The sequence below is a fragment of the Zootoca vivipara genome, chromosome 5 (genome assembly GCF_963506605.1).
Source record: "Zootoca vivipara chromosome 5, rZooViv1.1, whole genome shotgun sequence".
NCBI classification, from domain to species: Eukaryota; Metazoa; Chordata; class Lepidosauria; order Squamata; family Lacertidae; genus Zootoca; species Zootoca vivipara.
Window position 1 is genome coordinate 64,785,336 of NC_083280.1, and position 60,373 is coordinate 64,845,708.

Sequence of the window (60,373 nt, forward strand, 5' to 3'; positions counted from 1 at the left end):
GGGCTTAGTGAGCTGGGAGAGTCTGTGGCAGAGAGGCGTCCAGAGAATCAAAGGGAGAAACTGAAGCAGCAGAGGAGGATGCGGGAGGCCAAGAGGCAGAGACGAGTCAGGTGAAGTCATGGGTGTCTCCTCCTCCTGCTGTGATAAGCTCCCCTCCCTCCTTGTCTCCCAGAGCCAGAAGAGGCATGAAAAGGGCAGAGAGAATGGCAATACGCAGACATAGTCTTTGATTGCTTGGAAAAAACAAAACCTGACCGATCTGTCCATCCGCAGGTGGTTAATGTGCATATTACTTCACTTTGAAACATGATAAGCCCACCCTGCTGCATGTGGGGACCTCCCTGTTCATTCTGCTGAGCCCCCCCCCCAAAGATATCTGTCCTGGAGTGCAACACTGCATATTTCTTTCTCTTATTTCTGTCTTTGCCTTCCAGGTGTTCCAAAGTTTCTCCGTAATCAGAAACTTCAGAAGCCATGCCCCCCCCCCTTAAGGCAGGTTGATTAGCCTTGATTGTGTGAATAACTTTCTGCTATCAGTCTTCCACTTGGATCCTTCTACTCCTGCATTTTTCCAGCAGAGCAGATCCTTCAGTCTGTCAGTGACTTTTTCTCTTGCTCAGGATTGCCAAATGGAGCCGATTTTATTACTCTCTTAAAAAGTAGGTGGAAAATCACGTGACTCTTTACTGCACCAGTAAAAGGATTTTTATTATAAGCGGCCACTCACTTTTCATTTGTCTTTCTTCAGTGCATCCATTGGCAATGCCACCTGACATATTACCGATTCAGCAATAATTCATTCATTTCAGCACCTCTCATTTTAGGGATTTGACACATTTCCAAAAATGGGCTCATAGAGGATTTAGGGGTGTGTGAGAGAGAGGGAGGGAGGGGAAAAGGGATAGATACTAAGGCTTCTCCTCAAGACTCGATTTTCATTGGCATTAGTTTCTGGAAAAATTTAACAGGTTAAAGGCAGAAAAAGGCACCAGGCAAACATAAGTTATTATTTCCTTAGGAGTGTGAATAGAAGGCTGAAGACAGGAACTTTAAAACTCACAACACAGTCATTATACACTTACAAAATACGGCTCTGTCCGAGCATCCTTTGAAAAAACTGGGGCAATCCCATTTAATACACATTTAAAGTACAATACTCTCCCAAAAGAATCCCGGGAACTATAGTTTGTCAAGGATGCTGAAAATTGTAGGGAATACACTGCAGCTCCCAGGATTCTTTGGGACAATCCATGTACTTTAAAATGTGCTTCAGAGAGATGGTGTGGATGTTACCTGTTGTTACATTTTGACATGATAAGTTCCTGCTGACATGGTGCCATCATTGTGCATGTCACTATATAAAGTTCAGGGGAGAGGTCCCTGCCCCAAGTAGTTTACAGTCTGTAAGTCAACACGGGGAAAGAAGCAGAGGAAGAGGAAAGAAGTATTGCCAAGATTAAATGGGGAGGCAACATGTGGTTGTTTCAGTTTCATGTTCTCATCATGCCTATCCAACCACATTGGCAGGGAATAAATAATAAAATCACCATCATTATCATCATTAGCATATGTAAGGGATGTGAAATATTTGGTGCTACTTTTGCAACAGGGCACAAATCTACATTTCTGGGCATAGAAGATGAACAGAAGGAACCCATGCAATGAGATTTAGGAATTTATTTCTCCATGTATTCTAGCTATGTTTAATTCTAGCAATCCTACATGTAATTACTTGAGACTAAGTGCCATTGCACTCGATGTGACTCAAATATCTGTGCCATTGGTGCACATACCCAATACACAAGCCAATTTCATTGTTTACATCCACGGTCACTCATGTCTGGTTCACAAATTCACACGCCTCACTTCTGCAGTCTTATTTATTTATTTATTTAAGACATTTATATACCACTTAATTATTCACATTTCTAAGCAGGGTACATAAAAAATAACCCACAGAAAATGGGACAATAAAACAATGAACAGTTATTGTAACATTTTGCATGCACACATACTCAAGATCAATAGTTCTTACTCGAGGAAATTGCATGATGATGATGATGATAATCTCTTTCAAGTGTGCAAAGTGTTTCACATGCATTATTTACCTGAAATCCTTACAGCAACCCTGTAAGTCAGTATTAAGAAAGCAGCTTTGATTTCTCTGCAGTTGATAACAGGTAGCTAAATATGTGAACAGACATAGCATCCAATCTGATGAGATAGGAATATTCTCGATGTTGACCCACTTACAAATGCAAGTCACGTGAAACTGACTTGTAGGACGATACATGGCATAGTGGGTAGAATTTCAAAACAGATCTGGGGAGAGATCAGTCTCCCCGCTCAGCCATAGAATTGAGTGGGTGACCTCTGGCCACTTGCCTGTCCTACCTTACAGGGCTCTTGTGAAGATCAAAAGATAGGGGAGAGCCTTTACAACAGATGCTACTGAAGGGAGGGATAAAGGTAAAGGGACCCCTGACCATTAGGTCCAGTCGTGACCGACTCTGGGGTTGCGCGCTCATCTCGCATTATTGGCCGAGGGAGCCGGCGTATAGCTTCCAGGTCATGTGGCCAGCATGACAAAGCCGCTTCTGGCAAACCAGAGCAGCACATGGAAACGCCGTTTACCTTCCCGCTGTAGCGGTTCCTATTTATCTACTTGCATTTTGACGTGCTTTTGAACTGCTAGGTTGGCAGGAGCTGGGACCAAGCAACAGGAGCTCACCCCGTCACAGGGATTCGAACCGCCGACCTTCTGATCAGCAAGCCCTAGGCTCAGTGGTTTAACCACAGCGCCACCTGGGTCCCTGAAGGGAGGGATAAAGACATGCAAAAACTTGTACCTTGGCTCAAGAGTCCTGGGGCAGCAAGCACAGGTTAAATATTATTTTTATTTATGTATTCTTTATAGCTGCACTTATATTCCCCCAAGGAGCTCAGAGCTTCACCACTCTCCTTTTTCTTCTCACAACGATGCTGCAAGGTAGGCTGAGAGACAGTGACTACGCCAAGGTCACCCTCTGGAGATTTGAACCTTGGTCTTGGAGGTCCTAGTCTGACACTCTAACCACTACACCACCCCACCCAGGGCTCATTAATTTGTTATGAATGCATGTGGTCTAGAACTGGACCTAGGACAGGGTTGAAATTCCTAAATAGCACCCCTGCCTCAATCTATTGTTCCTCTCCCATCCCGTTGTCTCTCTCAGCCATTAAGGATGGCATGTGAAGTCACTAGAGTTCACAGCAGTCTCTGCAGATCATGCTTTTGAAAGGCTTCCCTGGTCTGCTACAAATATGGTGCTGTCATTTTGTTTCTGGCTGCTCCAACTCATTTCCTTCCCCCCACCCCCTTTCCTTACTTAAGTAGAATTTTGTTGCTAATATTAGCAGCCCTGAGCTACTGTATAACCAACCCACTTTTTAAAAAAATAAAAATAGCTGAACATGCAATTGTTTGAACGCTCCTGACATATTTCTTTTACGCTATCTCTAGCCTCTTATGTGGTTTTGCTCTGCTCTAGAAGTGTGCTAGATCTATGCACTATTCTTTCTGTGCTGTTGCTGTTACACTTCAGAAATCTGTTTAAGGGCGGCTTGTTAATATTAATTAAAACCAAATGAAAGGGCTGTGCCCCCCCCATCCAAAGTGGGGTATAAACGGGAGAAATTTAGTAATTCAGCAAAGGGGTTTTACCAGCAGCTCGTTATTATTTCAGTTTAAAATAAGTGCAATTTGATATTCCGCGACTCCTTCTACAATTCTGCAAACCCTCCTGTTTGAGAGTGGAGCCTGTATTCTGATGGGCTTCTTGTGCTGCGAAAGAGCTCTGTACACAGACGCAGAGGCAACATTCATAATGTTTCACAGATCCCTGCCGTTGCTATGGAAATCAGTCCTTTTTAAATCTATGTGCAAATTCGAGCCTGTCTCTCGGAGCAAAAGGTGTGCATGAGTCAAATTATTTGTTGTGCATTATTCCCTCATGACCTTAGTGCCATCAGGGGAAGAAAAGGATTATTATTAACATCTCTGAAGGGAGTGCCTGTCATCAGGATGAGATTTGCAAGTCAAAGCGACTCCAGGCAAGATCTTCTGCCAAGCACATTTTCTGTGTCATGTGCAGTTGATTGGTTATTAGAAATAGTTAAGAGGCATCTACACAGAGTAAACAAATGGAGAATGGAAGCCTTTGTACTAGTGGGAAGGGAGGGAGAAGAGCCAGGAGTGAAGGGACAACCAGATATCGGAAGCAGGGCTGGCCCTACCATTAGGTAGATGGAGGTGGCTGCCTCAGGTGTCAGATGCTGAGGAACATGGGGCAGGAAGATCCTATTGTGTGTGCCACTCACCCTGCCCTGCACCCCTTAAGCTAGCCTGCCGCTCTCAGGTGCAGTGGAGGATGGGATCCCATTACTACTATTTGAAATGAAATTCAGCTGCCAATCCGATGGACAGAATGAGACGTCATTTGGTCCTTTGCTTCTGGCAGCAAAATATATTGAGTCAGCTTTGGTTAGTGTACCGCTGTGGGGACTTCATTGCAGTTCCTCCACTATTTTTACCCAGACTGAATATTTTGCTATTTTCTTCATTCCTTGTGCTACTCGGGCGATCTTAGGGTTGTTTCACACATTATGATAGAAAAAGCGTTGCTTGCCTCTCCCTATCAGTCATCCATCTCTCTCTCTCTCTTTTTGTAATATCTGAAGAGGGAGAAATGCATACAAGTGTAAGATACCCACCCCATGGATGATAGAGTTGGAGACAGATGATAAGAGATGAAAGTGCTATGATAGAGGCACTGTTGCCATTGCCACACACACACACACACACACACACACACACACACACACCCTTCTCCCCAGCTGTCATTATTAGTCAAACATGATATGCAGGCTTTAGAAACAATAATCACCCACCCACCTACACCGCTAAACTTGTTCGGCAGAGGTGACAGGGTCAAGAAAGTCACACAACGTCCAGAGAGAAAAGAAATCCTGATAACATGAAACGGAACAAAAATTGTGTTTGTGGAGAAAGAAAAAGAGATGTTTTGTGTTTCTTACTCCAGGTCTTTTACATAGCAGGGAGACATTCAACCAAACATACAAAGGAGAAACTCCCTTGAAACTACACAACCAACCAGGACATGTGCCATCTCAATGAAAATCATGCCGCTGTTACTGGTTGCTAAGCAATACCCCCTCCACCACAACCCTCTGGGTCAACTTGGTAGTAACAGAATTAGCCCTTAGTTTATAAACTGAATGATCCCTGCTAATGCACTTCTAACCAATAGAGGGATGGTTGCACACACATGAGACAATGATGCCCCTCCTATATTTCTGTCCACCTGCAGGAAAGGCAAGCATCCATGTTGCGACTTATTTTGTGCATGAAGGGAGGTTTTGATAAGGAGGACCATTCACACATGCTATCCCTCACCAACTGTTGGGTATTTTATGCGGAGAGTGGCACCCATGTGATTTTTCAGCCAGGATTTCTGCACATCCGCATTATTTTGACAGGATACTCTGAGGAAAAATTAACTTCATTGTTCCCATTCTGGGATGTGGGATTTTGTTGTTGTTGAAGTAATAGCTCTGTCTGTGCAGAACAATAATTCTGCTGATTGTGCATTCCATGTGTGTGTGTGTGTGTGGGAAAAGTAAGTTGGAATTAATCAGCAGAGAATTTTTTTACTGTTCAGTATTTAAATTCCTATTCATGTTTCTCTTCATACATCACACATTTTGATGGTTTCCTACACTTAGCAATGATACTGATAAAGTAACTAGGTCACACATTGAATATGCTATTTATTTGCAAATGTGTCTCACACTAACAGAGCAGTAGCATTTCTTCTTCCAAATTTGAAATGTTGAGTTTTGTGCAAACTAAAAGCAGATGAAAAAGGCTGCATGCACACCATCCATTTAAAACCAATGGCTTCCTCCCAAGAAATCTAGGAGCTTCAATTTTCTGTATTGCAAAATTGGGATAAGTGCAAATTTCCAGGGTGAGCTGTGCTTCGTTGTTGTTTAGTCGTTTAGTCGTGTCCGACTCTTCGTGACCCCATGGACCATAGCACGCCAGGCACTCCTGTCTTGCACTGCCTCCCGCAGTTTGGTCAGACTCGTGTTCGTAGCTTCGAGAACACTGTCCAACCATCTCGTCCCCTGTCGTCCCCTTCTCCTAGTGCCCTCCATCTTTCCCAGCATCAAGGTCTTTTCCAAGGATTCTTCTCTTCTCATGAGGTGGCCAAAGTATTGGAGCCTCAGCTTCATGATCTGTCCTTCCAGTGAGCACTCAGGGTTTATTTCCTTCAAAATGGATAGGTTTGATCTTCTTGCAGTCCATGGGACTCTCAAGAGTCTCCTCCGGCACCATAATTCAAAAGCATCAATTCTTTGACGATCAGCCTTCTTTATGGTCCAGCTCTCACTTCCATACATCACTGCTGGGAAAACCATAGCTTTAACTATACGGACCTTTGTCGGCAAGGTGATGTCTCTGCTTTTTAAGATGCTGTCTAGGATTGTCTAGAGCTGTGCTTTAGTTCACATATTGTTTTGTGCTGCCCATAACCCACCCATAACTCTGCCCTGTTCCACCTGTTCCATTGGTGTATCGTTACCAGAGGAATGGTTCTGCTGCCATTGTGTTCTACTGGCATATAAGAATCATGCTACCAGCATATTGGGGGCTGGACTAAATGACCCTCGTGGATCTCTTCCAATTCTATGACTCTATAACTTGCCATGGCAGACACGAAATTGGCATCCTGCCAGTGTAGCAGAGTTTCCATTTAGCTCTTTGGATTCCTGTGAATATTTTAAGCCATATTATAAAGCAAATTATGTGCTATGCACATAAAGAAATATTGTGCCCATGGCTCCATTTGATAGCTGATATGCAATGGTACTTAGTATTCAAGTATATTTGACAGCTGGCACACAATGGGACACCATTTAGCATATGGCAGTAATTGATAGATGGCAAGCAATGGCATTTAGTACTTAAAAGCTGGCAGCTTGTGAGATTTTCTATTTGATGTCTGCCACAACCAAAACAAAATCAAAAAGTCTAAAGCACTCAAATGTGGATAGGGGAAATAAAATTCTCTGCTCACAATCCAAATTTGTACTTCAGATATGAAATGTCACCGTTAAACCGTTGAAGAATTGGCATGCACCCAAACAGCATTCCTCAATTACCTTTAAGGACAACCTTAAGAGACTTCAGTCCGAACAGCTCAGAATAAGGATGCTAGCATCCCATACTGTAGCACGGACAGTTCAGCGCACCGCGGCCAATCTGAAGAATGCACCATCGTCCCCATGTGACATGAAAACCGACCCTGTAAACAGCGCACCATTTTTAGCAATTAGATATCTATTATGAATACCCAGCAGCTGCAGCTGGGAATAGTTTCAGGCATGGAGTGTTTGCATTCTCTATGTATAGGCAGGTTTTGTGTGCGTGTATGTGTGTGTGTGTGTGTGAGAGAGAGAGAGAGAGAGGGGGGGGGGGAGGGAGGGAGGGAGGGAGGGAGAGAGACAGCTGCTACAATTTGGTTTATTATTTGTTCGTTCAGCCAAGCCCCTTCTGTTTTTGTGACATCACATAACTGGCCTTGACTTTGTGGTTTTTATGAATGTACACATACAAAAAGTGCACCCCCAGTTTGGATGTGTACATGTGTTTTTTTCAGTAAATGTTTTTATGTTGACTGAATGAACATGCCTATCTAAACACAACTATGAGTGCAATGGGAAACCTTTCCCCTTTCCTTTTTTTAAAATCATTTTTATTAATTTTCCAATAAAAACAGCCAATTAACCTTTCTTATTATCTTCTTTGAAAATATCCTTTAGCTTTCTATGGGGCAACCAACTTTGAAGATGTTCCTTTATTTCTTCATATTCTTTCAATTTTAATTTTCCCTCCTGTTCTACCAATAAGTCTCTATATGTTGGCCATTCTCTCCCCCCGCCCAATGTTTTAAGTGACAATGCCTCAATAGGAGATAACCACCAAGGTGTCTTAGGTTCTAATAAGTCTTTAAATTTGCCCACACTTTAAACAATGATCTCATTATTATATGATTGTGAAACCCTTTGTGTATTTTTGCCTTTCCATACCATAGATAAGCATGCCATCCAAACCTGTTGTCATGACCTTCCAGTTCTGTTATTTCTGTTATTTCCTCCCTGTCTAACTTCATCCAATCACGGATCCATACTGGAGATGCAGCTTCATAGTACAGTTTTAAGTCTGGAAGTGAGAATCTGCCTCTTTCTTTCACATCTGTTAATATATTATTTTTTATCCTTGGCTTTTTCCCATTCCAGACAAATCTTGAGATCTCTCATTGCCATTCTTTGAAGCATGCGTTCCCTGTTATTACTGGAATAGTTTGGAAGAGAAATAACATCCTTGGAAGTACATTCATTTTTATAGTTGCAATTCTTCCCAATAAACAGAGATTAATCCTATTCCACATTTCCACATTTCTTTTGATTTCATGCCAAATTTTTTCATAATTGTCTTTGAAGATATTTATTTTTTTACTGTTATTCATACACCCAAATACTTTACTTTTTTATGTACTTCTATCCCTCTCATTTATATTATTTCTTTCCTTTCAGATTCTTTGAGATTTTTAATAACAATTTAGTTTTACTTTTATTTAATTGAAATCCTGCAACTTGACCAAACTCCATGTTGTATTTGTAATCCATAAATTATTTGTAATTCAATTTATGACATTTTCTTCAATTATAATTCCAATACATGGCCCTGTTCCTTCAAGGTTTCTTTTTCTGTTCCTACTCCTACTCTCCCAGGCACTTTGCCTCTCTGAGATTCTTCCCAGTTACAGCAAAGTGTTCTCCTGCCAAGCTTTGGTAGGTTGCAAAGGTCCAGGGTCATTTTGGATTTATTTTAACCCCCCCAATCTTTAGACCACTTTCATTCATGCAAATAGCTTTGCCATTCACAAAGACTGAGAGTACTCTGCTCCATTCATAAAGGCTCCACTTAAAAGTTCAAAAAGGCAACAGTTCAGTTCTTTGTATCCAACAAAGAAATGGTTTGCTAATAGTTAGCTAAGTGTAGCTTAACAAGTAACAAAAGACTGATATGTTTCCAATTGTTCCTTTGATCCCATTCACAAGTCTGTGCTGCAGAATCTATCCTTCAGAAGATGGAAGTTGACTTCCTTTTTAAATTCTGTCTTTGCCAAATTTAATTTAAGCCCAAATTCATTGATTTTAAAGTCAAAATATTTGGCAATAGATACCTTATTTTAAAAAGTCTGCTGCTTCAGGTGGCGATTAGTGGTTTCGGCTTTTTTGAGCTGCGATAGAGCCATGAGCGAACTCAAGCCACTTCTCTCGCACCCCCACTCACTGCCGATGCAGTGGCGAGGCTCCGTGAGCGCGGCGAGTTTGCCTTTTGCTCAGCTGGTCCCCTCGAGATCCCACTTGTCCATGGGGCTTTTAAAGGGGGGCCTTTAACCCTGGCACACACCCCGGTCGCTCAAGTAGCCTGGTAATGGGCGTCCTTTAGGTCGACGATCCGCTCTGCGCCGCCATTTCCCTCCGCAGGCAAATCGGAAGCCTGCAGAGACACCATATTCAATTCATTTCAGTACTGATGGGAGACACAAACCTATTTCAAGAGAGTAGAGATGAAATTCAACAGAAGGGATTTCTCTGTGCACAGAACCACTTCTGTAAAATGCGCCTGCAATTTTAACAGAAGGGATGAAAGATATTTGTAGCAACTGCTCTCTTCATATATCTCAAACAGAAATCTGGTGAATTACCCTGGCCATTGTTACAATTGTAGAAAAATGTGCAGCATTTAACCCGTAAAAAGTTCCATATTTGGAACTTTAAATACTGTTTTAGGTTGGCAGATGGCTGATCTGTAAATGTCAACTAGCACAAGGATTGCTTAGAGGATGGCTAAGGTATTGACTTGGATGCAGCCAGCAAGTAAACCTACCAACCTACCAACGTTTTCTTAAATGGCCAAGTCAAAATTACCCACTCTTTCGTCAATGTGTTTGGCATCAATTAAAACGGGTGCTGAAGCTATTTTTCAGTGATGGCATTGAAAGCATGCATCTATTCAGGAAAGATTACCCTCATTCCAAATTGACTTTGCCCTAGCTGTTTATTTACAAAACCAAATATTTGTGGCTGTTTATGGTCTGAAAACTGCTATAAACAGATTCGCGTGGCACACTTCTGACCAGGCATTTAGCGGAGTTGAAATATAGTCTGCAGCGAAGTGTGAGGAAATCGGTCCTGAGACTTGATTGATAAGCAACACACAATTGTTCTAGCAGATTACTTTCTTGCCTGTCATTAAGCTTAACGGTTACTATTTACAGAGACTGCTGTGAAGCCTCACAGTGACAGTTCTGCTTGCATCCTCTCAGCACAGTCCAAAACCGAAACTCTCTTTTAGTTACTCTCACAATAATGCACTGTGCATGTCCATGACTTCACTGTCTTATCTTTGCACCTGTGTAAACAATCCAGCTTCATAGACAGAGTTTCATCTTACATGCAGAAACTCATGAAGACAGTTCTTGAAAACGAATGACCAATACTGTACCCCCAACACACTCTCTCAGTCTTTTCAGAACAACTATTTACAGAGCATAAACAGAGTGCTTGCTTAGTACGGTTAACCGAACCCAAACATTCAGCCATCCTTTAACACTCCAGGAATGTCAGAGGTTTTGTCCTTGCATCAGCAATATTCTGGTTACTTTCACAGTACACCGGCATAATTACATTCTGTGCCGCATTACATTTTACATTCTGGTACAGTGGAACCTTGGTTCTTGAACTGCTTAGTTGATGAACAAATCAGCTCCTGCATGCCGAAAACCCAGAAGTGAGTGATCTGGTTTTCGAATGTTTTTCGGAAGCCGAACGTCCGATGCGGCTGTCGGCAATTGTTTCTGGGATGCCTGTGCCAATTGGAAGCCATGCCTTGGTTTTCCAACGTTTCGGGAGTCGAATGGACTTCTAGAACAGTTTACGTTCGAGAACCAGGGTACCACTGCATTTAATTTCAATATGTTTTGATCGCCCTTCAAATGATCAGATTTAGCAAGAGATATTCATGCCTGATTATCTATAGAGCATCTCTATTGGAGATTTGCATTTCACTCCCACGTCAATCAATAACTGTTTAAAATAGACCAGATCACAGCACAATTCACTCAGAGTACTCAGCTTCAGTGAAGGATACACTTGCAAGACCCTGCTTTCGAGATTTCCATCCTATCAGGGAACCTCCAAACTGTATTACTAGTCCAGTTATTGACTTTCTATCAGGCAATTTTTTTTGCCTGATAGAAAGTCGAGCCCTGAGTGCTCACTGGAAGGACATATCGTGAAGCTGAGGCTCCAATACTTTGGCCACCTCATGAGAAGAGAAGAATCCTTGGAAAAGACCCTGATGTTGGGAAAGATTGAGGGCACTAGGAGAAGGGGACGACAGAGGACGAGATGGTTGGACAGTGTTCTCGAAGCTACGAACATGAGTTTGACCAAACTGCAGGAGGTAGTGGAAGACGGGAGTGCCTGGCGTGCTATGGTCCATGGGGTCACGAAGAGTCGGACACGACTAAACGACTAAACAACAACAACATCAGGCAAATTAGCCCAGTCACTGTCTGCAAAACATCCAGCATTTCCTCACCTGAAGAAGATGCTTTAAGCGTGTATTTAAGATATCTAAGAACACGCTTAACAGCTTGCTATCCCATTTTGATTGGGTTAACTACCATCCTACTGCATAGCAGATGTCAGGTCTCCTCCACTGAGATAGATTCAACAAACTGCCTATTGCTGAATGATAGAGATCTGGATGCTCAAAGTCTGAGTTTTCCTCAGATTGTAACCCTTTGAGGAAATCAGTCTCCACTGGAGTCCCTTGCAGTTCTTCTTATTAAACCTCTCTAGTAACTGGACAGTTTTATCATTCTGGCTGAGCAGAAAACTTCTATCATTGGTTCTGTGCACTTCTACTCCAAGACAGGTTTTCACATTTCCTAGATCTCTTACTTTGAACTTACTTATTTGTGATTATTACTTTGTCAAAATAAAATAAAATAAATTTTAAAAAGTAATGTGTACAAAAAAGCAAATAAAATGTGAACGTGAATGCAAAAAACAAAACTCCCAGGAGCGGCAGACTTGGGGCTTTAAAATTTCAGTGCAATGCCAAAATTCAGCACCTCACCGCCTCTTACCTTCTGTTGTTCTTCATTGTTGCAGCATCCCCTGCAGCCCCCTCTAGGCCTAGTGCCCGGGGCAGGGTTGTGCTCCCCTACATCTGCCTCAATGATTCACCTACTTGCAGTGCTTGCCTTGGGCACCTTTAAAATTTGGAGCCAAATCCCAATGGCAGCCAATCCCTGCACTCGACACTGACATGAAATCAAGGGGGCCGTGATGGAAAAGGTCCTGCCTGTGAAGGTAGTTATTCTGCCATGGCTGAGGCTGTGAGCTATGAGCCAGGACATCAGTAGCATCATTAGATTGTACCTCAGCCGCAACTGAAATATTTGTGTTTGGAAAGATTCTCTCAACCTCAAGCCTCCATCTGCAAGATGGTGGTACTGACATGGTCCCACCTTGCCGGACTCTTAACAAAGATTACCGAGGGAATGGATACAGAAGAGCTTTGAGCACTTCAAAGCCTTTGCTGGAAATCTGAGCTCTGGCGTGAAGGGCAAACTAGAGTGGGGAGTGTGGAAAAACAGGTGGTGGCTCTTGGTGAGGATTAGTGGGGTGTGGAGGTATTTTAAGTGTTCGAGATTGATGGAATATGGCAAGTGGTGGCGGCTGGTGGGTTAACCATCGTGAGTGTCTTTCATGGGGTACTGCTTCTTAAATTAGTCACGTTTTAGTATTGCAAAGAAGATTTATTCTCAGGGATGGAAATTCCAAATGGCAAACCATTTTTGATAAAACAGCAAATACTTTAAAAATACGCTTTTTCATCTTTTTTTATCGGAGCAAAGCGTGCTTCGGATCCCTGTGACAATTGTTCTCTCTACTAAACCATAGCAAATGTTTTTGTGGGGCCCGTGGGACAGATACTGACGGGCCTCTCCTTAGAGATGGGCAAAACTCTCAATTCCAGTTGCTCTCAGCTTTTTCCAGGTTTAAGTTCAGTTCTCTACATTACCATATCAGTTTGGGATTATTTTTTTAGCCCTCATGAAAATCCATCAACATTTAAGTGTGAATTTCTCTAAACAAACATATTTTTGTATGCACATTTTTTGCAAACCTAACACAATTTCCCACAGCTTTTACATTGCTTATATTTGAAAAAGAAAACAGTAAAATCCAAGGATCGTGTAACATTTTTCCTGGTTGCTGCGAGGCAGACTATTGCACAAAGATGAAAAACACTGCATAGTTTGAACATTTTAGGAAGAAAAAAACCATCCATAATTGGTATTTTGCACCAGACATGGCAGAACTTTTATTATATATGCTACCCATTCAAACATTCATGAAGAGCTGCTCCCAGTATCCCTGGAAATTTGGAATAAAATATAAAATATTCCTGATTGTGTACCCATAATTGTACACACTCTGTACATGTGTATACATGTGAGACACATACTGTACATATCTTTGGTTGATTTCTTGAATTCCCCCCCCCCCCCCTGGTTTATGCAGTCATTTAAAAAATGCTGGGGTTTCTAGCATGCCACTTAAGAAGACTTGTTTGGGACAAATGAAAAGCAACAGCACAATCCTGTCTTCTTCCAGGCACAAGCACTGCTTCCAAACTTGCATCAGATTGTTATTGCAACCTTTGTATTCCTTTCATGTCTGCAACACAACTCAAATACATAAAGTGATTTGCTGCAAGCAACATTCAATAAGGCTTAATATGAAAATCAAATACCAAGTGATAATCATAAACATTTTTATTTTTACTCATCCAGGCTACTTGGCCGGAGCCTGGAGATCAGTTACCTAAGTATATGTGTTCCCAAGTGAGCAATACTTTAATACTCCGAGAGTCGCGATTACATTAGCAAGCATTCCTCTTGCATGAGAATATATTTGTTCTCTTCTAGTTGTAAACAATTTATAGCTGATAGAGAATAGCCTGCCCTTCCTTCTGAAAGTCAGCCACCAACAACTCTTTAGTGAAACCTGAACTTTAAAGGGAAAATGAGTGAGGAACAATACCAGGGGCGATGCAGATAGCATCAGAGAAGACTCAGATGCCTCTGCAGGGAACCATTCATATTGTTGATGCAAATCCCTCACATCAGTAGCTTGTGAGACCGGAACATCCACATTTCCCTCACTCTTGTGCCAAGAGTGATGGTTTCTGTCCCAGCCATCTGGGAATCTCTGCCACCCTTCTTACTTCAGTATGAGCTCTCTTGCTGCCATTTCTTCTACTCGCTGCTGTTAAAAGCCATTGACACTGGATGAAGATGATGTAGAGATAAAAGGGAAAGGAGCAGAAGTTCCTGAAAAGCATCTCTGGAAAGGAGCAAGAAAAACGGTTAACCATGGATTTGTGGGTTACAAAAGGACAGGTGGATCTGTAAATGTCAGCTTCTCTCAGTTTCTAATTTTCGCAGTCTTAAATTGAGCCCCCGCCCCCACATTTCCATATCAGTTTTTTCTAATAGTCATCATGAAAATCCACCAGTGTTTTAGTGCAAATCTCTCCTAACTTACACATTTTAGCAACACAGTTTTCCTTAACGTACACATTTTGACAAAGCAATTTCCCCTAACAAAATGCATTTTTGGAGCCCTATTCTCACCCATATGTGTATCTTTATGTACACTTTACATTAGCATATGCATTTTTGTACTTGGCTGGAGAACTGTATTGAAAAATTCAGAGAAATGCAAAATTCAAAGGATGGTTGTGTTTCAGTTCGCTTATTGTTTCTGAAAGCTCGAATCAGGTAGGTTTGCCTTTAAATGCAAATGGCATCAAATGTCTCCTCTGTCCTTGCATACAGTATTCCACCTAATTCCACCTAACTCCCATAACCTTTGTGCTACAGATCATGCACCTTAACTATAACACTTTTCTGCCATGCTGAAAATAAGGGAGGTTTAAAAACAGAACGCTTGAATCTTTTAACACATAATCTTGTATTGTACATATGGAATTGGCTACAGGGAGATGGCAGATATTCTGCATTGTTTCTTCATACCTATATCGCTTACATCAACACAGACAGTCTTTCCAGTGTGCTGGCGCAAAAATAAACAAATAAAAATGGCAAGGATGTTCTTCACATTTCCCCAGTGCAATTCTTCCATGTGTGAACATTTTGAGCAGGTCACATGCTGTGGGAGATTAACAGTCTTTGAAAAGAACTGACAATTCTAGCATAATTTGAACAGCAGGATTCTTTTAGAAACTATTATTTTAACAGTGTTGCTGGAGGCAAGTGGAAAGGAAAACCCAGTACGCAAGCTGCAAGCCACAGGTTTTATTGTTGTCTAGTGACAGCTCTGATCCAGCATGAAAAGCTCAGAGTTCAACCAATTATTGGTGTAGTCTTCGCAGTGAGAAGTTTCCTCTGCACATAATGGGAAAGTCAATATTCTACAGTGAGGGTAGTGAATGTGGGCCCCTCCTATCGGACCCAGTCAGCATGGGAATTACATCACATGACTTTGGGAGGGTACCACACTGGCTACCCCTGATCTACACCTAAAACTAAAAGAACAATTCTTACTTTAAAGCAGGGTTTCCCATACTTGGGTCTCCAAGTATACAAAACACACCCACACAAAAGTCCTTTCGATCCTGCAGAACAGCTGTTGCAACTCTCCATCCTTTCATTACTCAGAGCATGCAACATGCCCTTGGAGGTGTGTTCAATGTAATTTCCCAGTTGCCACTATTTTTTTTTTATTCTTAAAGTTTTATCCTACTCCTTCCTCCAGTGTGCTCAGGGTTTTTCCCTCCCTGCCTTCACATCTTATTGCTGCAACAACCCTGCAAGGTAGATCAGGACGAGCAAAGGTGGCACATTCCATTTCACCGCTTCAGACGAAGCAGGAAATGCCACCTTGCACCTGCTGCCACGATTTCTGCTTCTCTGCTTGCCCTGCCACCTCCGCAGCTGGCAGTGGAGCAGCACCAGCACCAGTGCCAATTTGGGGGAAAGATTCACACATTTCGGCCAATATTGGCACTGCGTCTGCACCACCGCTGGGGCAGCCATGAGGCTTCTGCCTTGGGGACTTCTGCCACCTTCAGATTGTCTAATGACTGAGCCGGCTCCGAGGGTGAGGAATAGTGATTGGCATAAAGAACATAAGAAGAGATGTGCTGGATCAGGCCAAAGACCCATCATCGTCAAGCATCCTGTCCTCACAGTGTGGACCAGATACCTATCAGAAGCCCACAAATCAACTCTGAGGCCACCCAATTAGTGGAGATTCGAAATGGGTCCCCCAGTTCTAGCTGAGCTCTGAAATCAGTACATTACACCAGTTCAATACATATTGGAAGTCACCCAGAGTGGCTGGGGCAACCTAGTCAGATGGGTGGGGTATAAAGTAAAATTATTATTATTATTATTATTTGCAGCAGTATGGAATAGGACATCCCTATTTTCACTGGAGAAATGTCGGAGGGTATGGGTTCGCCTAAGGTGGGTTCCCACCATTTTCTTTCTTTCCACCCCTCTAATGACACCGCTTCCTGTACTTTTCAACAGTGCCGTAGACATATGGAGATTTATTAAGCAAAGCCCTTCCTGGCATGTAGGTAAGAGACCAGGAAAGCTTCACCTCCTTGAATTTCTGTGTGAGGCAGCTGCTTCTGCTGCTTCCGTTAAAGGCGAGTGCCACAATAACATCCACACACCCCAACAACACCCCAACATTCACCACTGTGACATTCAGAGATAAAATTGAATGCTACTTGCAGTTATGGTAAAAAGGATGCCGTCATCGCTGAGGAACGGTTTTTTAAAACCCTGTAGTAAATGATGCAACCAGCATGATTCAGTTCTATTTTAAGGACCTGACACAAGAAGGCTCTGCTGTTCCGAGCAGGCATGTGCCAGATTCTGAGATTTTTCCACTCTTTCTTTTATTATCAGCCCTTTTGTCTCAATAGCCTGGCTGTGCATCATCGCCGCTAATTTGCTGAGCCACGCTGGCAGATTTAAAAGAAATTTATTCATTTAGACAGAAATTGGTTATTTATTTTTATTTTTTGTTTCACACTCACACGGGAACCGCGCACAAACAATAGGCAGAATTAGTAGCGGGTGGACCACCCATGTCTCACACCAAATTGACTTGGAAATAAGCGCAGCCGTTTCCCACAAAATCTAGAAATAGCTCAACAGATAGTTAAACTGGTCCAAGTTCAGCCTAGTTGAATTTGAATCCCCCACCCTCAAGTCCTCCTTTCCTTCTTACCAATCCTTCACTCCTGGTAAAGGTAAAGGTAAAGGGACCCCTGACCATTAGGTCCAGTTGTGACCAACTCTGGGGTTGCGCGCTCACCTCGCATTATTGGCCGAAGGAGCCGGCGTATAGCTTCCAGGTCATGTGGCCAGCATGACAAAGCCGCTTCTGGCAAACCAGAGCAGCACATGGAAACGCCGTTTACCTTCCCGCTGTAGCGGTTCCTACTCCTGGTAGCCCCAAGGAAATGACCTTGCGGTGACTCTTGAGAAAACCACCTTTTCCCAAGGGGCACTGGGGTCTTGGATTTGGAAACCTCTTCCTTCTCCTCACCCTGTGGCTTCTTGTCATCCACAGTCAGGCAGGTAAGTGGGGTTAAAGGGAAGGGATGGTGCGGGTCGATGCAGTGTGGTATAATGGTTAGAGTGTTGGACTAGGACCTGGGAGATCAGGGTTCGAATCCCTGCTCAGCTGCTCACTGGGTGAACTTGGGCCAGTCTTGTAGCCCAAGGGTTGTTGTGAGGATGAAATGGGGAGGATGCAAACTGTGTGCCCCACCTTGAGATCCTTGGCAGATAAAAGTGGTATGTAAATGTAAGAAATAAATGAAAGTACACAAATATCATTTCGTCCGTCATGTATGGAAATTCAGACCCACAAAATGTACAGTATTTTTTAATTCATATCTCAGAACTTGTGGCCCAACACTAACCAGCTCTAGCAACGCTAAAAAATTAATAAGAAAATGGAAAGGCACCTCAAATTCCATGTAGCCCAAATTCCAAGGGCAAGACCAGTGAATGTGATAGGCATCAGGAAAGTCATCCTCCTGCCTGTAAAGCCTGGAAATTATTCAGTCAGTAACATGAAACAAAATGCTTACAGTAAAGTGAAGGCTCCTCTGTGCCCCCACCTGCCCTGTCCTTTTGGACCTTGTCGTGCTTGTGATGTTTGTGGGCACAACTACAGGTCCAGGTTTGGAGGGTGGTTTAATACACCAATAGCATTGAGTTGAATCATCGTTTTCAAGACTCCGCTGTCTACATCTTTGAGGTTCCTTACTGTGCTGATGGAATGACTATCAACGTCTAGCCAGGAGGCTTCCAAGAAGCGGAATAGCAGATTGTATCGGGCAGAGCTACGCCTATTTGCAGCAGCTGGGAATCTAGGGCCCGTTCCACCAAGAGGCAAGTCCGCAAGTGCTTCTGCCACACACACACACACAATGGTGGTTGCTTTTTAAATCGAAAGTGAAAAGTCAAATGGATGGCCTTTTGGCTCTGGGCTAGAAAGAGCTCGCGTTTTGAGAGAAAATGGCAGAACGAAGAAATGCAAAACAATAGTCCTTTCTGCAGTGAACCAAACAATCAATCCAATTCAATGTTATTTCATTAAATGCAATTTATTACTGAGATCATGCCAGTGTTGGGGCTGTGCATCTGTCGACGGAAATGAAATTTGATGTCGTTTGTACTTAAAGTTTGTACTTAGCAAATTCACAATTTCCAGAACAATCAAGCAACACTATTCTTAGAAATATGCATTTCTATAAATTCTGCAGTGCAGTTCTCCAGCCAGGTGCAAAAATGCATATATTAAAGGAATGTTAGTGAAAATAACATGCATGTATTAGTGAAAACGGCTTGCAAAAATGTGTATATTTGTTAAAACTGCATACAGAAATGTGTTGATTAGGAAAAGTTTGCAACAGGACACTGATTAATTTCCAATATGATTTCCAATCAATCTATCAATGGCAAACTGCTGCAGTGACGTGGCAAATTGAATTTTAGACTGGGGGGGAGAGAAATTGAGAGAACGAAAATTGACAGCTCGGTCCATCCCTATTTGCTGGGCATTGTCCACATTTTGTTTTTCAGACATGCAGGATGTTCTTGCCTCACCACCGTGGAAGCAGCTGCCTTTGCGGGAGCTAAACTAAAACTTTATAGCCAGGCTTTGAAATCTCTTTGTTAACAAACAGGAGAACCTGGGCAGACACAAACGGGGCGGGTTGGAAGCAGGTTGACTTAACCGATTAAGCAATTAAACACAAATGCCATGCAATGGGTAGCATTGAAACCGCCTGGAGACCTCTATCACTCTGTATAGCTTTCGTTTCTGAGGCTTACCTGTCACTGCCTCCAATAATCAGGCTTTGTTTTGGTTGCATAGGTTGAGCGAGGAAGGGGAAGCGTGCCTGGGAAGTGTCACATTACAACTAGTGAGTTCAATGGAGGGCAAAGGCCTTCGGAAGCTACTGCTATACGCAGAGGGAGTGCCAAAGTTCTATAACTTGTTTTGACTTGACTACTCAAGACCATTCCATTCCATTCCATTCCATTCCAATCAGGTATTCTGAGTGTCAGTTTGTTTCCTGGAAGTCACGCCATATTCAACAAGGTGACCCAACAGGCTGGAACTGACACCACTGTTGCTGTTTTCCCCTTTCCCTTTTGCCCTTCATCCAAAGAGCCCAAGGTGGCATGGCTTCATCCACCCATTTTATTCTTACAACAACTTTTTGAGGTAGGAGCGATTGAGAGGGAGGGAGGGGAAGATCGGCATGCCGTCCAAAACTGGGACATGTGTCTTCCAAGATGCACTCCCGGGTGAGTCACAGGACCTGTGCCGCACTCTCGACCTGGAAAAGCACTTTTTCGGGGAGATCTCATGCGGCACCAAAAGAGAGCGTGGTTTTTTTCAGGGCCAGAGCACACGAGAACGCGGCACCGAAAATGGCTGTCGTGATCTCGTGTGAAAAAACAGGACGTCTCGTTTTTTTCTAGGGCACTTGGGAGGTAAGCATGTAGTGATCTGATCCTAGGTGAACACTCTAACCTAACCTTGCCCAACCTGGTGGCCTTCCTGATATTCTGGATTATAACTCCCATCATCCACGACTACTGATCATGCTAGCTTCGGCTGGCAGGAACTGTAGTCCCAAACATCTGGAGTGCCCCAGTTGCTGTAGTAATTACATCACACTGGCTTTGTAATGTTAGGTAGTCTAGCTATTAAGGCTCACCTTATTTTGAACCACAGAAATAGATGGGGCTGCAAGACCCTCATCCTCAAAGATACAACCATACTACATTGGCTCCCAGTATTATTCCGAGCACAGTTCAAAGGGTTGGTGCTGACCTTTAAAGCCCTAAACAGCCTCGGTCCAGTATACCTGAAGGAGCCAGTATACCTGAAGGAGCCAGTATACCTGAAGGAGCGTCTTCACCCCCATCGTCCAGCCCCGACACTGAGGTCCAGCGCCGAGGGCCTTCTGGCAGTTCCCTCACTGCAAGAAGTGAGGTTACAGGGAACCAGGCAGAGGGCCTTCTTGATAGTGGCACCCACCCTGTGGAACGGCCTCCCATCAGATGTCAAGGAAATAAACAACTATCTGACTTTTAGAAGACATCTGAAGGCAGCCCTATTTAAGGAAGTTTGTAATGTTTGAAATTTTATCGTGTTTTTAATATTCTGCTGGGAGCTGCCAAGGGTGGCTGGGGAAACCCAGCCAGATAAGTGGGGTATGTATGTATGTATGTATGTATGTATGTATGTATGTATGTATAAATAAATAAATATTATTTGCACTGATCAACCTGAATTTAATTAACTTCCATCAGCAAGGGAAACCTTTGTGTGCAAAAGCTTTTGCCATTGAGTAAGGGGGAATCCTGTTAGAACCCAAGCACATGTCACAAAGCAACCTGGTGTATCATAGCACATAGTATTTTGCACATAGCACATAGTATTTTGTTGTTTAGGTTTGTACATTGACTCGAGTACTTTGGGGCAGATTGTGATGTAGAAAAGCAAATAAATGAATGAATATACCTGAAGGGGAACAGATTAACTTCAAAGTTCATATATTCATATATTCCTTGGGGCTCACGGGACAGTCAGGTATGGCTGATTTTCACCGGTTGGTACATCTTGCGCAATTTCCTTATAGTTAAAAGCCAACAACTGTACACCCCCAAAGCACCACCTTGGGGCAACTTTGTGAGGATCTTGTGGTCCTCCTATCTTTCCAGTTTCCAATGGAAGTCATCACCACTCAAGGTTTATTTTCCCCATCTCCTTTTTGAACCACAGATCGTCACTCATTATTCTGTTTATAAGGAGTGACAGATTTCAGGGGGAGAAAAAAAATGCAAAGCTGGCGGGTTCTGAGCTCTTGCGCTGATGGCAACTTATCGTGTCATTGAGCCTTTTTAGCACCAGAGACATCATTCTGGATTCATAATCCCTTCAGAGAATTCCTCCTTCCAACAAATATAGACAAGTGCCGTCATGGTGAGTGGAGGGAGAGGGAAAGAAAAACCCTTTCCTCTGAAACTATTTACCATGCAAGAACAGAAAACAATGAAAAGAATTGCTTCCCAATTCCCAAACAATGAAAAGAATTGCTTCCCAAAAAGGATCACGTGTTTGCTTATCAGAAAGTGATGCTGCGAGCTCAGGGTCTGGGTCAATCGTCGTCGTCCCCCGGTGTCTCTTGCTCATGTGAAAGTCACTTACGGGATACAGTGTGGTATCTGCAGACAGCTGTCCTACTGGGCCCTGGACAGACAGAATGGCTAGCATTGCTGAGCTATGTAGTCATTTGCGAATGGAATGAAGCTCTTGCGTCTCACACTGATTCACATATGCAGCACGGTTACACTGCAAGACTCATCCCTTTCCCCCCTCCCTCCCTCCCTCCCCTTGACACTAGATCTGGCTAGTTAACATGCCTGGAATGAGAAAGCACCTATCTCGGAGCTGGCGGGGCTGAGGGCGTACTTGGATTCCCAGGTTGGAAGATTATCTCACTCCAAAGAAGTTCTTCCAGCAATATATAAGCTAAACTAGATTGGCGTTATCTCAGTAAAGCTGCCTTGGGTGGAGGAGGCATCCATCCTTAAAGGAGTACCACACACACACACACACACACACAGAGCACTATCGTTCTTTGATAAGCAGCAGCAACTATGATGATGCTGAGAGTGGAAGAGCTGGTAGGTACAAAATTCACCTTTCGTAATAACTGCTAAGTTAAGGTTTGTCAACCGTCCAGTTTAATTGTGTGCAGGGTATTACATTCTTCTGCAAATTGTCTCTTATTAATGCGGCGATTTATATCACTGCAAAAAGCTTGGCTGTTCTTTTGGTGGTCGTTTTAACCCATGCCGTGCACGATGACTTGAGCAGATTGTGCTGGGATGTAATTTGTCCAGGTGAGTTTGTGTGGTGGTTAAGAGCATGAGCTAAGAGCTGAAAATCCACCCAATTCAAATCTCAACAAAAGCTGTGGGCTTGCCTGGTGGCTTCAAGCAGGCTGGCATCTCATAGCCTCAAGCTTTAATAGCATTATATCACGAGGTAAATAATGTTGGCCTACCTTACTAAGTTGTAGCGATTACTGAAATGACGTGTGACATGCCTTAACAACATAGGGAAAGTATTAATGAAATACTAAGCATCTTTGCTGAAGAAAATGGTCTAACTTTAGTGTAGTCCCAGAGTGTATAAATTGGATTATGTGCTGTAAATCATTATGCATGTAAGAAAAAAGCTGACCCTACCATAGGAGATACAAGGGACTCTTAAAGAAAAAAAATGTAAGGAAGGAAGGAAGGAAGATCTGCTTAATTTTTTGTCATCTTTTGATCCAATGGGACCTTCAAGGTGGTTCAAAACAAAATATAACAGATTAGGATTGCAGCTCCTAATCTGATAAATTACATGTGATTCAGCTCTTGCCAGCTGCATCCAAATTAGCATCTAGGCAAAGAAACTCGTGAGCATGTTTCCAGCTATGTTTGTGCTGTGCCAAGCACGCAAGCTGGACTCAGAAGTAATTGGGAACAATTCCGGGCAGGATAATAAAGAGCCAAAAGGAGCCGAGTGGCTTAAAAGGCCTCTTCTCACCTCTGATGTTTATAACTGCTATTGATGACAGGAATTAGTAATGAAAGAAGCAAGCACAAGGCAGGATTCCTCTGGACTTGCGGCTTGCTTGAAAGGGTCCAATGAGGGCATTTCCTATCATGATTGTATCCGCTTCACCCAGGAGTTGCCCAGTCTGTCAAGTAAAAGAGACATTTACTGAGTTCACTACTTTGCTAGAGGAGATGTTCGTCAAGCTGCGATAATGCTTGTTGAACACTCTAGTGACTTAAGTCAATGAAAATTGATCAAGGCTGCTATCCCAGACATAAATATCTCACAGCAAGTCAGATGAGTGGCTTACTTCTGAGTAGACATCCCTAGGATTGAACTGTTAAGACTTTGATCCCTCAAAGGGTTGGATCAGATTCTCATATAAAAGCAGATTCCTAACAAATAAATACATCTGAGAAAGAAGTTTGGAAACGAAATGCGTCTGGATCTAAACAACCGCTCAATTTATTTTGTGCATGTAAGGGACCTTTGGACTTGTGATTTTTGACAGCAGGTGCCCACGCTATACGAGGAATTTCAGAATCAGATGGCATAGAGGTCTGCCAGTTAATTGTGGTGGGGGAAAAATAATTTAAAAAACCATTGAGTTTAAGTAAGCTCTTGGGCTTATTCCTATTGGCTCTCAGAATCCCAGTTACCATCCCCAATGCAGCTAAAGTTAGTCAGGAATAACATACATTAGTCATATGCATCTAACTTCCTTCCTTGATTTCAGTGAGATGTAGTCGCTACTATCTTTAGCTTGCTCCAATGCATGCATCACACTGCCTGATTACTGCACACCCAGCACACTTCCAACAGGGAAAGAAAAACACTTGATTTTAAATGTGATGTCCAGAATGCCGGAGGCCACAGATTTACTTATTTATTCCTAACAGACAGGAGAAATTTTGTACCTGGATCCATGCCTGCGGCCCAATAAGTGTCTGGTTAGTTCTGACCAATATGTGAAAGTCAGTCCATCATTCACTGCTTCTGGGCCTTTGACGTCCTTTTAGAGTTGCCAGGTCAACAATGCTTCAGTGTCAGGAGATGGCACAGCTAAGACAATTCTCCTGACTGGGCTTAGATTTCCATCAGCCCCAACCAGTACAACCAGGGATAACTGTACACTGTACAATGATTATTCTCTCTGAGTTGACTGCATAGTAAGTGATAATGTTTAGGTCCAAAACATCGGAAGGGTACCAGGTTGGCTAGCCCTACTTTAGACTTAGCAACCCAACACACCCTTGGCCCACAGCCCCCACGCCTCCAAATCTCCTTTTGCCTGCCCATTTCCTTCCTCCGTGGAGTTCACAGACCCTCCTATCCCTAAGCCCAAATGTGTGGCATTACCCCAGTTTTACTTCCCCCCGGATTTCTCCATTCTCCCACCTGCAACTCTCCAATGCCCATCCCATCCTCAAGTCTTTATTTTTCAGACCACTGTCTCGTCTCTTGACGTCCTCCCTCTCATCCCTGCCCCAAATGGTATTGTAAGTGCCATAAGCTAAAGATAACCCAAGCTGCCTGCTTCAGCTCCCTTATTTCATCCTTCTCCAGCCTGGTTGTTGGACTCCAGCTGTCACCATCCTTGACCTTTGGCCATGCTGGCTGAGGACAATTAGAGTTGGAGTCCAGCAAGGTCTGGAGGGCACCAGGTTGGGGGTGCCCGGTTCCCTTTCCCTCAGGCCCTTTCCCCAAGCCTCACCTCTTTTTCTTTCAGCTCCACTTCCTACTTTGCACCCTTTCTTCAACCTCCTCCTTGCCTCTGACCTTCATGCTTCTTATCTCCCCTACCTGAATACATCTTTCCCGCCACCAACATACTGTCTCTGGGCTATGCGAGGGATGCTAAATTGACAGCTTTTCTTTCCAGATGCTGGGCTATGCACACATTTCTACCTGTTCCCTGAGCATTGGGAATCAGATGAACAACATTCAGTGCCATGATTTCAACTCGCCCACTGTTTTCCGAAAAGGCACCCTGTCTTTGAGCCATCACTTTCACCTCCGTTTCCTCGGTATTTCTCGAGGGCTGCCTGCCCTGCCCTCATGTGTTAGCTCTGCTTCTCAATCTGTCAGAAAGCAAGACGTTGACACTCTTGAACCATTGTTCCTTTGACAGGTGACAGGCAAAAAGGCAGACGGTAGAGACACGGGAGATTTCCTCCCAGAGGACTTCAAAAATGGAGAGTATGAAGCTGCCGTAAGGTTAGAGAAACAAGAGGACCTGAAGACCCTCACAGACCTCTCACTGGCACGACACAATCTGACCTACAAAGAAGAGAAAGCGCTAGAAGCTGAGGTAAAATTGCGTTTCTTGTGTATCTTTTTGCACTTCTGGAACACTGAAGTTTCGAATTCCTGTGGTCTGCCCTCTAACTAAGAAGGTAGTTTAGAAAAATAGAAAGGTCCTTATAGATGTACATTGGAAACCAGTAGAAATATTCCCACCCCCAACCCCCAGGGTCTTGTTACATTGCCAAAATGTTATTAACCGGGACTCAACATATCCCAAAACCAGGAATGAGAGGAGATTAGAATAGGCCACAACTCCCTAGGGAACACACCTGTTTTACATAAAAAAATCCATGCTCTACATACAAAAGTATATTCAGCTAAGAGTGTCACAAACTACAGGATTGGGGAAAAGGTGTCTCTGAAAATCTGGTAAATGGCTACCAGATATGGCTGAAAGCCATGGATTAGATGAACCTTTAGCCAGAGACAAACCAAGACATTTTGGTATCTGAGGCAAAAAGTAATCCCAAATTTCCAGGCAGATGTATCTCCTCTTCACGGGAGATGCTGGGGATTAGGGATGGACAAATCTGTTAATTTCATTTTCTCATTTCCCCACATTTTTTCTGTATCATTTTGTGATTTATATATTTTTTAAAAGTGTTCTCATAACAAATGATCACTTTAATGTAAATGTCTACTATACATATACTTCCATGCAGTTTTGCCTGCTATACATATTCCCCCCAAAACAGAATGCATTTTATATGTTATTTTCAGCAAAATGTGACTTTCTATGCAAACTTTGTCTTAATATATGAATTTACAAGTGAACTGCATTGAAAATTCAGAGAAGTACAATTTTGTAAAGATAGCTTGTGTTTTGGTTTGCACATAAGCCAGTTTGCATTAAAATGTGAATCAAATTTCTCACCCATCTCTGCTGAGACAATTCACAGAGACTTTCTGCATGCAAAGAATGTGTTACCCCACCCCTCACATGCCAAAGACATATTGGGACATCTGGGTTTTCCTCCTTAAAAACATTTTTGCCTTCCGTTTATAAGATACTAGCTGGCCCTGTTGCTGTGGCTCATCCGTGTGATTCCCCCCTCCATGTCCCAACCCATGACAAATCACAACCCCTCCCCCACCCCCGGCTCTTCCCTGCGACTGGTCCCACGGTGTCCTGACCTATCCCGTCCCCTCCTCCCCCTAACCCCCACCCAGGCGAGTCAGTACCTCCATTCGGCCTAGTCTGAAAATGGCTTCGGCCTAGTATGTAAACGGGAGCAGAGGTGCTGTTGAGAGGGAAGGTTTTATAGGTGCAGTACCACTGTAGCTGCCGCTAGAGGGCGCTGGTTTGCAACCTGGTTCTTTTCCCAGCATGCATTTTCATCTGAGTGGTGTGTTTTGAAACATTGGAGTTTTACCTGGCACAGGTGTGACATCTGTCTTAGCAAATTTTATAAGAGCCTTCGGACATTCGCTTGGGATGTTGTATCTAAATTTGAACGCAATCGATCAAGCGGTTTCGGAGAAAAGTGGTTAATAAGCCACATGCCTAGTTTACATTTTTATATATAGAGATAGTCATCTGTAATTGTTTGGTTCAGTGCCCACAGAATTATGCCCATCATTTCAAGCATGGCAACATTATTAAAATCTTCCTCGATGATGACAAAATTTTAAGGTGGGCAATAAAAATAAGATTCCACCAGCCCTCCCTCAAAGATATATGAAAATAGGAAAGACATCACTGGAATTTAAATCCGCAGACTTTTCCTTTGAAGTAACAGATTATTGTGAGCTGGTGATTTAGCATTCTACAGCTTCCCTGGCGATGGATTATTCAAATGAAGAATTACAGAGTAGCGTTAAGTTTAAGGGGATCCAATTTCTACATGGGTTTCTAAGGGTTTTGAATCAACCGCCCCTTTTTGCAATGAAGGTTCAACTTGAAACTTGATCAAGAATCACTCCAAAAAGGAGATATGGTGACTCTGCCAGAGCAACAATCATTCAACATTTGGGGGATAAATTATGTCACTCATTAGCACTTTGTTCTGTGAAAAGCAAGTTGGGTTGTTACTCTACGTTAAAGATGAAGCCTGCGCTTTAAATATAGGCTGACACATATTTATAACTAGAATAACTTCTATTTTTTTTAAATACATTTTATTCCAATTTTCCAAATTCAACAAATTAACAAAACCAATCTTTTATACAAAATCTTATATTCACATCTTTTACCTTGCTCCGCCGAGCTATGACTTCCCCCCCTCCCTTCATGCGGGTTTCTTGTTAATTCCCTTTTTTGCAGTTCCTTTTTTGACATATTGATCAATTCGTAAGGTTTATTTTAATCCTGCGAGAGTTTTTAACGATCTACAGTTTTTCTCCATATAGTCCACATATTTACTCCAGTCCTTTTGAAACCTTGTCTCCCCCTGGTCACGAATCTTGCATGTCAATCTAGCAAGTTCAGCATAGTCCATCATTTTTGTCTGCCACTCCACAATTGTAGGTAATTCCTGTAATTTCCATTTTTGGGCTAACAAAGTCCTAGCCGCGGTTGTTGCATACATAAACAGTGTTTGATCTTCTTTTCTAATCTCTCCTCCCATTATTCCTAACAAAAATGCTTCTGGTTTTTTTGGAAAAGTATATCTAAACATCTTTTTCAATTCGTTATATAAACTTTCCCAAAATCTTTTAACTTTTTCGCATGTCCACCACATATGATAAAATTCACCATCTTTCTCTTTACATTTCCAGCAACTTTTGTCACTAACTAGAATAACTTCTAAGCAACATGTGACCCTGTGTTATGTCTGGATGGTTCCTTAATCACTTACATAGCTGCCAAGTTATCCCTTTTTTAAAGGGATTTCCCCTTATGCTGAATAGGCTTCCTCGCGAGAAAAGGGAAAACTTGGCAGCTATGATCACTTATCCGTCTTGCATTTAAATAACTAATAGCATTTTTCCCCAGCAGAATTTTGACATAACCTCGTGTGGCATTAGAAGCTGAAGTAGCGCCTTTTCTGATTATTTTAACTGTTGAAGGGGATTCCAAGGGATCCTGGAGATTGTATGTTGAAGCTAATATTGTTCCTCATATTGCTCTTATTGGCAGTCACTCACAATGGCTAGTTCAAGTGCCTTTTTTCCTAGGAAGACATGCCGGAATTCCCCATGAACAGTTCCCTTGTTCTCTTAGAATGGCAATAGTGCCCACCTGAGAGGTGCCAGAACTGAGTTCCATTGAGTTCTGGCTGGAAAAAAGAGCCCTGGCTATTTCCACCATAGGAGGCTGTATGACTCTGAATACCAGTTGCAAAGATTCACAAATGGGAGCAGGACATTTACACTCAGTTCCTGCTTGCAGGCTTTCCATAGGCATCTGGTTAGCCACTGTGAGAACAGGATGCTGGAGTGGACAAAAAAAGCGGTCTGGTCCAGGAGGGATCTTCTAATGTTCTTATTTGCTTTTGTTGTTGTTGTTGTTCAGATCAAGAAAAAGAAATTAGAGGCAAGACCAAAACTTGAGAGCTTGGAAGATCTTGAAAAAATCATTCAGCTGAAGAAAAGGAAAAAAATCAAGAAGGTTAAAGTGCCCATTGTAAAGCAGCCCGAGGAAGAAATTAGAGTAAGTTCAGGGGCAAAATAGTCTTCTTTCCTGTCTTTATGAGGTTCCCCCATACTGAACTGAACTAACGCTTATTTCTGTTCTCCACCAGACTGAACCTGTGGATGTTCCAACATTTTTAAAGGCTGCCTTGGAGAACAAGATGCCAATAATTGAAAAATACCTGGCAGACAAAGGAGATCCAAACGTTTGTGATGAGGTATGATTTGTTCAATTCCTGTCCCAAATCTACTATAAGGTGCACATCTTTGATCTTAGCTTTAACAGGCATGGCTTTCCCAAAGGATCCTGGGAGTTGTAGTTTGATGAGGGTAGAGAAGGTTCTCTCTCTTTAAAGAGACTGATCTCTCCCCAACCACTGCTGTTTCCAGATCTCCGTAGGGGGAATGGCTCTCAAACCAGTTTATAGAGGTTTTTATGTCCTCAAAAATTATATTTTAAGGTTAAATTTAAAAACCACCACCACTCTGTTAGTGTTACCTTTTGAAGTAGATACACTTTTCACGGTTAAAGTATTCTGAACTCCCAAGACAGGAGAGCATTGTTTCTTTAAATGGGCATTCAAGCAATAGCAAAAAATCTACTGTATTTCCTTGTTCTTGTCGTGTTTTGTCTTCATGAATTTATGCTGTTTAAATTGTGCTGCTAAAAGAGCCTACTGTAACTGAAGGGTGGCTTATAAATTGACAAAACTAAACAAGTGAAGTACATAAATGCTATACGGGGCTGTTGTTAACAAAAGACTGAAATTATGATTTACCTGGCATTGTATATATATCTGTACATGACACCATACATGGTAACACAAGTGAAAGAGAAAGCCCTGCCTTCTTCAGGAGCATAATTTAAATGGGGGGGGGGGGGAGTTTAGCGAGGCACAAGAAGGAAACGAAAAACTTCACATGTGCATGTCTTGTTTTGGTAAGGGTGGGACGGGCAGGGTTAATTTATGCGTAAAGCGTTTTGAATATTCAACATGCGAAGGGTTGTATGATTTATTTCAAAGCCTTGCAGGTTAAAATTGACCACACTATGACTGTTCCATTTGACAGTACAAGCGCACAGCCTTGCATAGAGCATGCTCAGAAGGGCACCTGGCAGTTGTGGAGAAGTTAGTCGAAGCAGGAGCCCACCTTGAATTCCAGGATATGGTAAGTGCTCATTGGACACATGCAGAGCTCCTTGGGGTGGTTCACACAGACACACGTTTGCTACTCATCCACTGTAACCATCAATAAGCCATGCCTAGCCTGTTGCAGATGGAACCACTATTGCCTCCTGCTATCTCAAACACAAGGCTTTTCTTTTCAATAAAGGTTTTTTTTTTCAAAGTAATAAAACTTTTATCAACAATAACCGGGCACAAGTCTCATCAGGACATGAGTAATTAGGCGCTGAAAACTCACATCATATGTGAACCAGTTGACAAATATTTATAATTATTTTCCTCTGGCGCAGCTTGAATCCACAGCTATTCATTGGACCTGCCGTGGGGGCAATGTGGAAATCCTGAAGTACTTGCTGAACAAAGGAATAAACAGGAATGCTAGAGATAAGGTAAGCAATTATTATTTCCGTTTGAAAAATTGAGGTGGGAATAGTTAAAAGTGGCTTTGCGAGCTGTTTGTACAAGAGGCCCTTTCAGATCCGAGCTTGTTGTTTCTCATCCTGCTTGTGTTGATTATGCCTCTCCCTGCCCTTCCTTTTCTACCAGTTGCTCAGCAGTCCTCTACACGTGGCTGTAAGGACAGGTCAGTACGAATGCGGGGAGCACCTCATCGCCTGTGAAGCAGATCTCAATGCCAAAGACAGAGTAAGTGCATTCCAGATGTGTGAGCTAGGCTGCAAATCCCACCACCCCTGACTATTAGTTATGCAAGCTGGGGCTAAAGGGATCTGGCAGCCCCGGCAACACCTGGGCGGTGGTGGTCAAAGGTTATCCTTTCAGCTGAAGGTCCATTTCCATGGGGCATTCTTTTTCCATATGACATTCTTATTAGGGCAAGCCATATCAAACAACATTCCCATGCAGGAGGAGGGAAAGTGGATGTACAAGCCTTTCCCTCCACAAGGCTACATGCACAGGATAGATAAGCAGCAAGAGTCACAATGCTGCTCAGAGAAGATGCCAATGGGTACTACTGTACATGGGTCCAGCTCTGAGCCCTTCTACCGGTTCCCTCACTGTGAGAAGCGAAGTTACAAGGAACCAGGAAGAGGGCCTTCTCGGTAGTGGTGCCCGCCCTGTGGAACGCCCTCCCACCAGATGTCAAACAGATAGAGAACTACATGACTTTCCAAAGACATCTGAAGGCAGCCCTGTATTGGGACGTTTTCCCAATCGTTCTGCCTGGACACTGAGGTCCAGTACCAAGGGCCTTCTGGCGGTTCCCTCGTTGCGAGAAACCAAGTTGCAGGGAACCAGGCAGAGGGCCTTCTTGGTGGTGGCGCCCGCCCTGTGGAACGCCCTCCCATCAGATGTCAAAGAGAAAAACAGCTACCAGATTTTTAGAAGACATCTGAAGGCAGCCCTGTTTAGGGAGGCTTTTAATGTTTAATAGATTATTTTATTTCATTTTTCTGTTGGAAGCCGCCCAGAGTGGCTGGGGAAACCCAGCTAGATGGGCGGGGTATAATTAAATTATAATACAGCACAAATCACTTCTACAGCATGCTGGTCTGTTTTCAAGGAATGTGCATTATTGCAGGAATGAGGTGCCTATAGCCCTACTGTTTCCGAAATCCACCAACCCCAGCGAGCATAAGCAATAGTGAGGGATGATGGAGGTGCAATGACTTTTGCAGTTTACAGGCTCCCCATTGCTCAGTTAGTGTCTTTAGGGTGGTAAAATAGCAGGTGATTGTGATCTCTCAAGGCAACTTCAGGGAGAGAATAGCAATGGTATTTAACATTCCTTTGAACCACCCATTTCCACTCAGCTTCACAACAGCACACTTACTGGTAAATAATAATAATCATTATCACTATTGGGTGTAAGATGGTGGTGTAATTTATTGAGTGCTTTCACTATTACGCCTGTAGAGCCCCAAAGCTCATTATATTCATTTTTGTCTCCTCTGTTCTAGGAAGGAGATAGTCCTATGCACGACGCAGTGAGACTGAATCGTTATAAAATGATTCGACTCCTGATCATGTATGGTGCCAACCTAAACATGAAGAATGCTGTAAGTATTCCCTAACCCTTTGCAGTTTTCCTAAGTAAGCCATGTTGAGTCTATAAAGAGAATCAGGGCACAAGTTACTAAAATAAAAACACCAAGACGACTGCAGTAGGATTGGATTGCATCTAACTTTTGCTGGTTTCCACGTTTGTAGATTTTGCTGTCCACATTCACTTTCTAGTCTTGAACATTTGTGGTAGCAAATTGACTGGTTGTGAGGAATAGGTGAAATTGGGCAAAGAACGATGCACTTGTAACTTGTTGAATGGAATTAGTGTGTGGGGGATGCACATTCATTGCCCATGCACCACCCTCAAAGTTGACAAGTACCCGGAAAGACATTTTTTAATGCATTTGTCACTTCAAAGAGGCATAAGCAGTCATTATTAAGAGAGCTTCTCACTACCACAACTGCAGAAAGCTAAGTCACAGAAACAGAGGAGAGCAATGATGACTTTTCAAGGGGGTAAAAATTAATGCCGTTTCCCTAACTTTCCTCCATAGGAAGGGAAAACTCCAATGGATCTTGTTCTGCAGTGGCAAAATGGCACCAAAGAAATATTCAACAGCCTGAAGGAGAACTCTTACAAGAGCTCCCCTATAGACACATTCTGAAGACTCAAAACGTCAATGGACTGGACAGTTTCCTTGCAAAAAGCAAGATATCACCAATGTGAAGAGCAGCAGCATTATAAATGCCGCCCACCTTCGCAGAATACAAGCATTTTGTCTTGCTGCCTTTCCACAAGGAACCAAAAGAGGGTCCTGAAATACTTCAAGGGCAGTTTCGAGTGTTGAGATGCCACTGATTTCAAGCTGGTTTATTTATTTCTATTCCATCACTTCTCCCAGAGTGTTTCTTTGCCGATATTTTCAATAAGTCATGTTGGTACTGCTGTTCTATAGAAAAAGACCATCTTACTAATGTGGTAATCTGAACCAGTCATGAGTATTAAGCCCCTTTAAAAACACACACACACAAGCCAACAGGCTTTCAGAGCCTATTAGCAGTGCTTCCCATTAAACCCTCTTTCAATAGGCAATATTTGTTATTGTCACCTGGTTTCTGCTGAATTGCTATTGTCAGAGCCAGCTGTTAAAAAAGCAAAAATCAGAGGGTTGGAGAATAGTAGTGAGAAAGGGGAAAGCAAAGTGGAATAAAGAAAAGGAAGGGCTCTGCTCTTCTGTGGAAGTTTTTAATTCAGGCTACCTGAACTACACAAGAGGCAGCCAACATGGCAGTGTCCTGGTGTTGTGGGATTAAACCTCCCTACCAACTCCATCGACTGGCCATGCTGGCTGGGGCTGGTGGGAATTGGGAGTCTAGGAACCTCTAGAGGCCGCCATATTGGCTACCTCTAAACTGCAGTGTTCAAGACAGGAAGTTGGGCAGATGAAGAGGACAGAATCCAAAGATGAAGAGGAAAAGTTGCTGTTACTGTCGAAGCTCAATATTGTAACAAATGGTAGTGTATATTTGTATGGCTTTTATGTACATTTTGTATTAAACCCTATTTAAACGTTTTAAAAGAAGCAACAGAACCGCTCGCTTTAATCTACCTGAATGTATTATTTCTTCATCTGAAGATGTTACGAGGGATAGAAGATATTGGAGATAAGTGTCTTGGGGAAAAGAAAGTACACCCTCTTTGAATTCTGTGGTTTTACATATCAGCACATAATAACAACAATCTTTCCTTGGCAGCTCTTAAAATTAGGTAAATACAACCTCGGATGAACAACAATGCATGGCATATTACACCATGATTTATTCAACAAAAATAAAGCCAAAATGTCCTCATCAAAAACTACTTTCCTGAGGTCCGGATTCTATAGAAACTTACCACCAGACCATTTGATAACCGATAAAGCTCACGTAGCATCTTAGTGGAATTAGAGGAGGAAAAGTCAGTGGCAAGAGGACACACACACACTTTGCAAAGTAAACATTTCTGATTGATTCTTAGTTTACTCAGAGATCAAAGCCAAGCCCAATCAGTTCTGCCAAGGCAAGAGTTTCAGGCGGCGATGCACGTCAGTTGCAAAATAAATATGAAATACTTTTGAAGCTGTAACAGCAACACCTGAAGCTACTTGGTAATAAGCAATCCTGATGGCATTTGCAGGCATTCCTGTTGAGATTCAGGGCCACAGCCCACGAACAGCCATTCCTTTATCTTTTGAACCGCTCTGAGATCTTCCAATGAAGGGCGGTATATAATAATAATAATAATAATAATAATAATAATAATAATAATTGGTGGCACCAGTGAGCAGGCCTTTGGGACACAACGTAGTTGCAATTCAAATCCTTTCAAACTCTTTGCTAGGCTGCTATTGGGGGGGGGGTCTAATTAGATGCAAGGGAAGCCCAGCCCAAGTGCTAGAATGTACAAAGCTCAGAGAGAGCATACATTGGTGCTGAGAGGAGAATTAGGGGGAATTTAAAGTGGAGAAGCAGAAGGACCAGGGCTGAGCACTCCCTTCCAAAACCACCTGCCCTCACTTGATTTCCTCCTGGGAAGGCTTGCTTCTGGCCTTGGATCCTAGTCGGAAGAAAAGCGGCACCATTCTGCTAACCATCCCTTCTCTGCATGAAATTGCCTCTGCCCATCCTCCCCCACTCTGTCTCCTTTGGACGGCAACCTGTGTTCCAGAGCACAGTTCTGCTACTGTCATAACGAGCAGATCCTTTTAATTCAAACCCTTAATTTAACGCAATAAAAAGAAAAGCTCGTAGAACTTCTCTTCCCCCTCACCCACCCACCTTTGGGGGAGAAAGCCAATTGCTGCCGTGCCTTAGGAAACTGAAGATAAAAGGGCCTCACGTGGAAGAATAGACATTCCAAGATAATGAGACAGAAAGAACCAGCCAAGTCTTAATTCCCTTGTTCCTGTCAAGGTGAAGATGGCTGTTGCAGTTTCAGCTGGGCAGCCAGTAAGCAGTGTCTTATTCGTGTAGGCAACAATCTTGTTAGTCAATGGCAGAGGGCCTTCTCGGTGGTGGCGCCTGCCCTCCTATCAGATGTTAAGGAAATAAACAACTATTTGACTTTTAGAAGACACCTGAAAGCAGCCCTGTTTAGGGAAGGTTTTAATGTATAGTGTTTTTTAATATTCTGTTGGGAGCTGCTCAGAGTGGCTGGGGACCCCAGTCAGATGGGTGGGGTGTAAATAAATTATTATTATTATTATTATTATTATTATTAGGCCCCTTGCTCAGGATGTGAAACAACCACTGTGCATGTTCAAATAGTTTTGAGGGGGGAAGAAATACATCAGGCAATGGGTACTATACTCATCCACAGGTGTGGATAGGAAAATGGCAGACCATGCTAAAGAAAAACATTGAAATTTACCAGTGGTGCAGCAGGTTTGTTGCCGTTCCACAAACAGCTAAAAAAGTAGAAGCAACAGCAGTGGAAACCACTCTAGTTGCACCACACCTAATGCACGTTGCCCAAAGTGTTCCAGATGGTCAGCTCTCCCTACTATAAACACAGATAAGGAACGGCTAGCAAACGTACGATCTCTGCTCCCACTGCAGAGCACGCAACTTTTTTTCCCCTGGGCACAAACAACAGAATACGCTCACAGCTCTGCTGTTTGGAATTCACAGTTGCAACTTGTGACTTTAATTCAGTGCCCAGGTGCCAGGGAAACTATGCAATCATTTGTGTGTGTGCGCGCGCACGAACTGATTTGATAGTGATCAGGGCGATTACGCATCTATGGAGATTTGAGTCCTAGAAACTTACCGAACAACAGGGTTGGTAAAAATAAAACAAGTCTTCAGCACAAAAGGCTTCATCATAAGAGAGAGTGTCCATAATCTCCCATTCCTATTCCACTGGGAAGCCAAGGAGGAATGTCATCTTCAAGGTGCAACATTATCTTCTGTCCTGGCGTCAAATCGTAAAGCACCCTATTCTCATCAAGCCACACAACTGGGGTATTTTAGAGGTTTGGGGGTTGTTGGGCTCCCCTGAAAAGAGCCTTCTTGTCACAAAGCTGTCTTGGCTTTTTTACTGACTGGAGTAGTCTCATCTTCCTCCGTGGCTCGAGTTTTTTTCTTGGTGTACACTACGCCAGAGGCAGTCTTCCGGGCTTCTGAAATCAAAACGGAGGGGGACATTTAGAAAGGATCCCTGAATTATTGCAAAACGGCAAACGGAACGAGGCACGGCTAAGAGCACAAGGCAAGGGCTCCACACCACTGTGCTATAGCGACTTCAACCAAGGAGGCCACACCTGTACAACTAAGGGAGCGGATCTATTGCAGTGGCAACTGCCACCCTCACCATCATGGCAGCGTTTTGCTATCAAAAAAGGGACCAGATGGATGCTGAGCAGATGAAATGCGGCACATGAACAGACCCATACAGGTATGTCAGCTATAACCAAGCAAGATAGGCAGCCTTTGCATCATTATTAACACTACCACTAATTGGGCAGGTGAACAGGGCAAGTCAACCGGCTCTTGCAAGATGCCCTAGAAACTAGGTCAGCACAAACCATTCTGCGCACTTCCGAGCTCCGCAGACCTATAAAGTCAAAGCACTTATTTGGAACCATTTAAGTGAAGGCAGGGCTAACACATCCCCTGCTCACTCAGGACAGGAGTCTAGGCCAGGAACCTGTGGCCCTCCAGCTGTCATTGGGACTCTAAAACTCCCCTCAGCACCAGCCAGCATGGCCAAACGTCACAGATGAGGGGAGCTGTGCTCCAACAACTTCTGAGTGCATCGTGCCAAGCAATCCTAGTCTAGGGAACACGGCGTTTTAAATGCCGAACTGTAACAAAACCAGGCAAGGTGCTCTGTCACCGTTTATACCGCTCAGAGTGAGGGCTTGGGTGGCTGGAGGGCGTGGGGGAAAGATGTTAAGCTACTCAAAAGCCACAGAGTGAGAATCTGTTGGCACAGAGTGCGGCCCACTTTGTGTGATGGACAGAGAAGGAACAGGTGGGCTGCATTAAGTGGAAAAACCGGGTGGGAACTGCTGCTCAAACCACCGGTTGTTTATTCTGTTTCAATCTGCTTGAATGTTTTGTTTACTTTTACCTTGGTGTTTGGTTAAATTGGAAATAATTTATTTTGATGCTGTGGTTTTGCTTGTTTACCTTATTGTAGATTGTTAAGTTGTTTCTTGGACCTGTTTATATGATTCTGTAATTTATGTATCTTGTTTCCCTCCCTGTGACTTTTCCTATGACTTCTGTTCCCTGCTTTGGGGCTGAACACATTCATTGAAGACAGGTATAATAAAGCTAGAGTTTTACATTAGCGCAGGTATACTATTTTTTCATTGTGATTTTAATATGTTACAATAAGCCCACATTGCGCTTTTTAAATAGACATTATGAAAACATTGCTTAGATTTGCTAACTTTGGACATTCTTGCAAATACGTTCGTTATCCCAGTTACTGTTCCAGCTTACCCCCATGAAGCAGGACTCCTCGGCTGTTTGTAGAAACTGCTGCCTTGGCATTGCTTTCAGACAGGCCAAACAGCCACCCTCTTTCCACTTTCGTTAAGGAGGGCAAAATATGCTTGAGGCATAGCTAAGCACAGCTCCTCTACCAACCTACAAAAGCTACTGTGGTACACAGGACAGAGTATTGAAGTTGTCAAAGTTCAGCATGTTCAAATCAATCTTTCAGTCTCAGCTCCCCAGATACTGCGAGGACGGAAATCAGAATAACCCGTCTGACAAAAGTGCTCGTCAAATTAAAGGGGTGGGGAATCTGCAGCCCTCCTGATGTTGGTAAGACCACAACTTCCCCCATTCATTGCTATTTGGCTCCATCTCCCAGCCAGCATCATCTAGGGCCACAGGTTGGCCACACCAATATTTTAACTTGGGGTGGCTGTGGCACTATATTCCAAACAATGACCTGAACCATTTAGCTGCTTCTCTGGTCACAGGTGTTTAAATACAGATTCATTTTCAAGGTTAGCTAGCCAGGTTGGGATCTTTCTGTTCATTAAGTATTTTTGATGCAACAACCAAACATCAGAACCGAAACATCAGCACTAGACACCTGTGGTTCCAGTCTCTTAAGGTTCTGCATGACTACAGTAAGCTAGTATACAATAGCACCGAGTGCCAGAAGTATATATATTACACTTGCAGCATTCACAGGATACTGCACACAAAGCATTGGGAGACTGTTCTATTTATTGGCTGCCCAACAACAAAAAGGAATCTCGGGGCACCGGAGGGGGGTGTTCTAAACTTTCTTAGAATGCCTTATCTTAACTGGCAACCCTTGCCCATTATTTTAGTAATATTATGGGTTGGGTCCTCTGTTTTCCACTTTGTTATACAGTCATACCTTGGGTTAAGTACGCTTCAGGTTGAGTACTTTCAATTTAAGTACTCCGCAGACCCGTCTGGAACGGATTAAACCACTTTCCATTACTTTCAGTGGGAAAGTTCGCTTCAGGTTAAGTACGGACTTTCAGAACCAATTAAGTACTTAACCGGAGGTACCACTGTACCCGTGTGTGTATTGTATTGTTTTTAAAAAAAGGCTTTTAAAAGAGAAAATCTTGAATGTCGCTCCCAACCCCAAACTATCAATCTGTCCTTGCTGAATCCTGAAGGTCCACTGTCAGCCAGGACCCATTTGCTTCACTGTGCAAGAAAACCCCATGAGATGATTTCCCCCCTTCCCTCCCTAGTCCTTCTCTTTTTCAGTTCCGTGCTCCCTCTACACCACCCTTTGCAGACACCCTCCTTTTCAAATCACTGCTCTGTCTTCCTCCTCCATTTCCTTCAGCTACTTTCTCACCCTCCTAGCACTGCCTCAGCCTCACACCTTGTCTCCTGACATCACTACACAGCCCTTCCTCGTCTCTGGGCTCTCTTGCGTTATTTCCTCTCCAAACAAACTGACCTTTCACTCCTCTCGCAAAGAGCAGGATCGTTTACGAGCATTCTGCTGCAGACAGTTTTACCCTTTAAAGGAGAGTCTGACGGCTCTATCTCAGGCAGCGAAGTTCTGAAGGTCCTAACAAACACACTTGAAAAGGATACAGGTTAGCCACATCATACGGACCTCGTAGTTGTAGAGGCTGCAACGGAAGAGAAAGCCATTACGCATGCGGATGCTAGGTGACAAATACACAATTGTATACACCAGGGCAGTGTTCTTTGCCCTTGGGTCCCCAAACGAAGCTGGACTCCCAACCCCCATTGGTCTGAGTCTGCCTGGTCAACGGCCAGGGATTAGCCGTGCCTAGGAGTTGCTAGAAAAAACACAAACAAATACCGAATTTTGGGTAAAGGCTTAGTTGAGTTTCCCCAAACGAAATGGAGTGTGTGGGAAGACATGTATGTGCAAATGCTGCTTGGTTAGCAAAAGATAAATACAAAGGGATGACCATTCAAAAGGAACCCAGGAAGCTACCAGAGTCAGATCCTAGGTACATTTAGCTGAGTGTTGTTTTCAATGACTTGGAAGCAGCTCTCCAGGAGTTTAGAAAGAAAGTAACCCCAGTTCTAATGGGAGATGCCATGGATCGAACCTGGGATTTTCCGCATGCAACCCAAGTCCTCCAATGAAACACGAATGTGAAGCACCCATTAGTCATTGCAGGATCCCCACCCCTCTCTCTCTTACCTTTTCTGCTGCACTGGATAAAATTATATTCTAGGAAATAAGGCAACACAAAAAACCAATTAGTGGAAGTTTCTGAACGCATTCTCTTTCTTCTTCGAAAGGCTTCCCCCAATGCAGAACCAGCATGTGGACACAAAATGGCACATTATACACACACACACACACACACACACACACACACACCCTCTGAGCAGCCTTGTGCACTGCAGTGTACAATTCACTGTGCAGATCTCACTGGGAAGCAAACATGCCATATGCACCTTCTCCACAAACTAATGAAGAACACGTTGGGGGGGGGAGATGAGTTCTTTCCAACAGCACAGAACCCATTCTCTGTGGCTTTCAGGACCTATGCAATATTTAGCATCTTAGCTGAAGCAGGAGAAAGGGGGAGGGGGTTGGTCTACCTGAGAAGGGGTGGGGAACACTGGGTCCCCCAGATGTTGCTGAACTACAATCCCCATCATCATTGGTCACCGGGCATGTTTGCAGGGGCTGATGGGAGTTATAGCTCAGCATCTTAAGGGTCTAAGGTCCCCCTACTCAAATCTTATAATATCCCAAAGTTGTGGATTACTCTTAGGAGGGCAGCAGGCTATGTATGCACCATGCGGTTAAAACAATAACCCCAAACACTTTCCTGTTTTAAATAGGTAGGAAAGAAAGCAATGGAGGACGTCTTTTCTTACTCTTACTCTCCACAACCTCCCCCATGCCAAAAAATAGCCTTAAAAATGCTGAGGTTCTGTTCTGACAGAGAGGGAAGGTTTCACAGAGGCTAATGAAAAGCTTCCTCTTCCTGAAACCTTCCCCACCGGAGCCCCAAACAGCATTTCAAGGCTCCTGTTTTAGGATGGCCCAAATTCTGCTGAGAAGACACTCTTGTTAAGGGGCGGTGAAAGGAGTGACCCAGACATCCCCCCTCTCTCCTTCCTTCAACAGGCAATCTGATGTTAATCGTTTGCCCTCCTTCAGGAGTTCCGCAGCTTTTCCGAGAAAGTTTGCAAAGCCAGAAACATATCAGTCACACCGAGCTCTCAGACAGCAATCATTTGCTGCGATGATCGAAAACCAACAGAAGGAAAAAGGGGAACAGTTCAACCTGCCTATTCTTAATTCAAAACAACATTAACTGGAAGGGGGGAAAAGTTCCGATGAAAAAGAAATGGGGCAAACCTGCGTGTTTTTAGCCTCACCTTCCCTCGGCAGATCTGCATCAGGCTGAGTGCATTTGAAACCGTGTATCTTCTCATTGTGGAGTCTTTGATGGCAGGCACATAAGTAAGTTCAAAGTAGATGCCTCGATCTATTGCCTTCACATGAAAGGAAAGCAAACAGAAGCTGAAGGGAGTGTGAACACAGTCAACGTCTCACAGCTATTGCATATTATTGATGTGTTTTCCTCGCTGTTCTCCGCCAAAAAGCAGAGTCACTCAGTGGGACAAAGTTAACGGCTCTCTAGAAAAACAAAGGTCTCTCCTCCTCCTCTGATACACATAACATAAAAAGGACACTGTATTCCATGCTCACGCACTTGGGATTTCCAAACTGTAAAGTGTTTGGCAATTCCACACCTCTGCAAATCTGGTATTGCTTCTTCTTCTTAAAAAAAGTTTCAACAGGAGAATTTGGATTTTGGCAGGGTGTATGAAAGTCCAAGCAGTGCCACAAAACCTCATGCTCACCTTGTTAATTAATTAATGCTATTTATATACTGCTTAATTACTGTAGAATTCCATCCATTATTATTTTATCTGCCCAATCAGAATGAATTTCAGGAACCAAAAAGTCATATTGAAAAATACGAATTTCGAGCTGCCTGGCCCCCAAATGGGCAACTAGGCATTCCGTTTTGGCAACTGTAACCCTGGTTTCAAGAGTCCATTGTGTGCCTGGGCTTATATATCTGTGTTTCTAACACGATACCTGATCCTCTTCTCCACAGAGGACAAAACTGCTAATGGACAAGCAGAAAAACAAAAGGAGAAAGAAGAGGAATGTCAGAACTGCGCACGACATTTGCAGGCCACCTTACCACATTCACAGAGGGTCTCTTGATGTAGAAGGGCAGCTTTTCTGTTACGTTGATGCACACAATATCTACGTCTAAGGTTGTGCAGGCCACCTGTATTGCAAATTTGAAAGCAGAGGGTTACTTGGCGGACACTGACATCCTTGCATAGTTTCCCTACAAGTTCTAGTATTATGCCCTGCAGCAGGAGAGCTGACAGGAAAGCAATTGTTGCCCAAGTGTCAAGGAAAGAGTTAGCATCCAAGGACTCTACTCCAGACCATAGCTGTCAAGTTCTCCCTTTTTTAAAGGGAAATTCCCTTATGCTGAATAGGCTTCCTCGCGAGAAAAGGGAAAACTTGGCAGCTATGCTCCAGACCAGAGATAGGGTAAGCTGTGGCCTTCTAGGCGTGGCTGAATAGTAGCTCCCATCAGTCCTCACCAACATTGTCAGCTCCTATCTTCATAGGATGGAAATAAGCAGTATTACTGGATGACTTCTATTCTGTACGTTGATTACTCTTAGTTGAAAATTTAAGGGTTTCGTTGAAGCGAGAACTGAGTGGATTGGGTGGGTGTACAGAGAGCTTGGTAGTTGAATCAAGTGTATTAGGGGGCTGTTGTGTTTACATTATAGTTTTGTGTATGTGATTTTGGTGACGGTATGATTATGTGTCTCTTTTTATAAGATGTATGAGATTTCCAAGATATTATACTGTAATTATGCTGCATTTGGATGTTTTCCACAGGATCTGCTTTTGTGGCTCTTGTCTTTACAAATGTACATTGTCTAAAAACATTTATTGCTGTTTAATTACGTTACTTAAAATGTGGAGCCGGTGTGAGGTACAGAATGCAGAATCCGAATTGCATTTCTTATATCGGTACTATTTTGCTGAGATATACCAAGCTGCTTAGAGATTTCAGTTGATATGCGAAGCAGGTATATAAACTAAACGAAGCCCAAGAGCACCTGGGAGACCACAAGTTTTTCATCCCTGCAATAGACCTAGTGTTTTCTTCCAGCATTGCATGTTGGAGGTCAAAGCGGAAGGGGGTTAATCAGAACAGCATTCAAAGAGCAGAGATCTCATATGCTTGAGGATGGTTATGTAAAACCCTGGAGCAAACTGTACCTCTAACTGCTGGGAGGAAGGAAGGAAGGAATATTTCTGGGCCAAAAGATGAGGGAGGTTCTCTTTGAACAACTCGCTGAGCGGCAACGCCCACCACACGTTCTTCACGAGTCCCAAAACTTTGGGGAGGTAGTCTAACTGAGAGGAAGGAACGCAAAGGAGGAATCCAACTAAAAAAGGTTGTGTTCCAGAGAATTTGAAAAGCACATACACTCCCTTCATAAAATATAGTATATCCATGGGCTTTCCCCTCTTGAGCGTCACATACAGTGATCCTTACAATAACCCTGTAAGGCAGGACAGCACTGCAGAAGAGAGGCTAGGATAGAGGATGTAGTTTGGGCCAAGGACACTCAGGGAGTGTCTAGGGCAGCGTTAAAGCTCGACCGCCAGCAACTTCCTTGCCACCAGAAAGAAAACTCAGCTGATTGAATCTGCATCAGCCAGGGACACAAAACTCACAAGAAAGGGAGTTCTTCAAACTGCAGCAGCAGCAGCAACAACAAAAAAGCCGGCCCACATCCGTCCGGAACAATGATGCTAGAAAACTTAATCTCTGGCTTAACTTAACTCGTAGGAAAAATACGAAGTATGCACAGAGAAAAGAAAACCCTGGGGTAGGGGTAAGGGCAAGGTGGGGAGAATTCTTAAATGTGGCCTATTATTCTTGCAAAACTATTTCCTTCCTTTAACAAGAGGCAACACTGCCATCTGCTGGATGGATAGAGGAGTGCTCTCCATACCAAATATACCGCTTGAAAACCCAACTACCCTGTTTCCCCTATTTTAAGACGTAGTCATAAAATAAGCCATAGCAGGACTTTTTAAGCATTCAAGGAATATACCCCGAAAATAAGGCACAGCAGCAATGCCGGCCACGGCAGGAGGAGGAAAAAAATAAGACATCCCCTGAAAATAAGCCATAGTGTGTGTTTTTTAAAAGGAAAAATAAATATAATACGGTGTCTTATTTTCGGAGAAACACGGGTAGTTCCTGTCCCAGTGTGCAAATGTTGTGCGTTTACAGTTTAAAAACCCCATATTGTTGCTAGATAAATAATAGCAGTATTTTTTCTCTTGCCTTGGCATTCGCCCGAGAAGCAATGTTCAGTGAAATCTCTCCTCAAATCGGAAGGAACAGAAATCTGCGTTACATCGCTGCTTGTCAATCACTAGAAGCAGCAGCAGTAGTAATAGCATGCATGTAACACTGCAGGATGCATTGTGGGTATAAACCTTCTTGCAGTGACAAAGGCAAAAGGTTGGGACAATGGACGTGACTCCGACCTCTGTACAACAGGCTGCATTTCAGTCAGGCGAAAGGAGTCAGAGATTCTCACGCAGGAGAGCAAATAGGAGTCACTCTCACAGTTCAAGGCCCTTGAGGAGGCAGAGAAGTGAAGGGGGTAGCCTAGAGAGAAGGCCGGTGGCCTGGGGAGAGTCTCAGCAGCTGGATACGAGGTCTGAAGTGCCAAAAGTGGCCTACAGGCACCAAGCTTCCCAGCCCCATATAGCACTTTGAACACTTCAAAGCCCTTCACAAATGTGTTTGGACAACAGTATCTTGGCTTACTAAGCCAATATGAAGGAAGCACGTGACCGGCTACAGTTTTCTGTTAAGTCCAGTCCAGGAAACTGTGGTTAATAGTTTCAGGACGAGCCAGGATATGAAGGCAACGTCATCCAATAGCTTTGAAACCTGGCTCGTTTTGAAGCTTTTGACCATAGTTTCCTGGCTCACACGTAATGTGAAACAATGGGTAATACCCACCAAGTCCTACTTGGAGGACATCCGTCAAAAACTATGGGCCTAAGTGGGCTAGCATTGCCTTGCATTGCACTCCATAATTACTTTTCTGTTTGTTCCTTCGCTCATGTGAAGGGATGAACAAAGCTGGGGTGTGCAGGGGCACAACGCTTGCAAATATCTTGGCTTATTAAACAGAGATAAAATTGGACACACTCAAAGGTTCTCGGTGATCTTACAAATCACCCTGCAAAGGATGATATTACAAGCAGAGGACCAAGGTTGAGAAAACAAGAGTTACGTCCAAAGCGTTCATGACCAATAAGAGACCTGAATACATGCTCCAGAGAAGCGGACACGGAGCAATGGATTCAAACTACAAGAAAGAAGATTCCACCTAAACATTAGGAAGAATTTCCTGACAGTAAGAGCTGTTCGACCGTGGAATTTGCTGCCAAGGAGTGTGGTGGAGTCTCCTTCTTTGGAGGTCTTTAAGTGAAGGCTTGACAGGCATATGTAAAGAATGCTTTGGTGGTGTTTCCTGCTTGGCAGGGGGTTGGACTGGATGGCCCTTGTGGTCTCTTCCAACTCTATGATTCTATGATTCCTAGCTTCCAACGCCCTACAACATTTGCCAGTGTGCAATTCATATTGACTAGCCTTTGGGGCCTAATTTGGCCTGCCTGACACCTGGAGTTGGCTTACCAGGCAAATCACAGCCAACTTTCCCACCTTCAAGCCGTGATTAGAATGAAGGAATCCAGGAGCACACTTGAAGCACACTCCTGATTCCATCTTTGAACTGCTGGCTTGAATTCAACTCTTCAAGGAAAGGGATCTTCCTCATCAGATGCAGCTTGAGCTGTGGCCACCAAGGAAAAATGTCCCGTTGGGTCATCTGACACCACTGTGATGTCAGATGACTGACAGGCAAGCAGCATTCGGAGGGCCGGTCTTAGCAAAAACACAGAGCGAGTCAATAATCTACAAGTGCCTTGGGGAGAGTCACTCTCGGGCATCAATCCCTGAGCTGCTCATTGGCAGACCTGAGATCCACAGCAGCAACTACACCACATGAAGAAATAAGTGCCATTAGCTGCTTCTGAGTTTTTGCAACTTCTTTCACAATTCAAATGCTCGGGGGACGGGACAATTTTTAAAACTTACATGAAACAGTTTTCCACTCTTAGGAAACACAGCAAAGATGTCGTAAAATTTTATGTTGGTAGATGTCGATCTCTAGGGCAGAAAAAAAGAAAACGAAGTGTGTCATTTAAAAAAAACCATTTATCAGACTAGCCATTTAAAGGTAAAGGTACCCTGACAGTTGTCCAGTCGCGAACGACTCTGGGGTTGCGGCGCTCATCTCGCTTTACTGGCAAAGGGAGCTGACGTTTGTCCGCAGACAGTTTTTCCAGGTCATGTGGCCAGCATGACTAAGCCACTTCTGGCGAACCAGAGCAGCACACGGAAACACCGTTTACATTCCCGCCGGAGCGGTGCTGTCAGGGCGGTTGCTGGCTACCCTCGAGCAACGACGCTCCAAACCATCTTATCTTTAAGGCTTTTATTGTGAAAGCTATTTACAATGCAAGAGCTTCATGAAAACATGTCTACTCAGTGCTATCAGATTCTCCCAATGGCGCTTTTCGGCTCCTCCCCCAGCAGAGTAGTTTGGGGACCCCAAATCTCCTCCCCCTGCGTTTGCGAGCCGTTGATCGCCTCAGTTCCGGGGTGAATTTGAAAGGACGCCCCTCTGCTGTTTCCCCGCTGGAACTTTCTGCTGGCCCCTCCTTCCTCTCTGATATCACAGACTGCAAGAAGGGCTCTTGTATGCTGCCTGAGCCCCGGTCCGGTCCGCTCACTTCCTCCTTCCTGTCCTTTCGCTGCTGTCTGAGCCGCTAGAGGAGCTGGATTTGATGGGGGGTGGCTGCTCCCTGTAAGCCCACCCCCTTACAGGTACCTATTTATCTACTTGCACTTTGACGTGCTTTCGAACTGCTAGGTGGGCAGGAGCTCGGAGAGAGCAACGGGAGCTCACCCCGTTGCGGGGATTCGAACCGCCAACCTTCCGACTGGCAAGCCCTACGCTCTGTGGTTTAGACCACAGCGCCACCCACCTCCATTTAAGCTGGTGCTTTAAGCCTGGACACAGCCCAGCTCAGCCAATGCCCCAACAAACAGCAGGGAACTGTAACTGAAGGGACCGGAAGAAGCTGCTTGTAGTCAACATGTCTCCTCCAGCACTTTAAATCCAAGGCACTTTCTCTTGGCTCCTGTGCTGTGCTAACAGAACTGGAGGCAAGCAAAGCAAATGCCTCTGTGAGTGGGCACATTTGCACAGTCCTGTTAAATTTGGTTTACCAAGTAAACCATGGTAAATTGGGTTCACCATGGTGTGCAAGCGAGTCCAGTTTTTCCAGTGCTCATGAAGCCAGATTGTCGGCTAATCCATCCAACATTGGCTAGATGCAGGCCTTTTTTCATCTGGCATGGGACCTCACTAACTCCAGCTACAAAAAAAACCTGAAGCTGCTTCTTCTCTTAAGTTTCCGATGATTCTGGAGCATTTATTACTCAAGAACTATGGATTTTCTTTACTGTCTGCAAATTTTACTAGACTTTTAAAAAACTACATATTTAGACATTGGGGGGGCCATTCAAATTTCTGGTGGAAGAGAGTTCCAGAGGCCAGCAAAGTTGTAGTCTATCACTATAAAGCACAACAGATTCTAAGCTACTCTTCTTCTTCTTTCTATGAAATAGAAAAGGATGTGAACTGCATCATAAGCTTACTAGAATATTGCAGTGTGATGGATCAGAAACAACCAGCGTTAGCCTCGATAAAATCTTAATTGGCTTGGATTTCCCCTGCAAAGAAGAAGAGAAGCAGCTGTGAGGGAAAGGAGTGAAACAGAAACCTTGGCAACAAGCCTCCTACTCATCATTAATACAAAAATGAAGAATGATGCTGTGTTCAGAATTGGTGCCCACACAAATCTTGTATCTTTGCCCTTTCTTTAATTTGTCAGGAGTGTTGGTAACCTAGGTCTATTTTTAGTCAGACAAAAGGGCTATAACTGTGCTGTTCGTAGTCAAGTAATAAGCCCTTACACAAAGGCCTCAAGGACTCTCCTCCTGCTGGAGAAGACTCAGTTTTCACTAAAGACGCTTATAACTGCTGCAGTTAAGCAGCTCCTTGCTTACAAGCCCACTTCTACTAACAACTTCTCCCAGAATTACCCTTAATTTGCAATCCATCAATGGAAAGCGAGACAGTTGACCATTACTGCTATTTACCCCCCCCCCCCCGGTTGCCTTGTTGCAATGTGCTCTATGTGGGGCTACCTTTGAAGGTGACCCAGAAACGACAACAAATCCAGAATGCGGCAGCTAGACTGGTGACTGGGAGCGGCCACCGAGAACACATAACACCTGTCTTGAAAGACCTACATTGGCTCCCATTATGTTTCCAAGCACAATTCAAAGTGTTGGTGTTGACCTTTAAAGCCCTAAATGGCCTCGGTCCAGTATACCTGAAGGAGCGTCTCCACCCCCATTGTTCTACCCGGACACTGAGGTCCAGTGCTGAGGGCCTTCTGCCAGTTCCCTCACTGTGAGAAGCCAAGTTACAGGGAACCAGGCAGAGGGCCTTCTCGGTAGTGGCGCCCACCCTGCGGAACACCCTCCCACCAGATGTCAAAGAGATAAACAACTATCTGACATTTAGAAGACATCTGAAGGCAGCCCTGTTTAGGGAAGTATTTAATGACTGATGTTTTAATGGATTTTTAATCTCTGTTGGAAGCCGCCCTGAGGGGCTGGGGAAACCCAGCCAGATGGGAGAGGTACAAATAAATTATTATTATTACTTTTATTATTATTATTATTAGTTACAGGTAGGTAGCCGTGTTAGTCTGACGTAGTCAAAACAAAACAAAACATTCCTTCCAGTAGCACCTTAGAGACCAACTAAGTTTGTCATAGGTATGAGCTTTCGTATGCATGCATACTTATTATTATTGAAATGTGCAGGCCTTTGATTTCACATCCTCCCAAACTCAACCTCCATTTTATCTCTGAAAGTTTCTCACACCCTTCAGCATTATGCAGAGGGAGTCCACAGTGGGAACCTGTGGCCTGAAGGAAGTTGCTACAGCTCCGTCACCCTTGACCATTGGCCATACTGGTTGGGGCTGATGCAGGTTACAAGGCCAGCAACATTTCGAGGGCCAAAGCTTCTCCACACCTGGAGTAAGAGTTGAAGACCCTACCATATTAGCCCTGCTCTCCAGTTGACAAGCACACGTTTAATCTCCTTGCAGTCAGAAAGACGACAATAGAGTTCTCTCCTTGTGGGGGTGTGGCTCATCCTCACCTGTTTTGGTGCAGACCTGAATTGTGCAGGTCACAAGCAATCACCAGTTACTTGAGTTAGCTTTCTATGAATGCCTGGTCACATTTTAATGCACTTACTGCCAGGGCTAACTCATTCATGTGTAAAAATAGCAGTCTGGTGACCCAGGCCTGAGATACCAACAAGAATAGGTCAGTGAAGACGACAAGTACATTTAAGGTCACATCCACAATGTATATTTAAAACACAGTTATACCACTTGAACAGTCATGGTTTCCTCCAAAGAATCCTGGGCAAATTAGTTTAAAGGGGCTGGGAACTGTAGCTCTGTCTCCCAACACGTCTCAGCACCCTTAAGAAACTACAGTTCCCAGGATCCTTTGCACAGCCAGTACTAAAATGTACAGCTGCTACTACTACTATTTCCATGTTTTAAGTAATAGCAACAATAAATCTCAAAGGAAGTACGTAAGTGAAATAAGGAACACAGAAAAAGTTCCGATGCAAATGACTCTCCTTTTCCAGAAAAAAATCCCCACAGAAAAAAATTATCCAGAAAACCCACACCACTGCCCTCGGTAGATACTCTAAACATGTGCTTGAGAACAAATTATAGCTAGTAAAACACATCTGGACATACCTGTACAAGAGGCAGGGCTGTAAACAATTCTTTGGGAGACACCGGCTTGACAATTTCCTGGAAACAAACAACACACAAACATGCTTAGTTGTTTTAAATGAAGCATGTAAGCAAAAGCTAGGAAGCTATTTTTTTAAAAAAAACACAATGATGTAAAGTAGCAACCAAAGGAAGCTGAATGGTTTTTTTTTATACACTGCTTGCTAGACTAGAGAAGTATTGGGAGGGCCCAATTTCAGAGCTCCTGATGAACATATGTTGCACAAGTCTTTGTTGTGAAGACATACATTTAAAGTGCATTCCTACACATTGTCTACTCACTTCTGAGTCCAAATGGATTTAATAGCATTTGATCCCAGTAAGTGTGTATAGGGTTACAGCTCCAAGTCAGCTTTTTCGCTTCTAACTAGGAAGCTCTAACAGCGTATAAACATGTAAGAAAATCAGGGCTTATACAGACACATTTATGATCAGACCCACTGAAGCACTCACATGACTGCTGGGGTTGCTCAGTCAGTTGAGCCCTATGCTGGGCAAAAATAAATAAATATCTAGCACTAGATGACCCTCATGGTCCCTTCCAACTCTACAATTATTTTTTAAAAAATTCTACTATACACATCCCACTGGTTGGGCATAATCCTCCCAAAGTTAATGAGTGAGAAATCCATGCTCACGTGAAAGATGACGAGAGTGAAATGCACTAATGGCTCAGATGTGCTGATCCTGCTCATTTATGTTTTCTGGCGCACGTTCAACTTCAGCCAAGATGGAATTTCAGAGTTTTCTTAAAGACTCAGTACTAGCCTCCTTATACACGGATCACTTTTATCTCCCACCCAAACTGAAGCACAGCTAGAAATCACGCGATATGGGAGTGTTTATGTTTGAATGTCACTGTCATGGACACTTAATACCCTGTTTCTCATATTTTAAGACATACCCATAAAATAAGCCATAGCAGGATTTTTAAGCATTCAAGGAATATAAGCCATACCCCGAAAATAAGACATAGTGATAGGCGCAGCAGCAATGCCGGCCGCGGCAGGAGGAGGAGGAAAAAAATAAGACATCCCTTGAAAATAAGCCATAGTGTGTTTTTTTGAGGAAAAAATAAATATAAGACGTGTCTTATAATATGAGAAACACGGTAACTAGTGGCTTATAGCAGCCATTATGGCTACCCCACAGCCTTTTTTTGTGTGGCGGCCCCAAACGAGTTCAGTGGGACTTACCTCCAAGTAAGCATGCCCACCAACCAGAAAAATGATTCCATGAACAAAAGTGGGAGGGTGGAGAATTTACTGAAACTCCTCAAACTGCTGAGCCTATTTCCCGATGTTTTGGTTGAATTACCATTAATCTGAATGGCCTACTACAGCCACAATACACAGGGGGTGGTAAGACTTCCTCCATTTGGGTAGAGGTAAAAAGGTAAAGGTAAAGGACCCCTGGACGGTTAAGTCCAATCAAAGGCAACTATGGGGTTGCAACGCTCATCTTGCTTTCAGGCCGAGGGAGCCAGAGTTTGTCCACAGACAGTTTTCCAGGTCATGTGGCCTGCATGACTAAACCGCTTCTGGTGCACGGAGGACTGTGATGAGTGCCAGAGCGAACGGAAACGCTGTTTACCTTCCCGTCACAGTGGTACCTATTTATCTACTTGCATTTGATGTGCTTTCGAACTGCTAGGTTGGCGGGAGCAGGAACCGAGCAACGGGAGCTCACCCCGTCGCGGGGATTTGAACCGTTGACCTTCCAATCAGCAAGCCCAAGAGGCTCAGTGGTTTAGACCACAGCACCACCTGCATCCTGCATTTGAGTAGAACTGCAAAATGAGCATGTGAAAAAGACCCCTAACACACATACACACACCCCTGTGAGCATGGGCCTCTGGAGTGAGTTCAGTGCCCTTGTTCCTCTTCTGCATGTTCAATGTATATACACCAGAGGGAAGAAAGGCACACCTGTATAGTATGTAGTTAGCATGATCGCTGCTAGCATACAACCCTCCCACTGCTTCTATTGCAGCCATTTCTCAATTCAACAAAGTTTCTATAGCGGTCTGCTTTGCCGCACCTGCACAAGCCCCTATAGTGTTTTAAAATAAAAAGTCCTACCTTCTTGTTTTCTTCATAGTCAACGACGTAATTGATTGCAACAGTTGAATAGCCAACTAAAAAGCAAAGCACAGGTGTGGTTTTTTTAAAATAATAGATGGATAGATAGAATTGAGTTGTCATGTTCAGAGATGCACAACTCAGAGATGCACAACTCAGAGGACCAAATTTTGCCAGGGGGCAAAAACTGAAGAGAAAGTGTCTATGAAAAAGAATAAAATCAAAGGCCTATCTAGCCCAGCTTTCTGTTCTCACAATGGGCAGTCAGGTGCCTGTGGGAAACCCATAAGCAGGATGTAAAAACAATAACACTCTCTACACGCATTTCCCCCAGCAATTGCTATTCAGGATTGTATGAGTTTGTTTGCTTGCTTTCCTCTCACCTCTCCATCCTTTCCTTTTTGTGTCATGTCTTTTTCAGATTCTAAGTCCAAGACCAGGGAATATGTTAGGCAGTTAGTTTTATTTGTTTATAAGAAAGTCTGATACTTTTGTGTTTTTGCTGGAAACCAGGATATAAATACTTCTAATGAATAAACAGAATTCCTCATGTTTGATACAACGAAAACAAGCATAGCTTTGGTGCATGTCAGGATCTGCCAGTAACCCAGTAAAAGAAACCTGAAAAACATTATATCTTCTAACTACCCGTTCCATATTTCAGCTTAGGTCTGGGAGGGAAAAGGGAGCAGTTTCTTAAAACACATTCTACAGACCAAAAGCTCTCCGACTGCAGTGGTTTTATTTCTACCCTTCTATCCTTGTGTAGGTAAAAAAAATCATTCTTGTACTGATTTTGAGAAGCTAACACCAAAGTCTATTTCGGTGTGCCAGAAGTTCTCAGGTACCATCAAAGTAAGCCCTCCTCCGGCTTCTTAAAAGAAAATCGGCGTTAGGGACTGTGCTCCTCCTCCTCTGAGGGCATGTGCGGAGCCTTCCCCAATCCGACCATTTAGGGACGGCCCTGAAATCCTGGGTAAACCGAGGCAAGTCTTGCCCAACAACGTGTCGGCAGCGATGCTTACGAACCATCTCGTCTCGAGGAACAAAATGATCATCCCCGCGCCCCCGGGGATCCGAGCCTGAGCGCGCGGGCTGAGAGGGAGCAGAGGCGCGCCTAGGTCCCTGCTCGTGGAGGTGGGAGGACGGGAATGAAGATTTGAACTCCAATTAAAAGCTCTGTACGTAGCTTTAAAAAAGAAGTCCCAATTTAAGAGTGGAGCAGCGGCGCGCGCGCGCACAACCCCGCGCGTTATCTCTTCCAAAAGCGCAATGGGGCACAGACACATGGGGCAAGGCAGGCGTCCCAAACCCGCGAGGGAGGGCATCCTTTCCCCCTGCCCGCCGCCCCAGGCCAGCCCGAGCCCTGGATCCCGCCCCTGTTCGCCCTTTGCCTGCTGCCCACTCACGGTGCGCTGCCGCCTCCACCAGCTTCTGCAGCGACGCCTTCTCCGCCAAGTGGGAAATATTCAGGTCCACAAACTCGGCCATGTTGAAGCCACGTGGTGGGGAAGCTGCCCTGGAGCCCCGCTGCATGCTGGGAGTTGTAGTCTTTCCGGTCCCCCTTTCCTTTCTCCCCCCGCGCTCGTCTCCCAGCCGGTGGGGTTGTGGGACGGCCCAAGCTTAAAATCATTCCAGAGTTGGAAAGGGTCCGTACCCTCCAACATTTCCCCGATGAAAATAGGGACGCCCTATTGCTATTTATACCCCACACATATGGTATTACTGGGTTGTTCCAGCTTCTCTGGACAGCTTCCGACATATATAAAAGCATCATAAAAGAGTAAACTTTTTTTTAAAAAAATCTATTTCCTATACAGTACTGGATTGTCTTCAGACGGCTCAGGGGTCGGGTAACTCCATACCCTCCAACATTTCTCCAATGAAAATAGGGACATCCATCCTAAGGGGGGGACATTCCAGGATCAAATCAGAAACTGGGATGGCTTCTCTAAATCAAGGACGTCCCTGGAAACTAGGGGAACTAGGACGGTCTGGGACACCCATTCCAACCCCCTAAAATGCAGGAATCTTTTGCCCAATGTGGGGCTCAAACCCACGACTCAGATTTAAGAGTCTGATGCTCTACAACCCAAAGCTGTAGGTTACTTAGCTTGCGTATAATAAATCCAGCCCTGGGAAGACAGGTCTCTACTGGAAGCCTGAAGAGCTGGTTAAACTGGGAGATGATGCTAAGCTAGATGGACAAATAGCCTGACCTGGAGGGAAGCAGCTTTCTGGGTTCTCACCTAGACTTGGAGTCAGTGCTTGCATTATAGAGGGAAAGGGCAGCCTTTAATGACATTCACAGACTCCGCCCCTTGATCATTTCCTGTTAAAGCCATAAACCACCCGCCCCACCACCACTTTTAAAAGTAGTTAAGGCAGCAGCTCTCCTGTAATTCAAGCACACCCCTGGAATTCATTGAAGGTTTCATAATCTATATTACTACATTTATTATGTTATATCCCACCTTTCCTTCAAGGAGCTCTCTCTTCCCATTTTATCCCCACAACAACTCTTTAGTTGGGTTAGGCTAAGAGACAGTGGGCACCCAGTGAGCTTCATTGGCTGCAGTGCCAGATTTATGTATAGGCTAAGTAGGGTGAAGCCTAGGGCCTCTAAATGTAGGGGGCCTCGCCAGCCCACCCGCTCCCCAGCAGGCAGTCTCCCCTCTCCCAAAATTGCAAACCCAAGACTTCATGCAAGGGCAGGGCAACTCAGGCCCAGCAACTATGAGACTCAGGGCTAGGAAGTGGTGCCCAATTTGAAGCAGTGGGGCGCAACTTGACCCCCCCCCAGTTCACAGCCAAAGTCTGCAAAATCTTATAGATATAAATAAAATCCATCTAGATTGCCCTGGTGCAGGGGCCCCCTTAGGAGCGGCCTGCAAGGTCTAATTTGGCCAAATTGCTCCAATTGCCTTAAGGTCAGCCCTGATGAGACTGTGCAGGCATTGGACTGACAAGCCCTGCCCCTTCTAGGTCCCTGGTGTCACCATTCAGAGTACAGACTCAAGGACTTGTTATGGAAATAAAGGGGGACACTTATTGGAAATCAGTTTTGTCACCTCTTCCCCCCTCAAACCCCGAGACAATGAGCCCAGCCACCTTTTATTCACAGTCACATAAGCGCTACACTACAGCTTGGCCATAAAACACAGGGTTCATTTATGTCCAATCGCTGAAACATACACCCCATAAAAGAGATTTATGTTACTGGTTTATAAATGAACCCTGTGTTTTATGAATGGACTCTGTGTTTTGTGAATTACCTAAGAGCCACCAATAGGGAGCTCTAGAATCTGACAGCTAACCAATTGGGTACTACTAAACAGCGACCCCTATTGCTGAAAGCAGGTAACCAGCTCAGCCTTTGCACCATTTACTGAACACCCCCTGCTGTGCAGATAATGGAGAAAGCTCGTGAATTGTATCCCTTCTGACATCCTAACCAACTCTATTACGCTGGTGTAAACCCTGGTGCACCAGAAGCCCAGAATAGCAGCAAATAAAATCCACTCGTATGTCAGCGACTGATAAGACTAGTCAACCATTTCTTCAAAAGTCTTCCTAAATAATAAAGCTGCAAAATATAGGCCAAAAGAGAGCAGGTCTGGCGAGAGCTAGGCATACAATGGGCACCACCAGTGAAAAAGCCCTGCTCTGTGTAGCTCCTGCCCTGTCATTTGATAGGGTGCCCACTTGCCCTCCTTCTTGACATGGAATGCTTTCTATTGGAGTCTCCATGTCCAGTACAAAGACCATAAGAAGGGAGAGCAGGGACCTTGAAGTTCCCAACAGCTGTTAAGCAGGCAAGCAAGCACACAGGTCACCTTTGTCACAGGGCGCCTATGTCCTGGCCATACCTGCACCCAATCTGGTTTTTGTACAATCTTGTTTGTCCTCAGTAACCAAAATTATATTATCAACATATACAAGCAGAAAAGTTGTTTTCCTTCATTTGCAAGGAATCATACAAAACAAAGTGGCACTAATAAAGAAAAGTTCCAGGGTGCAACAGAAAGCTAACTAAAAATGCTTTTGCAGTTCATCAAAACTATCCAGCAATATCAAGGTATAGGAAAACTGCTGCTATTAACAATAATAGTTGGTTACTGTAATTGGTTCAGCAACTTCCATCCACTTGAAGTGTGATGCTAATTATGTCCCCCAAGAGTTAAATGATAACTAATCAGAGGCAGCAACAGTTGCGAATGGCAACAAAATATCTGTGAAAGGAAGAGGAGCAGGTTTGCTCAAGTGTGCTGCAGGTAGAAATGCTGTTTGTAATAAAGTATGAGCAGTAGTTTACTTGCTCAAATAAGGAAGTTTTGAGAATTTAAATTCTAGATTAAAATTGATTACTTAATTGAGAAGGGGATGATAACAAAAACACTGGGGCCTAATTTGAATAGTAGAGTGCCTGGTATCTGGTGAGCAGACCAAAGCACTCGTCAGGAGAGCTATGAGATTCAGGTGAGGGTCAGATGCCTTGTCAATCTCAGCAGGTATATAAGAGGACGGCCCAGCCTGCCCAAGTTTACAAAGTTGAGTTATTGCAAAAGTTTTTCAGTGTTAATTTTATGCATTTTTTAAAATCACCATGGTATTTAACAATCTTAAACCACCTTCAATGGGATTCTTTTTGCCAGTTCCCCCCCCTGCCCCCTCACCCGTTCATGTGTTTCACAGCTGTGCACAACCCCCCAGCAGCAAGGAATCCAGAGAACTGATCTAGTACAGATATGAAGTCAGAAATAACATATGTGTTATACGTGAATTTATGTACAAAACAGTGAAATCATTTCTGCTCTAAGTCCTCCTGAGATAACATTTGAAAATCACCTTTCCACAGCATAGCAGAATCCACAGGGATAACATCCATGCCTTGCAGACACATGGAACAATTTTATGGCAAGAAACACACAAATCTGCTGGTTTTACCGATGACAGTTTAATGCAAGTGTCACAGGTATCCGTTGATCAACATATGGCACAAGAATTAACGTCGTTCTTCAGTCTCTAGTCTCCTGGCGCAGACCAGATGCCACCTGAAAACAGCCACTGCCTTGGTTTTTCCAAAATTGGTACTGTCTTGCTGCACCCTCTTTGCTGATGTTGCCTTACATGAGATGTCCTTTTTTGGTTCCAGTTCAGTGGCATCTTGTTAATCCTTCCTTGTGACCTGGCCGTGTTCTCTATCTGTATAGCTCAAGGGGAAAGAAGAGACAGCAACAGGTTTCCATGTCTCTGTGTTGTTTCAGCAAAGAAACACACAAACAAACCAGATGGTATCTTTGCCTTTGGGAAGAGCAGACAACTTGTTTCCGTGGAACACACGCTTGATTGTGATTGAGAGTGATTTTCAGGGCGGAAAACTGCCTCCCTCCAGAAGCATAGCATGCTTCATACTCTACGCACAAACAACTATTTCTTCTCCAGCACAACATCCTCATGGGTGGCTCACAGGATACCTTTCCAACAATGATGTCGACTCAAGAAAGTGTTTGTGCTGTGAGTATGTCAGAGCCAGGCTGGTCCACTGTTGGCTGGGGATATCCTGGTTCAAATCCTGGTTCAGCCATGGAATGAATCTCTTACTTGAATAACCATGGGCACATGGCCATTTCTTCCCCCAGTCTCTGCTCTCCATCTCTACTAGCTATGATGGCTGTGCTCTGCCTCCACAGCTGGAGGCAAAAATGCTTCTGAATACCAGTCGCTGGAAACCACAAGAGGGGAGAGGGGCCCTGTGCTTAAATCATGCTTGCTGGTTCCCCATGGGCATCTGGTTGGCCACTGTGAGAACAGGATGTTGGAGAAGATGGGTCAATGGCTTTGACCTGTAGGCTATTATTGTGTTCTTATGTTCTTACTCTCTAGTATCAAAGCACTTATGGTTGTTTCCGATCTAGCACCTAGGGGTAATCTGTAGTGCAAAAGAATGCATACAGAGTTTGCTGGTAACTATCTGTTCTGCATTTCCGCTAGCACGACTGTTGTGTTGGCTTCCTCTGTAGCTCAACATTAAGACTCATCCACCTACTAGTGGAAGGGGCCTGTCCTTAGTGGACAGAAATGGTTAGATATAGCCCATAACTCACAAGGCTGTTCTTAGGCTGGAGAAGATAAAGGGACAACTAGGGACTCAGCTGCACAGCTGCAAATAAAACATTTTAAATCTGTTGTAAAGTGTGATATACAAATGTGACACTAGATGGCGACAGTGAGCTATGCAAAATTCAATGTATTTTTCAAAACTTTTTTTAAAAAGCATTTTCACAGCGTTTTTAATATGTGTGTAGATTCCACATAGGACTTAGCCCCGAAACCTCCATGGCACGGCTCAGCTTTCAGAAGAAGAAGAGGAGGAGGAGGAGGAGGAGGAGGAGGAGGAGGAGGAGGAGGAGGAGGAGATGGGAGCAGGCAGAGAGCAAGAGCAATAATAAAGACATGGGTTTTCCTTAGGAGTGCAGAGTGTGACCACAGGAGGATCTGAAGCTCATTGTTACCAACAGGCCAATGAAACCCAGTTAGGCACCTTCCCTTTTCCTCAAACATCAGTGAGGAAGGGGAGGCAGTGATGGACAGGATGAGGGCTAATAAAGTGAAACACAGTTCAGATATGTCCAAGTTTTTGTTGGGGAGTAGGCCGGGTGACCAAGGAGTTAGTTCTAGGCCTGTGTCTTGAATGGGATCACTCTCACACACCCAAGCTATAGCAGAGAAATGAGAAGCAGGAACATTCCTCTCTGAACTTTTTCCATTCTGGCTTAACATTCGTAATTACTTTGTAATGGAAAACTAGTGCCTGAGGTTGCAATCCTGACCCCGCTTACCCGGGAATAAGCCCTACTGAGTTTCATTGAACTTACTTCTGACTAGAAATTCTGACATTAGTAAAGGGAAATGGGGGGGGGGGGGGGACACCTCCAGTGAATACTGAAGATGGACAGTGCTTGTTCCTTGTTTGTGTCAATTCAAAGCTTAATTTCATTTACCTTTCGAGGAGGAGCAGTTTTGTAGCTTGGCATTTTCTAGGCGATCTAGAAAAGATCTTTATGAGTTCTATTTGGATCCATATGGAAAGGCAAGTTTGGTTTATGTTATTGTTCAGTTCCTCACCCTTCACTGTGACATTGCAGCAGTAGGAGGAAATGGCAGTCTCCGAGGACCATATTTGGAAATGTGGAAAATGTTTCCAGGTTTCTGCTAGAATCAACTTTTTGCAGTCAGGAGGTAGATGGATGTTTTTCAGAGCCTTTGCTGTTGATAAAGGGCAGCAAACAGCATGCCATCTACTTTCTCCCATGCTGAGGATTACTCATTTACATAACTCCAAAATTTACCTCGATTCCCTCCTACCTAACAGTTGAGGTCATACTTTTTAAGAAAAAAAAAGGGAGAAAAAAAGATGGTGAATCATCTGAGGAAAGATCATGCATGTCATACAAATAGCCGATGAAATATTCTTGCAGATATGTTTATCCTGCAGAATTTGTCCTTTCTTCTGTCAGAGCCAGGGCTGTGGGCAGTTGCACTGAAATCCAGAAAGCCTAGCTCATACGTCAATTTATTTGTATGCTTTCCAAAGTTCACACCATGCTCAAGGCAGCTTACAACATTGGGGGGGGGGAATCATCACAAATTTGCAAACATAACCAAAAGTAGTAACAAACAATAAACAAAACATCAAAAAGCACACAACCAAATTTGAACAATTTCCACATAAATAACAATAAGATCTAAAATAAAGAGAAATAATAATAATAATAGCAGTAACCGCAACAACTCCCCTCCGTTAATTTAATGAAAATTTGTTTTTACACTCACATTTTTACTCTTTTATCTTACATTCTACCCCCATTGGAATGTCTAGGAAAATCAAGACATATTTGCATAAAAATGATAGGGGGCAACGTAACCACACAAAATGGTTGTTTGATACAAGTGTTGTGCCCAGAACCTGTTCTATCCATTTCATGTGAAAAAGGAGAGTAGAGGATGGGAAAAGCAATATTTTGTGTAGTTTCATAGCAGACAAATTACCTACTTCTGTTAATATTACCACAAACAATATCTGGAGTCAATAGTATGTCTAGGTTTACAAAGCTCCTTCACACATCTAAATGCTTCTCCCACAGCTGGAAGCTTCCCTGGTTGTTTTTGTCTGATTTTGCATTATAGCTATAACTTTGTTACTCCAGGTTTTGGAGTCGCTGAGACCTCAGTTGCATCTGCAAATG

At 43.7% G+C, this 60,373-nt stretch overlaps 2 protein-coding genes across 3 annotated transcripts; one reads left to right on the plus strand and one right to left on the minus strand.

Moving 5' to 3' along the window:
* The first annotated feature begins 22,346 nt into the window (after positions 1-22,346).
* Positions 22,347-34,015, plus strand: ANKRD1 (ankyrin repeat domain 1). Its single transcript, XM_035137851.2, has 9 exons — positions 22,347-22,478; positions 25,535-25,714; positions 29,165-29,302; positions 29,394-29,501; positions 30,355-30,453; positions 30,761-30,859; positions 31,017-31,115; positions 32,390-32,488; positions 32,990-34,015. The coding sequence occupies exons 1-9, from the start codon at positions 22,452-22,454 to the stop codon at positions 33,098-33,100; spliced, it is 960 nt and encodes a 319-aa protein (XP_034993742.2). The 5' UTR covers positions 22,347-22,451; the 3' UTR covers positions 33,101-34,015.
* On the minus strand, positions 29,102-53,651 carry RPP30 (ribonuclease P/MRP subunit p30). Of its 2 annotated transcripts, XR_004693889.2 has the most exons (12): positions 53,534-53,651; positions 52,125-52,180; positions 50,005-50,061; positions 47,804-47,878; positions 46,175-46,246; positions 42,149-42,238; positions 41,310-41,426; positions 40,114-40,143; positions 39,528-39,565; positions 37,926-38,005; positions 36,244-36,595; positions 29,102-29,233 (listed from the first exon to the last, which is right to left on the minus strand). XR_004693889.2 is itself a non-coding variant. In XM_035137853.2 (11 exons), exons 1-11 carry the CDS (start codon positions 53,613-53,615, stop codon positions 36,489-36,491), a joined length of 804 nt encoding a protein of 267 aa, XP_034993744.1. In that variant the 5' UTR covers positions 53,616-53,651; the 3' UTR covers positions 34,134-36,488. The 2 variants fall into 2 exon arrangements, 1 of the variants encoding a protein (XP_034993744.1); XM_035137853.2 differs by lacking the exon at positions 29,102-29,233 and having other exon boundaries at positions 34,134-36,595.
* Positions 53,652-60,373: the final 6,722 nt, after the last annotated feature.

Coding starts and splice junctions, on each gene's coding strand:
- ANKRD1 (XM_035137851.2), top strand. CDS start 22,452: ATGATGATGCTGAGAGTGGAAGAGCTG. Junction 29,303..29,393: donor AGCCCGAGGAAGAAATTAGA/GTAAGTTCAGGG, acceptor GTTCTCCACCAG/ACTGAACCTGTGGATGTTCC. Junction 32,489..32,989: donor ACCTAAACATGAAGAATGCT/GTAAGTATTCCC, acceptor TTTCCTCCATAG/GAAGGGAAAACTCCAATGGA.
- RPP30 (XM_035137853.2), bottom strand. CDS start 53,615: ATGGCCGAGTTTGTGGACCTGAATATTTCCCACTTGGCGGAGAAGGCG. Junction 50,062..52,124: donor ACTATGAAGAAAACAAGAAG/GTAGGACTTTTT, acceptor GTTTGTTTCCAG/GAAATTGTCAAGCCGGTGTC. Junction 46,247..47,803: donor CATCACACTGCAATATTCTA/GTAAGCTTATGA, acceptor TTTCTGCCCTAG/AGATCGACATCTACCAACAT.